The 72,089-nt window shown below is 37.0% G+C and overlaps 2 protein-coding genes and 1 long non-coding RNA gene across 3 annotated transcripts; all 3 read right to left on the bottom strand.

Annotated features, from left to right (window-relative positions):
- Positions 1-6,169: 6,169 nt before the first annotated feature.
- Positions 6,170-10,135, bottom strand: LOC145632713 (uncharacterized). Its single transcript, XM_081685055.1, has 3 exons — positions 8,834-10,135; positions 6,634-8,788; positions 6,170-6,564 (listed from the first exon to the last, which is right to left on the bottom strand). Exons 1-3 carry the CDS (start codon positions 10,133-10,135, stop codon positions 6,170-6,172), a joined length of 3,852 nt encoding a protein of 1,283 aa, XP_081541181.1.
- A 6,435-nt stretch (positions 10,136-16,570) lies between these two features.
- Positions 16,571-26,380, bottom strand: LOC145630565 (peroxiredoxin-2F, mitochondrial-like). Its single transcript, XM_081682806.1, has 5 exons — positions 26,077-26,380; positions 25,955-25,984; positions 23,217-23,375; positions 16,952-17,046; positions 16,571-16,802 (listed from the first exon to the last, which is right to left on the bottom strand). Exons 1-5 carry the CDS (start codon positions 26,269-26,271, stop codon positions 16,697-16,699), a joined length of 585 nt encoding a protein of 194 aa, XP_081538932.1. The 5' UTR covers positions 26,272-26,380; the 3' UTR covers positions 16,571-16,696.
- Positions 26,381-52,279: 25,899 nt separating this feature from the next.
- On the bottom strand, positions 52,280-54,421 carry LOC145632008 (uncharacterized). The gene is made up of 2 exons (XR_014112443.1): positions 53,556-54,421; positions 52,280-52,942 (listed from the first exon to the last, which is right to left on the bottom strand). It is a non-coding gene; the product is annotated as an uncharacterized LOC145632008 (long non-coding RNA).
- Between the last annotated feature and the right edge of the window lie 17,668 nt (positions 54,422-72,089).

Below are 72,089 nucleotides of genomic sequence, written 5' to 3'. Positions count from 1 at the left end.
TATTTATTTATTTTATTTACGTGTGGGAATAATTATAAAAAAATTAATATTTACAAAGTCGACTTAGAAAATTAATCTAACAAGATTTCATATAACTATTTTATTTCTTATAATGTTGGAACCCAATGTATATCACTTGTGAGTGTTCCACATTGGAGAAAGAGGAGAGGTAGTTCCACTTTATAAGGTAGAGGAGTCACTCCTACTATTGCTAATTGGTTTTAGTGTGGAAACTCCAAAGCCTAGTTTGTGGACTAAATTCTCCTCCTCAAAACCTAGTTTGTGGACCAAATGCTCTGATACCATGATAAACGGGCCAGGGCCGCACCCGACACAACTGTACACTTTATACGACCAATGAAGTTCCATCTCAAAACCATATGGCAATGAGGGGAATAGCCCCTTAGCCTTATAAAGTGGACACAACTTTCTTATTTCTTCAATGTGGGATACACTTCCACATACAAACTAGTGTGGAAGCTCCAAAGTCTAGTTTGTGGACCAAATTCTCCCCCTCCTCGTTCGGGTTGCCCAAACCCATTTCATATTGTATCATGGTATCAGAGCCAGGTTTAAGTTGTGTTGTGATATGGGACAATATTATGGACAATTCACATGTGAGGGGGAGTGTTAAGCCCATGAGAAAACCCACATGTATGTAAGTGGTGTGTTGTCCCACATTATTGGCAATAATAGGAGTTCTCCTCTACCTTATAAAGTGGAACCACCTCTTCTCTTTCTCCAATGTGGGACACTCACAAGTGATATACATTGGGTTCCAACATATAAATTAGTGAATATAGTTACAACTTTTTAAAACCTTAATTATGGGACAATCTTTAAGGGACGGAAGTACTTAGTGATTGTTTATTTCACCTTAGTTTTGTTCATGACCTGATTTGATCTGAACTTATATAATCTGCTATTTGTCTAGTTTTAGTAAATTTTAACTTCATATGTAAGCTAATTTACAAGGAAAAAATATATTAAATGGGGCCCTTTTTTTTTTACAAGAAAAGGGGGTCTTGTTAGATTATTCGCAATAACGTGTGAGAGGGTCTTGTTAGATTCGCAATAATGTACTGTGTATCTTAATAATATGTAATTTTCATAGAAATTATAGATAACTATATTTACGAGATGAAAAAAAAAAAAAAACCGTATTTAAAACGGTAAAGTATGTCAAAGCTTATTTTTCTTGATTTGAATATAAGTAAAAAGAAGATAAACTAAACATATTCTTTTAATTCATGCTATGGCGACAACTTAGATACATCAATTACAAAATAAGTGGGCTTTAATCCGAATTCTAACATGGGTTGAGACTAATTATGTTCTAATGTTTAATAATCTAGTCTAGTTTGTAAAGTCTCTTTGTTATTAAATACTTGCGACATTTTGAAATTTTAACACAGAACCATTATTATTATATAGTTTGTCTTTTCATTGTTTTTCTATAACTACATTTTAGGAAAGCAAGTGTTGTAAGTTAACTTGCATGTACGGAGTATTTGAGAATGGAGAAGGGATTATAGTTGTTGATCCATCATGTACACGTTGAAAATGCAACTTGTAGCATAGTTTTACACGGATAACATCCACAATAAAAATATAACTATTTGTACTATGTAACAATTATATATGGATGTGAAATGCCAAAAATTTAATGCCTGCCAATTAAGTGCCAAAATATCAGCAATATTATGATAATGATAGATGAGGAATAATATCGAGCCAAATCATTTTCTTGATTAATTAACATAAGAATACTAAAGATGCACGGCAATTTCTAACACTTGGAACTTTTTTTTTTTTTTTTTTTCTTTTTTTTTTCTTTTTTTTTTTTTTTTAAGAGAAAGACAAAACAGAAATTTCATTATCAATGTTGAGAGGTTTGTTAAAGAACAGATGGTTTCACAAATTAATGCAATATTCAATGATTTGTTAATGCCTTTAAATGGATGGAAACTATAAGCAGTTGACAAGTGGAGATTAAATTAGTATCCACAAAGTTTCATATGTGGCTGGCCGCACTGTACGGGCGTACGGCCAGCCACAATATAATTTTTTATTTTTTTTATTTTTGTATCTCTTTTTTCTATGTCTTCTCTATCAACTCTTTCTCTCTTCTCTGATAATTTCTTCTTCTCCAATTAGCCACCCATATCACCCCTTTACCAAGCTATATCATCTTTCTCTCTCCTTTCATCTCCAAAAAAGGGCAGAATACTTGCAAAACAAACCACCTGCAATTACAAATGAAGAACGCATGTCCTCCACTAACCCGTCGTCGTACTCCGTGAGCTCCTTATACTCCGTCATTGGAAAACAACTTAAAGATTTTTAAGGCCAAATTCGGCCATAAAAACTCTAGATCTAGAGTTTTCATGGTCGAATTTGGCCTTTTTAGCCATATTTGAAGTGAAATTCAAACTATTGTTAATTTTAAAGGTATTTGTTCGATTTAATTTTTTTTTTCTTAACGACTTGGTTGTGAGTTCGATTGGATCTATGTTTGTTTGTGGATTTGGTGTATGGTGGAGGTGGCGGCATGGTGTATTGGGGGTGGGGCTAGTAGAGTTTTGGGGGTGGTGGTGGGTCAAAGGTTACTAGGTCGGGGGTTACTTAAGGGATTACAAAATGGGTAGGTCGGGGGTTACTTAAGGGGTTACTAGCACTAGTAGAAAAATAGCAAATGGCACCGGTTCAAACCCGGCTTAAGGCACCGGTTTGAACCCGTGCCTATGTGGGGGGTGCCAATTACACCCCTTTTTGGCACCGGTTCAAAACCGGTGCCATAAACCGGTTTTGGCACCGGTTAACCGGTGCCTTAAATAATTTCGCGGAATATTTTTTGTTAGTGGAAGTTGTTTTAGGCACCGGTTAACCGGTGCCTTTTTGGTATTTTTTTTTATATACTTTTTTCTTGCAATAATAATAAAAATAATATACAAACAAACATGAAATACGAACCAAACAAAAATAAATGGTGAAATACGGATTCTTGAAATTGTTATATTCAACATCAAAACAATGGTAAATCACATTATATTCAACAAGTAAATTGTTATTGTACCATACAAAAAAAAAAAAAAAAAAAAAAAAATTACAATGAATTATAATAAAATTTAACTCAGAAATTGAAATTGTAAAACAATAAAAAAAAAAAAAAAAAAAAAAATTACAACATCAAAATAATATTCCAAAATCAAAATCTTGAATCCTTGTTGCATGAATTAACACCTGCATCAATTAAAACCCAGAAATTATTAAAACTAAAAAAAAAAAAAAAACGAGAAGCAATAACCCAGAAAACTAATGCATGAACGAGAAAGAGAAAATCAATTCAGAAAACCGCACAAACAATGAATTATAATGACAAAATCAATTAACCTAGCAATCAATTAAACCCAACAAACCAAGAAAATCAATTAACCCCAAAACTTTCGAAAATCAATTAAACCCAGAAATTTCGAAAAATCAATTAAGTGCAAAAAATGACAAAATCAATTAACCCAAATAATTCCAAGATCAATTACACCAATCAATTTCGAACAATATTACAACAATCAAACCCAAAAAAATTAAGGCACATAGCATAAATATTTAAACCCAGAAACCCTTACCCCGAATTATTAAACCCAGAAACATTGAGTTCGTCGCCTATAACTCACTCCATTGAGTTCGTCGCCTATAACTCGCCAATTCAGTTAGAAGATAGAGTCGCAAAAACAGGCTCTTTCTAAGGAGGTGGTTCTAGAAAGAGATCCGAGGCGAGGCGAGGCGGTTAACCGGGAAACATAGCATGCATGTCACAAGAGCGAGGCGAGCAAGAAGCACCTACTACGAGAGGGGCGCCTCGCGTCTTAAGGCCGGGCTTAGATGTAGTTTTCAGGTCAGAAGAAGAGGACAGAGAGGGGAGAGAGACAGAGAAGAGAGGTCGGAAAGCTGAGAGGAGAAAGAGAGAGAGAGAAGGAGGAGAGGCGCTCAGTTAGTTGTAGGAGAAAGAGAGGAGAGAGAAGCTAAGAGGAGGCAAGTAAACAGCTAAGAGGAGAGATAAGGACGTTAGGGTTTATAAATTAACAAACCCGATTTTTTTTTTTTGTTGGTGCACCGGTTCAAACCGGTGGCCTTGTTATTTTTGGCACCGGTTTGATCTGAACCGGTGCCATTGTTCTTGGTCTGAATCCCCGCCCAATTTTAGGCCGGTTTTTGGCACCGGTTTGGTCTGAACCGGTGCCAATTGGGGGTTGCCTATTTGTATTTTTCTACTAGTGTAGATAGGTTACTTAAGTGGGGCTACTTGAAGGGGTTACTTGGGAGATTATTTAAGTGAGGTTAGTGGAGGGGGTTACTCGAGGGATTACTGAGGGTTTACTTAAGTGAGGTTACTTAAGGGGTTATTAGAGGGGTTACTAAGTCGGAGGGATTACTAGAGGGTTTACTTGAGGGGTTACTAAGTCGGAGGGGTTACTTAAGGGGTTACTAGAGAGGTTACTAGATGGGTTACTTGAGGCGTTACTTGGTCCGGTCAGGGGTTACTTGGTCCGGTCAGGAGTTACTAGGTCTGGTCAGGGGTTACTTGGTAGAGGAGTTACTAGATTGGTGGGGTTATTAGGTTAGTGGGGTTACTTTGTCATTTGTTGATTTGGCACCCTGCCGCATGGTGCGGATTGCCGCCGCACCAAAAACACACTGATTATTTTTTTTTTTTTTTTTTTTTTTTTTTTGTTTGTTTGTTTGTTTTGAAAGACATTTAATATCAATTTTATTAATCAATGGAGAAATTATCCATTAGAACATAAGGAGAAATTACACAAAAAAATGTCCATTAGAACATAAGGAGAAATTTCAAAAGGACAACTTCCCTCTTGCATTACACGCACTTATTAGTATCATTTGTAGACTTTATAGTCAAATTTTTTGATACGTTCAAATTGGAAATCTTTTACGGTAGCACGTTACTGATTTTGGAAGTTTTTAACAACCATGATATTTTCTTGAAATAGATTTTATAATTGGCGGGCTAATCAACGCTCCAGAAGTATTGGAGCAACTCCATTGGTTATAGGTAGTAGGTAGGGATTTGCTTGTAATAATTTTCAAGTTTCTAGCTACTAGCTTCACCATTGGAGCTATAAAATACAATTAGCTTGTCCAAGCTAATGCTTGAGAAAAAAGTTCCAAAATTTTTGGAGATAAATATTATAATAATTAAATTTATAAAGCTAATTGAGAAAGTCAAGTTTAACAAGCTAGTAGCTAACTATTGGGGTACAAAATAGCTACAAAGAGGATTAGCTAAAAATTATACATGGCATGGCTAGTAAATTAACAATTGGCTTACCATCGAAGATGCTCAATAACATAGCTAAAATTAGAACTTTTAAATTGAAATGAACATTAATTACACTGATCGACTCTTGATTTTGCATGCACTCCAAAATTAGTACCATTTTAAAAAAAAAAAAAAAAAATTAATTGATTATTTAACGTGTTAGCTTAGGAGCGTTCGTTAGAAAGATCTTTAACAGTTTCAAATGCATATGAAAGTATTAGTAAATCATCGCTCCCTAAAACTTTTATGTATACTCAGTGCACGATAATTTTAGCGTAAATTGACCAATTTTAGGGTAAATTATTTACATTTTGGATAGTATTTTATCTATTTAAAGGTGATTTCTAACTTCTTTTTTTTTTTTTTTTTTTTGTACCCATTAAAAGCTAATAATATGTCTTTTCATGTACTAGTTAAGGAGTACATCCTCACCAAACGGTAAAAGCAAGCTGCAAACAGTAATTGGACAGATCACCAAAAGTACTAAATAAATTACCACACTTTTTCAATATATTTACAAAAATGCCACCAGATTAACAAAAAATCGTTTATCTGACATATAAACTTGTAATTGCCTAATATATCAAGAGCAGTTTTTACATGGTTGATTTTTAAAAAGAAAACAATTTTACCTATAAAAAAATGATTATTATAAAAAATTTGTTCTATGTAGAAGTGCATCTCTTTGATAGTTTGATCTACACTCTTGTTACTTGTTAGGACCGTCTTGAGCTAATCAATAAACTAAAGTTAGGACCGTCCTAAGTTTTTTTTGTTTTTTTTTTTTTAAAACAGGGCTAAAAAAACACAACAAAGAAACCTAGGCAAAAACTAAAACACAAAATACAGTAACTGACGACGACGAGCACAACCCGCCAACCAGTGAGCTGGAGACACCCAGGAACGAGGAACCTTACGGACTTGACAAACTAGGAGACTCTGAATAGAAACCCACAAATCCTGAACGAGCCAGAAAACCGAAATGTCCATACTCCCCTTACGAGGAAGGACAGCCAACAGAGCAGCACAATCCGTGTATATGCAAATTTTCAAAAAACCCTTACGCTGAGCATACTCCAAACCCCATAAGCAAGCCTGTAACTCCGTCTGCAACGCCGAGGCGGCAAAAAAAGCACGGCATCCACCCCCAAGTACCTGTGAAGAATCAATCTCCCGAATTATCCACCCTGCACCTGCTCTATTCGATACACAATCCCAAGCACCATCTATAACCAAACAGACAGTGGGATCGATAGCAGATAAACCCTGTTAGGATAATAGCTGCCCTGACTGACTTGCCACAGGAGGAACCCCATTGGAAGATAATACCGAAGCCTTCCAGCATTGAGCACTCTTACTACGAGTCTTCCAATCAATAGCTAAGTGGACAATGGATCCCGGTGACCAAACAGCCTGACGAAACCGTAACTGATTGCGAGTAACCCAAATAGCCCACAATATAGCAAAGAACGAAGAGATGCCATCCCAATTGTGGAACTTCGACAATTGGGACACCGTTCGAGTTACCCAGTCTTCAAACTGCGGAAGATGCATAAAATCCCATCTAATATCCAGGACACCAGATCTCCAAATACCACAGATAGCAGAACAATCTCGAAACAGATGAGAACGAGATTCGTCAGAAGAGTGACAAAAGGCACATGTAGGGTCAATAGGAAGCCCTCGAGTAGAGAGAATGGCTGCTAAAGGCAAAGCATTGTGTAACAATTTCCAACCAAAAAGTTTCCAACGAGGCAAAATTGGCATAGCCCAAAATTTTTTCCACCAAGGAAGAAAAGATTGAGAATCCGCATTACCCATAGAACCATTCCCGCAAATATTAGCATAAGCAGATTTAGTTGAGAAAACACCATCCCTAGTAAACTTCCAATAGACAAAGTCATCCATCAAACGCACCGGCCTGTCCAACGAGAGAATTTTAGCCGCTGTATCAGAATCAAACAGGCCATGAACAGTAGAAGCATCCCACGCGTAAGAACGCGGATCAATTAAATAGGAAACAAGAGTCGGACAAAGCGACTCCGAATGAAGTTCCTTGAACACCACAGGGCCCCCTGGGACCCAACAATCTTCCATAATACGAACCTTAGACCCCGAACCAACCTTCCATGCCAAGCCCTGGGATAAAGAAGACAAACCGGCAAGGAGACTCCTACAACCCCATGAAGGGCGGAGAACTTGAGTCGACCGAAGTGTCCGGAGGGCCGGATACTTGGAACAAAGGAGACGGGAAACAAGCAACTGCGGAGATTGATTTATACGCCAACTCTGTTTAGCTAATAAGGCAGAGTTAAAAGGAGCAATGCTGCGAATACCTAAACCCCCTAAGCCCTTCGGAAGGTGAATCAGCGAAGAGGAACGTAGAGCTATTCCACGACTGGAGCTCGAAGATTTCCACCAGAATCTGGCCAGCAAGTTGTCAATCCTGGAGCAAATGGAATCTAGAACCTTGAAAACCGATAAAATGTGGTTGAACGAAGCTATAAGCACGGAGTTAATAATAACAAGTTTCGCTGCAGGGGACAACTGAAGAGCAGCGAATACTTCCAGTCGAGCAGCCACCTTATCCAGGAAGAAACCAAAATCAGAACACTTGCTACGACTCAAATCCACAGGCAATCCTAAATAAGTGCCCAATCTAAACTCATTTCTAAGATTCAAACAACCCGACAAGAACTCCCGGTAATCCTCCGGCGTATTCGGACTGAATTTAACAAAAGACTTCTGTAAATTGATCATTTGACCTGAAAGACTACAGAAGTCCGAAAGCACCTTCATTACATGAGAACAAGAAGAAGGGGAGACTTGGAAAAACAAAAGAGAGTCATAAGCAAAAAACAAATGAGAGATAGCCGGCGCACCCCGAGCAATCTTAATACCCTGAAACAGCCCTTCTGATTCAGCCTTACGAAGCATGGCAGAAAGAACCTCCATACAAAGCACAAACAAGTAAGGAGACAAGGGATCACCTTGCCGTAAACCCCGATGTGGCCGAAAAGTTTCAGTGGGAGCACCATTAATCAACACCTGATAAGAGACAGTTGTCACACACTGTAAAATCAGATGGATCCAGGTAGGAGGGAACCCAAAAACCTGAAGGACCTGGGCCAAAAATTCCCACCCAACCCTGTCATAAGCTTTGTTCATATCAAGTTTCAGGGTTGCTAAGAATCGCTTCTTAGCCTTCGAAGCATTCATGAAAGAGAGTAATTCATGAACCATTAAGCAATTATCCGACATTAATCGTCCTAGCACAAAAGCATTTTGGGAGTCTGAGATCAGTTCGGGTAACACAGTCTTCAAACGTTGAGCAAGACATTTAGCAATACATTTGTAAATGACATTACAAAGGCCAATCGGTCGAAACTGAGACAAGAGCTCTGGATTATCCACCTTAGGAAGTAAAACTAAGAAAGTACGGTTCCAGTCCTTGAGAAGATATCCATGAGCAAAGAAAAACTAAATTGCATTTACCACATGACCTCCTATCACGGGCCAATATGATCTGAAAAGAGCCGAAGAGAAACCATCCGGACCTGGAGATTTATTTTCATTAATACTAAACATGGCTTTCTGAATCTTGTCAGCTGAAAACGGGGCCAAAAGAGCCTGGCGATGAATATCCGACAAAGAAGGAAGATCCAGTGACTCCCAACAAAAATCAGGAACCTCAGTCGACCCTGATTGTTTACTATACAGAGAAATATAGAAGTCTCGAGCATGAGAACGAAGCTGATCTGAATCCAAGATCCAGGTACCATCAAGATTTTTAAGGCCAGCAATTGAATTCCTTCTCCGTCTCGCCTGGACTAGAGAAAAGAGTAACTTGGAGTGTTCATCCCCAAAAGTGTCCCACTTCACCTTGGCTCGTTGTTTCCAAAACTCATAAGCCGCTTGGGCCTCAGCAATCTTTTCTTTCCTGAAAGTGAGAAATAAGCAACGATCCCCACGAGAGTCGAGTGACAAAGAAGCATTAGTGATATCCATAACCAAAGCCTTCCAGTCAATACCCCAGGCTTTCGTATGAGTAACACACCATGAAAGTAAACGGTGTCGAAGAGAACGGAGCTTTCTTGATAAGGAAAACATGAGAGAACCTGGAATATGTTCAGCAAAAATGGTATGCACCATTAAAGCCACTTCTTGCGAATGTAAACACCAGTTCTCAATCTTGTACGGCCGCCTGCATCTGGATGAAACATGAGCATCATTTAAAATAATGGCTGAATGATCTGAAAACAAGATAGGTTGATGGACAACAGAAGTAGAAGGCCTTTCCAAAAGCCACTGGGAAGTAGCATAGGCCCTGTCTAGACGTTCAAAAGTAGGATCACCACCCTCCCGTCCATTAGTCCAAGTAAATTGAGGTCCCGAGAACGGAATATCAATCAAACCATTATCTAATTTCCAAGTCATGAAATCCAAACGACCTGGAATATCTGTACTACCCCCTACTTTATCTAATAAAAATTCAATCTGATTAAAATCACCCACTAACAAAATATTTGGATATTGAGCAACAATATTAGCTAGTTCCAACCAAACAGATAATCCAGAAACATGAGGCACTCCGTACAGAAAGAGGACATATTTTGTTACCAAATTCTCCACAATTCGACACAATATTACATGCGGAGAAACCACAATGGGATCAACCAGAACTGGGGAAAACCAAAACACACACAGCCCACCACTAAGACCCACCGAATCTACACCCACTAAACCTGAACATGATAGGGAAGAAACCTTATGCGAAACAGAATTTACAGACACCATAGTTTCAGCTAAAAACACAATATCAACACCATTAGAACGGACTAAGGACGCGATGTAAGGAACTTTAGGGGAGTCCGCCTTACCCAAACCCCTTCAGTTCCAAGCCACAATCTTCATCTATCCCCTGGTGGCCTTGAACAGGCGGCCACCGAGCCCTCAGAAGAAGATCCAAAACAAGACATTTGGGTTGAAGAAGAAATACCAATCCCTTTACGTTTCTTAAAAGGGAGACAGGATAAACAACCAGTAACAACAACCTCCAATCATTTTCTCTCATAATAGAGCATTAAATTATCAGAACTCGAATTTGAACTCATCTTGGAACAACCCACACAAGAAACTCCCTTTTGTTTCTTATTTGGCACCCAACAGGAAAAACAACCAGAATCTTGGCTTTCCTGTACTTGTAACTCCAAAATAGGGGGTACCGTAGGAACATGCACTCTAGCAGGAATTTTATCTGGGCAACAAAATCTGACCCTCTTATGCACCTTCTCTGGACTTGCTCCCCGCAAAGTAGAAGACATATGCGGTACCCTAGCCTGCGAACCCTTATCAGTTAACTGCTCCTCAACCACCTGAGTATCTCTAATCGTAAAATCCATCAAAGGAGGGGAGTATGGTGAGGTACAGTCCATGGGAACCACATCCTCACTGTCACAAACCAGCTCCGACACTAAGTCGGGACCATCAGAACCAACCGGAGAAGAAAGACAACTTGCCTCGGCCAAAAAGTTTGCAAAAGACCCTGAGTTAGGGGACAGGAATGGAGGAACACACATAAAGGGTCTTTGTATTGATTGGTTATGCTGGGGTTTATTAGATAAACCTTGAAGATTCACCCTTGTTGTTCTGAATCTTTCTATTCTTTTCAATCCAATGTTTGAATTTGAGAGATTATGGGCAAAATAATCAACAAACATACACAATCCACTATCAGCCACAAAAGAAGTAGACATATAAGGAGTCTTAAAACAAGCATTCTTCTTATGGCCAACTCTATTGCACTTAGAGCACAAAATAAACAGATTCTCATATCTAATATTAATCCACTTAAACTGAAAATTTCCAACATCCAAGTAGAAACCTGGAACTAACGAATCAAACACATGTATTTGAAGTTTTACTCTAATCGGACATTTAATGGAACCTGGAGGTGTGTCATCTGTACACAGAATGTTCCCGGCCAAAGAAAGCATTGGTTTAACAGCATTAATGTCACATAAATTTAGAGGTACCTCATCAAGATGCACCCATATAGCAGCCTCATCAAAACAGATTTCTCTGATCGAAACACCCGGAGTCCAAGGTTTGAAAACTATTAATGCAGCTTGGTACGCCATGGATCCCTGCTCTAATATAGCGTCTCTGTCTCGAGTATCTTCATAGAGAAACAGGAAAATGTTGTTGATCTTCTGGACCGAAATTTCCCCAAATTTAATCCAGGTGGTTGACACCCAGTCTTGAATTCGAAGCATTGAAAATTGACGATAGTCTACAAATTTGCCAAGAACTAGATGTAGATGGAGATTAGAGTTTTGCGGTATATCAACGTACGAATTTCGGCCAGGTTCTTCGAAATACGGCTGTTCTGACATTTCGATTGAAGCAGGGGAGAATAATTTTTTCACTCTTTTTTTAGGAAAGCAGGGGAAAAGAACTCAAGGAATTCGAAATCGGTAAATACCACCACCGATCAGAAGGAAAACCACTGAATTACTTGGGACAAAGAAAACTACTACTTTTGACTATGGAAACTACTTGAAAAATTGATGATAATTGAAGTCGGTGGAAGCGGTGATGAAAATTGGGGAAGGAGCTCTAGATTTCTAGAGAGAGAAGCTCTCTTTTTAGAGAGAGAGTTATTATATATATATGAACCGTCCTAAGTTAATCAATATAGTTAGGACCTTTTCAAAGAAAATCGGTCATTGTTAGGACTGTTAGTATAATTTTTCCAATTTAAAAACTTAATGAGTATTCCATTCTAAATTTGACCCAAACCCAGTGCTTGTCCGAAAGACCAAAACAAATTTCAAGCATGATTAATATTTAAGAATTGGCTTATTCGAGCTTTATCCAGACTTGCAATAATCAGGTCTTCTTCTTCTTCTTTCTTTCTTTCTTTTCTTTTTTTTTTTTTTTTTTTTTTTTTGAAGAAGAAAATAATCGGGTCAAAACTTGGTTCAAGTACAATACTTAACATTCCAAACTTGACTTAAGCCCATACTAAACCGGTAAAATCTCATCCCAAACCCAAACCCAAACCAACTTGAACTAACCAAACCAATATGGACCCAAATTAATACCAACTCGAAGTATCTAAGCTTCACTCAAATTTAAAGAAACTCGATCCAAATCAACCCATTTGACATTTTGACCCATTGTCCTAACTTATTGATAAATAAAGATATCATTAGTTTAAGTTTTACTCCGTACATTGATATATCTGTCCAGAAAAATGTTTCCCTTAAAAATACGAAAGGAGTACTTATATTTAACAAAAAAAAAAAAAAAAAAAAAAAAAAAAAAAAAAAATTAATTTAACAAAATTCACGTCAGTCAAGTAACTCTTTATATTTAACAAAATTTCATTACAACCGAAAAAACATCCATGGGTGGCAGAGAATGGAGAATGGGAAACTTGTAAAAAAAATATATTTAAGGGGAAAGAGTAAAGTTACCACATTGTAACACACTTTATTTTACAAGTTAAATGTAAAATATATCTACATTATTGTCCTTTATCACCATCTAATCCAAAAGCCGTAAAGATTGTCGTCTTCACTAGACATGGAACATTGGAGCCTCTATGCTGTATTGCTGTGCATTAGCAAAGCGAGCAGAATTATCACTAAGTTATCTACATCAAAGTGAAGGATCCAAGCCAAGGATCCTCTCGGCGCTCACTAATTTATCCACATCAAAGTGAAAGATCTAATTAATCTCCTGCAACATGAGGATAATGGGCAACTTTGACCATATTCATAACAAATTACCCCAAACAGACCAACCAAACAGGCAAACTGCAAACTAAGCAATCAATCAATCAATCAATCAATCAAAGCCTTAATCCCAAAAGTGGGGTCGGCTAACATGAACCAAATTTGATTATTCCGTGTAGTCATCAACATAAATCTTTCTCCTCCATCCCTTACGATCCAAAACTTCATCCTCACGTAAATCCATGCACTTCATATCCTTCCTCACTCCTTCCAACCAAGTCATCTTTGGTCTCCCTCTTCCTCGTTTAATCCCTCCATGGTCCCACTCTTCCACTCTTCGCACCGGTGCACCCTCGGGTCTCCGTCTTACATGTCCAAACCAACGCAGACGATTTTCCCTTAATTTATCTACAATGCCCGCCACACCTACTTTCTTGCGAATAACCTCATTTCTGATTCTATCTCTTAAAGTGTTTCCACACATCCACCTTAACATGCGCATTTCCGTAACCTCCATCTTTTTAATATGCTCTTTCTTAGAAGCCCAACATTCTGTACCATAGAGCAACACTGGTCTTATGGCAGTCCTGTAGAATTTTCCCTTCAACTTTAAGGGAATGCTGCGGTCGCATAACACTCCCGTGGCCGCTCTCCATTTAAGCCACCCTGACTTAATCCTGTGGGTCACGTCTTGATCAATGTCACCATTCTTCTGAATGATCGACCCTAGGTACTTAAAACATTCACTCATGGTCAAATCCTTTCCATCCAAACTCACCACTTCATTGCTTGTCCCCCTCTGAGTGCCAAAACGACATACCAAATATTCAGTCTTACTCCGACTTAGCTTAAACCCTCTAGATTCCAACCTTTGCCTCCATTGCTCCAACTTGACATTAACCCCATCCTTAGTCTCATCCACCAAAACGATATCATCTGCGAACAGCATACACCATGGAACCTCATCTTGAATTGGTCTAGTTAATTCATCTAGAACCGTTGCAAAAAGAAAAGGGCTTAATGCAGACCCTTGATGCAATCCGATTGTAATAGGGAAATCTTTTGTCAACCCTCCGCATGTCCTCACATTTGTTGACACATCCCGATACATATCCTTAACTAGGTCTACATACCTTCGTGGGATACCTTTCTTCAACATTGCCCACCAAAGTATCTCTCTTGGCACCTTGTCATATGCCTTCTCTAAATCAATAAAGACCATATGAAGATCTTTCTTCTTTACCCTATAAAACTCCATCATTTGTCTTATCAAATGGATTGCCTCCATAGTAGATCTCCCAGGCATAAAACCAAATTGGTTATCTGAAATGCTTGTGCATGCCCTCAACCTTTGTTCAATCACCCTTTCCCACAACTTCATAGTATGGCTCATAAGCTTAATTCCTCGATAGTTAGAACAATCTTGAGCGTCTCCTTTGTTTTTATAAACCGGGACCAAGGTGCTCTTCCTCCAATCTTGTGGGATCCTTGTAGCCGTCCATATCTTGTTGAAAAGGTTTGTTAACCAATCAATACCAATCTTACCCAAACACCTCCACACCTCTATCGGTACCCCATCAGGGCCAACCGCCTTCTTAGGTTTCATCTTCCTCAGTGCAATCTCCACCTCTACTCTCCTAATCTTTCGCACATACTCCATGTTGATTTCTTCATCACTCATAGAGGTATCTCCTATCACAACTCCATTACTTCCATTAAATAATTCATCGAAGTACCCCTTCCACCTGTCCTTGATGCCCTCCTCTTGCACTAGGACCATTTGGTTCTTATCTTTGACACACTTCACCATGCCAATATCCTTCCTTGCCTCTTGTCTTCTCTTTGCCATCTTATAAATGATCCTTTCTCCCTCCTTGGAATCAAGCTTTTCATAAACCTCCTGATATGCCTTTTCTTTTGCTTGGCGAACAGCTGCCTTTGCCTTACTCTTAGCCTCCTTATACGCTGCAAAGGTTTCATCACTCCTACATTTTCCTAAGGCTTGATAGCATTCCCTTTTTTGCTTAATTACTGCTTTCACCTCTTCATTCCACCACGAAGTATCTCTCTGTACCGAAGTTCTTCCCCTTACTTCCCCTAAGACCTCTTTGGCCACTCTTAGGAAACAGTTCTTCATTCGTAACCAAGTCATGTCCGGATCCACCTCTCCATCCCAATCCGCTTCTTCAATTACCTTTTCTGTAAAAACCTTAGCTTTTGCATCCCTTAGGGTCCACCATCTTATCCTTGGTTCTTCTTGTCTAACTTTTTTCTTCGCCTTCTCTTTCAGACGAATAGTCATTACCAATAGCCGGTGTTGGGTGACCACACTCTCCCCTGGGATAACCTTACAGTTTATGCAACTTTGTCTATCTATGCTCCTTGTGAGCAGGAAGTCTATTTGAGTTGCATTTGCTCCATTCCGAAAAGTTATCAAGTGTGAATCCCTCTTCTTAAACCAAGTATTAGCCAAAATTAAATCATATGATTGGGCAAAATCCATAATAGCTTCACCACCGGCGTCCCTCTGCCCATACCCAAAGCCTCCATGGACACTCTCATAGCCATCTCGGCTCGCCCCAACGTGCCCATTTAGATCCCCTCCAATATATAACTTCTCTGAGTGGTGGACACCCTGCACCACCTCGTCTAGGTCCTCCCAAAATTGTCGTTTCTCTTCTGCATCTAAACCCACTTGGGGAGCATAAGCACTGATAACATTCACAATCTCCTTGCCACATAGCAACTTCAGCCTTATCAACCTATCGTTCTTCCGATAGACCTCGATCACCTCTTTTGCCAACCTCTCATCGAGAACCACACCAACTCCGTTCCTAGCTCCACCATTCCTTGTTCTGTGGCTCGTTTCTTGCCCAACATACCATACCTTATACCCCAAAACCAAGCCTCGAGCTCCTTCTCCTGTCCATCTTGTCTCTTGGAGGCACATGATGTTCACGCGTCGTCTTTTCATTACTTCTACCAATTCTGCTGATTTTCCCGTAAGAGACCCCACATTCCAAGAACCAATCCGCAAACTAAATTCTTTTCTCCCACGCTCCCTCCTGATCCCAACTCCAAGCCCTTGATTATTTGACACCACAATTGGGCAATATGGCGCGTCGCTTCTGGGCGACGACCTAGCAACCCTTACATACTTATCACTGCACCCGGGTCTGGGAAGTGCAGCGCGTCGCTCAGTAGGGAACGCCCCAATGGCACGCCCTTGCTCATTTGACACCACACTCGGGCAATGTGGCGCGTCGCTTCTGGGCGACGACCTAGCAACCCTTGCATACTTATCACTACACCCGGGTCTAGGAAGTGCAGCGCGTCGCTGAGTAGGGAACGCCCCCACGAAAATATCTGTTTGGCTCATGTCATGGGATGTGACGAAGTTTTATACTGGCTGTCACTGGCCTACCGTAACCCTCCTCCTTTATCCAGGCTTGGGACTGGCAGCGGGAAACCCACTGGCGGAGTTAAACTGCAAACTAAGCAACATCGGAAAATTGTATTTGTAACGTCCTACTGAGTTACAGTGGAAGAACGTAATGTTGCATAATTACATTATTGCAACTTATTTAGAATTTTAAGAGCACAAGATGAACCACATTCAGATCTGAGCAAGCATATGATCGCCGCCAGAGACTTTGAACTCAGATGGAGCTTTTTCGACATTAAAAATCTTAACTTTCCCATCCTCCACATAAGCTGACCATCTGCGCGTACACAGCAAAACCACACAGATGATCGGTGAGAACAGGAAGTAAAGGCAAATGTACTAAAGTGGGTCAGCTAATAACCTTCTTAATGCCATTGTCAGTTCCCATGAACAATCAGAGAATAAGAGAAGTCAAAGATTTTTTACCTGTGAGAGCGAGTTCCAAGCAAAGCAGCAGAGAGGTCTATTGTCAAGTCCAAGCTCTTGTGAAAGCTTGCATCAAAGTCCCCATAAAATTCAATCTGGAAAAATAAACATTAACAAATAACTGATTATAACATGGCACTATGAACACAATCATCATCATCGTCATAATCATCAATCGTCATCGTCATTATTATCATCATCATCATCATCATCATAAACAAAAAAAAGGAAGCTCAATCTACCAGTACAATGAATTTTAGTAAATTCCTCATATCTTGACCCATTGAAACCCGGAAAAGATACAAATTGAATTTTAAGAACACATTCACTAGTCACTACCATCAGCACCACCAGCACAACAATAAAGTCTTTATCCTAAAAGGATGGGGTTGGCTGAATGAACCAAAAACTTATAACTTCTGCTTGTCTACAAAGATTATTCTTATTCACTCTCCCCATCAAAGTCATCTTTGGCCATTCTAGGCTTCTTCTAAAGTCCCCATAATCCCAACTCTCCACTTTCTTTACCACAGCATATACTAGTCGCTGTCACACATGTCCAAACCAATGCAGTTGATTGTCCTTTTTTTTATCCTCAACACTTAAAACTCCAACCTTGATTTAAATATCCTCAAATTTGAATACCATCAATTATTCAATTAAGGCTTTTTAAACTCCAACCTTGATTAAAATATCCTGAATTTGAATACCATCAATTATTCAATTAAGGCTTTTCCACACATCCATTTAAACATACTCATCTATTTAATAAACTCTAAATCCCCACTTCAGCATGTGCATCTTTGCAAATACTGCTACACTCATCTAATGTCATTACATCCCTGCTTAGCTCACTTTATACACTCTTTCAAAACTCAACTAATGTTAGGCCCGGGCAATGCCCCGAGTTACTGCAATTTGTCCACAATAAAAATATTTATTAATATTTAATGTTTACAAAATGACATGTAATATGGTAGTAGCTTAGTGGCTAACACGTTGGAGTTTAAACTTGAGGTAGCGGGTTCAAATCTTGTAAGAATCATATTTTTAGACATGGAGGTGTAAATCGGATTAAATGGGAAGAGCGCCACGTGACACTTAAACTTCTTTAGGAACGCCTTTTAATATATAAAAATATAGATAAATTGTATGCATTCTGAATTAGAGGGTTTTCTAACCACCAAATTTCAAATTAGAGAAAACAACAATTATGCAATGATATCATGCAACTCTAATCTAGCAATACAGTTATAACTAGTCTTTTATAGTCCTTTTACTGTACTCATTTGCTAGCAAAGAAACCTTACAGCATAAGAACTCTTAACAATTAAAAAATCCAGCAAATTTGGCAGAAATCGCATGAAATATAGAAAAAGAAGATAAAAAGTATCATTATTAGGTTCTAATCAATGTACTATACATCAATATCATTTGGAAGTAATGCATTGAAGTGCTTGTGTCGGTAAGTTGGTTAGTAGCGTATGACATTAAGACTCCTAGCTAATTATACTAATAGAATAGTGAATATAAAGCTTAATTGATTTTGGAAAATTTGTTAAAACAACCTTTTATATAGATCTTATTGTGAGAAACAACCTTTTAAAAAATTCCTAGCAAGTTAAAACCAAACAAATTTTTTTTGTAAGATGAAACCTTGCTCTCTTTTCCACCATTGATTAAGAATTTTACGGTATTGACCGTTGAATAATTTAGAGTATTGTAAGCAAAATTCATGTTGTTTAATTAATTAACTTAGGTTATGGTATTGTATATTGATTTAACAAGAATTTGAAGCAAATTACCTTGGTTTAGAGGGAAGAGAGAAAGCAGCCCGGTTAGGGCTAGCTACACCCAGCAGGGCACGAGTGAAAGAGGACGGCAAATACGCCGTCCGACCGGAGAGCAGCGAAAAAATTGAGCAGAGCAACCGTCCGGTCGGGCCACCACTGCCTCCCGGGGGAGAAGATGATTTTTCCGAAATTGGGTTTCACCATCCGGTAGGGCCACCACCACCCAGCCGGGCGCGTGAGGTTTCGAGTTTCACAGCACTCACTCGCCCATTAGGGCGAACCATTAGGTTGTGCAATGAGTGACGGTAATCTTCTTTGTTGGCTTGTTTATTTGCTTTGATATATATATGTTCATGAAACATATGATGAAAATTAATTCAACAAAAAATCAGGTTATTAATTTTCTCTCAAAACCATTTTGCAAACTCCAATTTTCATCTTCATAATTACTCAAATTTTCATCTTCATCATAAACATACTACACATTGTAGTGATAGTAATTATTGTATCTCCTAGTAATTTCGTGATACCCGGTGTGTATAATAAGGGTCGAAATATTACTTAGGGAAAGTGATCTTGTTCACGCCTCGAAGTGTCTAATTTGTCTGATTTCGTTCCATTTTTGTAACCCGGTAAACTAATTCCCTAACAATCCAAAGTAATGTTTTCCTACAAAGATGACAACAGTGAAAGAATTGACAACAAACTTTCAAAAATTAGACAGGTTTGAAAGTGTAGATTTTCAAAGATGGCCAAAAAAAAAAAAAAAAACGATGCAACTTCTGTTGACATCGTTTGGAGTGGCATCTATTCTCACAAACCCAAAGCCAACGGAGGAGGAAAACGAGACATTGGGAGCTACTAGGAAACGGAACAAGTTGGAGAATGATGACTACATTTGTCGTGGGCTCACCCTTAATGGTATGTCAAATGAGTTGTTTGATATTTATTTGTTTCATTATTCCGCTAAAATGCTTTGGGATGACTTAGAGTCTAAATATATGGCTCGGGATGCATCTAGCAAGAAATTCCTCGTTAGTAAATTTAAAAATTATAAGTTTGTTGTTAGTAGGCCGGTCATGGAATAATATCACGAGGTTCAAAGGATTTTAGAGAGTCTTAGGCAACATGAAATTAATCTTGATGAGACCTTTATAGTTTCTTCTATAATAAACAAATTGTCTTCCTCTTGGAAAGATTTTAAGAATAGATTAAAGCTTAGAAAAGATAATATTAATCATGAGGGATTAAGTTCCCACATTCGGATTGAAAAAGAAACCTGGATTTAAGAAAGACTAAAGGAGGTAAATCCTAGTTCTACCACCGTTAACATAGCAGAGGATGGAAAGTACAATGAGAGGAAGAGAGGATATGACTCAAACAAATAAAAGGGCAAAAAGCCTAAAGTGAGTGGTGATGGCCAAAAATCACGTGCTTGTTGGGTTAGTGAAAAACCCGGTCATTTTAAGAAGGATTGTACAATCTCGAAGAAGAAATTCCCATCATCAACCAAAAATAAGACAAGAATACCCCTAACTTATCCCATATTGTTTGACAATCGTGATAAATTATTTGATTTTAGATTGTAAAAATGATGGTAGACATACATGGTGGTGCTAGAAGGAGAGAAAATCAACATGCTAGTAATTCATGGGACATATAGTAAGATCTGTGCCTATAAACATCAACATGACCAAAACACAATGAATCCTAACTGGAAAAAAAATAAATAAATAAAAAAATGACTCCTAACTAAAAAAAACACAATGAATTGGGTAAGGATTGAGCATGATGCAATGACTCCTAACTACAAAAAAAACACAATGAATGTTTGCCACTGGCTTCCATCATATCAAATTAAAAGCACAAACCAAAGTTACAAGGTAAAGGGTTCGATTCGAAACGTGGTACAGAAACGTATATGTAGAAAGTTACTCTTTGTGGATCTGGAACGATTGGGTACGAAAAAAAATTTAATACTATATTTTTATTAACCAATAGAATAGGCCCAAATTATTGTTGTCGGTCAAAGGCTCAAATCCCATCCAACAATAATAAGCCCTAGCCGCCATACTACATAAAAATAGACTAAATAGTAGATTAAAAAATTAAAAAAAAATAAAAAAATAAAAAAAAAGATCATCTTCAATGGGAAAAATAAAATAAAATAAACCCTTCCATCCTCTACCTTAATCTTCATACATCAACAAATTTTTAATCTACAATCGCATAAATATGAAACTTAATCCTTACATACACATATCGAAAAGTTCAACTTCCAAACTATGAAATCGGTACGGGGACTCCAGCGACCTGAGTCGAGTTGCGTCTGTACCGCGTTCCGGTACGAACGAACCAGGTCGCGGTCAGGCCAACATCCCGCGAACCTTGTAACACTGGCACAAACATTATAGTGAATCATGAAGATTTCATCCTCATTCCTGACTGAATTTAGAGAATCACTAACATAAAATTCAAGCATCATTACAGTATACTATATAAAAGGAAAAATTGAAAAGAATAATCCCACCTTTGCTCAATCTGCTTAAAACAAGTCAAGCTTTGATAACCTTTGCGCCCTATTTTCTCAAAACAATCCTTTTTACCTACTACCTATTTAATAGGTTAATTTTATTTTTATTTTATTTTTTTTTAAAAAAAAAAAAAAAAAAAAATCCTATAATCTCTCCTCCCACTCACCACCCTCCTCCATGGAAACCACAACCAGCACTACCCAAGAACCAAAGAACCAAATTGACCCTCGCTCAACCCGAAACCACCATTCACTTCCCCACCCCAGAAAACCACCCTTTCCTACTCCCCTACCACGAAACTTCCCTAAAACCCGAAACCCCAACCTTCGAAACCACCTTATAACCCAAAACCCCACTATCGAAACCACCTTAAAACCTAAAACAACCCAAAAATCTGATTCAAAAATCCAACCTAACAAATGGACCAAAATCATTCAATTTTCATGCTAATGCAGTTCAATTAATTGAAATACCTACAAAATCTGATTTACAAGAATAAGGAAGCAATGAAAGCTTGAAAGCTTCATCCACCCCCAAAACCTCTTTATTCATCCCCATAAACAACCTTTACCTTACGAAAATCAACCCCAACCATCACCAAAAACAATCCAAACCACCGGATCTAAAAAAATTTGCAAGAAAGGAGAAAGTGGCGGCCAGCGGCGGTGAGAAGGAGCTGGTTCAGTAGGATCGGGGAAGCGCAGGGAAGGGGAACAAGAAAAGAGAGTAGATGGTTTGTTATTTAAAAAAAAAAAATCCAAAATATTATTTTAAGATAAAAACCAATTAGAAGGTGACACGTGGCAAGTCACCTTCTAAAACCAGTTAATAATTTTAAAAACCGGTAAAGGGACTATTTTGAAAAAATAGGGGGCAAAGGTTGGCTTGTTCCCAGAATTTCCAAAGCTTGGCTTGTTTTGAGTAGGTTGAGCAAATGTGGGATTGTTCTTTTCAAATTTTCCTATATAAAAACAAAGAGGATGTGTAGCATGACTCTATGCACCGGTTTCCCTCCAAAACTAAATTCTTTACAGGAAATTTTATTCATAACTCTCAGATAGTTTTCCAAGAATGATTTTATATAAATACAAAGTATATGTGTAAATCTTGAATTAGCTACACATATATATATGAAAAAAAATTATGAAAAAGATCTGAACATTCAAATTGTAAGCAAAAGTTTAAATTGAATTTCACTTATAAACATATCCCGAGCTTGGCTAGAATAAAAAACTAGTAAATAACTACCCCCTAATTACTTTGACCGGACATGCTCGCTAATGCACAACTTTAACTATCAATTTCAGTAATCATCTATTGATATATAAATAGGTTTTTTATTTTGTTTTTTAAAATTATACATTAAGATAAGTTCAACATAACATAAAAACACTTTGTTTTCACAAATTAGTTTAAAATTTTTTTTTTTAAAAAAAAAAAAGGAAGGTTAAAGTGGATGTGTGAATCGTGTAAAAATTCAAAATTATGTGAGTAATCTAAAACAGAGGGATTATATTAATGGGAACCAATGATAATCGTATTAATAAGAATCAAACTACTCACTTCACCTCAAGTGCTCCTGTCCAAAGACTCCAAACTTCAATTCAACATTCCAACATGCATTTGGACACTCAACATTTCAATTTGTACCAAAAACATGAATTATTTTCATAATATAGTTAAATATTGCATCAATGCATTTCTAAAGCAAGTGCCAAAGTCCAAGAAAAATTGGAAGGAACACCGAGTTTGATGCCTTAAGCTTCTTTCCAAATTGCCATAGCACTTCATGCTTTAAACATCCATGGTTAATTTTCTATAATAGGGTCATTAAACATGGGCATAGATCATAAATTTTGCATTGTACAAACAGCATCATATAAATTCATAACCATTACTACATAACAACACAACACATAAGACTTGCAAGAAACTTACAGCATCTTTTGCTTCTAGTTTCTCAGCCCATCCATTCATCACATAAGGATCATTTACGGAAACACAAACTATAGATTCAATCCCTTTAGCTTTGAACTTGTCAACGTTAGTCTTGTAGCTGGGAACATGTTGAGCAGAACAAACTCCAGTAAACGCACCCTGGAAATAACTACAATGTTAGAATTGCCACACAAGGGTGTAAAAAGAGGGGTGTCACCCCCTTAATTAAAACTTAATACGGTGAGTTTCCATAACTTGTTTTGGATGAGTGATGGTATACTTAAAGGCAAATAGGTCATATGGAGAGTGAGATCGCTGGTTCGGGGACAACAAATCTTCTTTTTTATTATGATTTACATCTTTCATTTAAGTTGCCTTCTTTTGTTTCCTTTTTTTTTTTTTTCTTTTATTTATAGTAATCCTAACTATCTAGATCTAGTGTAAACTGATTTTTTTTCATAACGTTAATATTCAGATTTTTTTTCATAACGTTAGTTTTGTTTCCTTTTTGTTGTTATCGTTGTTGTTGTAGGACTATAACTCTAAAAACATAGATTTATACAAATGATTTTGGTGACTGATTACAAAATGCTACCTCCGCTTTTTTTTTTTTTTTTTACCTTGCATTACTTTGGCTTTTACACTATTGATTAACTCCACTTTAACTTTATACTATTTATAAAGTCCACTAAAAATATTAGTGATCGAAATAGAGCATTGGCAGGGTGAAATGAGTAGTGTAGCAAGTTTAAAAAAAAAAAAAAATTACTCATTAAGTATAGAACAAAATAATATACATCTCAATTTATAAGTACAAGTCCACAACAGCTCAAAAGAACAGGGTCTAAGTTACAACATTAAAATCAACTTCCCGTATTCTAAGTAAATTTTTTCTTATAGTAATATTTAATATCTTTCTAATATAATATATATCCCGTGCATTTTGCACGGGTATACTCTAGTTTTTTTAGATGAGAAGGGCATTTTGGGAAAATAAAATTTATCACCCAAAACCCCCTTTCACTTTATATATTACTATAGATTTATTGAAAAACATCCTTTATTATAATAGACACTAAAATATCACTGCAAAAAAATTTAAGTAAGAAAAAAAAATGTAAACCTTGAAAAATAACACGAGCTCTTTTACAGTCTTCTTTGCAGCAATAAAGAGAGAAAAAAAAAAATTCTAAAACCCCCCTCTCCCTGATCAAAAATTCTTGGTTCCGCCATTGTTGCCAGACTCCAAATATCGCACAATTGTACCACCCTTAACATGACATTAGCAAAGGAAGACGGAATAGAAAAAAAAAAAAAAAAAAAAAGAAAGAAAAGAAGCACTCTTAGAGTTGCTGGTCCCCGAAACTACTTTCCACCATTTTTTATTGAAAACATTATCTACCATTTTCTATTGAAAAACACCATCAAGTATCTAAAATAGGACCAAAACACCAAATCCAACCACTCATCACACCTTTGTATGTTAAATAGACTAGAAGAGTTTTACCTTGACAAATGGCCATCATACTTGTAACAGAATAAAGACAACTATTCAGAGCAAGTATCAAGATTCACTAAGTACATAAGTGAGAAAATCAGAAGCACCATTGATTTCACCTTTTCCTATAGGCATTTAGATTAGGCAAAGTTGTTCAAAATAGAGGGACACATCCTTAAGTTTGGTATCATCGCTAAATCTTCAATTTCTCATGCCAAAACATCATTCTTCATACAGTCTGTAGTCTCCTACTCCCCCTTGTTGATACCATAAGTTTCAAATGTACATATAACTTAGTAGCTCAAAAAAAGGATTACTTAATCCCAAGAACAAGCCATTCTCAAGGTTGAGTTATACTACAACAATAAGGTCCTTGATTGTTTACATTGGATTACCGTAAATCTTTTATTACTTGAGTTAAATCACCCTTATCCCAATATAACCACACTCGTTTGAAGAAAGTTTATTCAGCATTAAGTAATTTGTAGAAATTAAATTGCAGTTGTTGCCAAAAAACCAATCTTTATGAAGACATTTTGTTTTGATATGATACCATAACAAGAACATAAACTTTCATATATGGCTAGCCACACCGTGTGGCCAGCCACATTTTTTTTTTTTTTTTTTGAAACAATGGTCGGGGTTACTCGATTAGTCAGAGTTACTCACTCGGTTAGGGGTTACTCAGTAGTTGGTCAGGGATTACTCGGCTAGTTGGTCAGGGGTTACCTAGTCAGGAGGTTACTCGTGTGTTAGCCGGCCACATAGTGTGGCCAGCCACACAAAAGTTGATGTAAGTGAGGTGTTCTTACACAGTTACACCTACATATACTTCTCTCATTCTGCACAAAGAGATTGTGCTACCATTAATTTAATCTTCAACTAGCCTTCTCTTTCTTTGTTTAAAACTTTAAATCCTCAATTGCCACTTATTTTCATTAATGCCTTTTCTTTTTTGTTCCGTTTTAAAATTTTCATCAATATTCAATACTATTATTCTTCCAACTTCCATAACAAAGTATTTCAATTTCCTCATTGGAAAAAAAAAATCCCAAACAGGAACAACATAAAAGAGATGGAGGGAATAATAATCATAGCTAAAAATTGGATACAATTTTTCAATTTAAGTAAAAGGAATTAAATTTTCGAGATAATTATCATAATAAAAATTACCATCCAAACAAAAAACATTATTAAAAAAAAAAAAAAAAAAAAAAAGTCATGATCATAGAAGACTTACAGGGACGCCAAAGATGACAACTTTCTTCCCCTGAAAAACAATTTCTTGAAATTAATAACATTTCCAATTAATTATTAGAAATTGGAATCGAAAAGATAACAAAATTGGGGGTAAAAATGAACCTTGAAAATGTCTTGCAAAGGTGTAGTGGCGAATTTGGAAGAGACTCCTTCATCGTAAGAGCAAGCCTTAGGGAGAGAAACATTGGGTGCGGCCGAGACAATGTCAGATCCCACTGCAAGAGATGCATAAGCCCTTGATGCTGCGATTCTAAGCCCACCAGATATTGATTTCTTCATCATCGCCATTGTTGCCATTTGATTCTGTTTCTAGCTTTTACGGTTGATGATGCTATGAAATGGAAGGAGAATAGGAGATGCTTTTTCAGGAGATGTTGTAAAAAATACCAAGTACTATTTTTGGGTTGGTGATGCTTGTGATTTAGCAAGATATGGTCCAAGAGACATTTGAGATTGGTCCAATTGTTACATGCTTGTCTAATTGAGAAGTGGGAACTATTGCAAAAAATAGGGGTGAGCATGGGACGGGTACCCTTACCGTTAGTACTAACGGTTCGGGTACCTGATAACCAAAATCACTAAAAGTGATACCTATAACCGGAATTGATAAGTTCGGGTACCCAAATTTCGGGTACCTGGATTTTCGGATCGGTTATCGGGTACCCAATAAGATATCCAATAATGATAATTAAACTTAATTATGTAGTTATTATGATATAATTTAAAACTAATTAAAAACAATACCATATGATCTTGACCAAATTATTAATAATATTACTAATCATTGATATTATAAAGTGATTATGAAGTAAAGTAAAAGTTTAGATTTATATTAATAGATTTAAGTAGGGAAAAAAAAAAGCAAAAAAAAATGCTTATCGGATCGGATCAAGTAACCGTTAATTTTAAAATGATACCCATAACCATACCCGATAACAAATTATCGGAACGAATACCCGAACCGTTATGGTTATCGGATCGGATACCCTAATTTTCGGAACGGTTACGGATCGGTTTTCAGTTTTTCGGGTAGTTTTGCTCAGCCCTAGCAAAAATAGATGGGGGAATACACGAGAGATGTGTAGAAGCCCACAAATCAAATCTCATAACTAGATTTCATCCTAAAACCAATCTATGTCTAATTATCTATTTTTAGTATTTAAAAACTATAACCAAGAAACTAAGAAAGACATATGTCCCCATCCATTCTATTACATTTTTCTAATCATAGTGTCACATGTCATCTTACACTATTAATTTTTTATTATACCATTTTTTTTAATTCTTTCATTAAAATTATACTTCATCTTTCATACACACTTTATCTCTCCCCTTTAATTCAACCTTTTCCTATTTTCTCTTTAATTTTATCCCTTCCACCTTCTACTTAAGCCTTTTTTTCGATTAAAGTTTCAAAATTTTAATTTCTTTAATCATGTTTCCGATTACATATTATACTTTATAATGACTTACTGATATTTCCTCACTTATCTCTCAATACAATTTTATATGAATAACCCATGCATTGCACGGGCCACAAAGGCTAGTTGGAAATAAGAAGAGTAATCCACTTGGGTTATAAACTGAAAGTCATTTCCAGTTTTTTTCCAATGTGGATCAAATACTACTCACACTTGCACATAAAAGGAAGTATTCTACATGATGTCAATTCTTCAAAAAAAAAAAGAAAAAAAAATATATAATAATGAGTCATACTTGTTAAAGATGCCTTGAATTGAGGTTTCATGAAGTACCGCATGGAGTCCGCCGAGCATGTTAGTGCCAGATCTGGAAATTTTTGTTCTCAAATTTTTGTCTTAAGTTCTAAACTGGGGCACAAACATGCTTTGGCAAATTCAGGATTTACATATAAAAATTATTTCCTTATTCGCGGATATATTTCCTAACCATTGTGATATTCTTTATCAATATGTACTATGGAATTCCTCAAGACAATAAAGCATTTCGTCTTGCCTACCTCTAGATAAAAGCTATGCATGGTTAATGAACCGCGTATATCTGTGTGTTTTAATTCCATTAGTTATTTGTTCTTTTTCACATTCGATATAACAAATTGGTATCAAAAGACTTAAGTTTAATATGAGTGAGAAAGATGTTAAAGTTGAGCGTGAAAATTGATAATTTCACAAGGAGAAACAATTTTAGTCTGTGGAAAATCAAGATGCATGCTTTACCTAGAGCAACAAGGGTGTGGGCATCATTTAAATTTAGAGGTCATTGGATTTGGAAACAACTAAGATCCTAAAAGTAGGGATGTACACCGGTCAAAAATCAAAATGGGCCGAAACCGAAATCATGGTTTTTGGAGGATCGGAGACCAGGGGTGAATAGTCCAGACCTGGAAAATCGGGTCGGTTCTGATTTTAAACTTGATGGACCTGGTTAATGATTTTTCATTAAAAAAAAAAAAAAAAAAAAAAAAAAAAAAAAAAAAAAAAAACCTTGCTAGACCTATTATGATGTTTTAGACCTGTTTTATAATACAATAATTACATAAAAGTCCAATCACCAAATTACATAAATTCCATTAAGTCCCAAATGCGAAACATACTAAGTTTACAAATAAGTCATAAAAGCAAAAGCAATTATTCTATTCCAAAATAATAATAATAATAATAATAATAATAAAAGCTTTATTTACAGGGCTTTTAGTCAAACTTGACATATTTTGAATTTTACCCAAACTAGACCCCTGAATTTATTGATTTTCAAGGAACCTGACCAGGCCTGAATCCACCAGTGTGATTCTGGTTCGATCCAAGATGTTTAGTTTAGGTCGGTTTTTCAAGCTCGGGCTAGCTTATGACTTTGGGTACACCCTAAGTCAAAGAGAAGGCACAATCGACGATCATGCTTTCAACCCTTTATACACCCTTTCATCACCGTCTAGTGGAATAGGAAATCGGCGAGCAATGGGAAAAAAGAGTTGACGAGTAATCCACCGTCTTAAGCTTAGTCAGCGTCGCGAGCAATGTCAATCGCAAAAGTCCAGCCTCCTACTCTCAAGTTTTTTTGTATTGTAAATCTGGTTTTAATTTAGGTTAAGTTGTAGATCTCGCTTTGTTTTTCCCAATATTTCTGTTTATAGTTAATTTTTGATGTAATTGTAATACTCCGTATTAATTTTTAAATTTTATTTGGTAATTGTATACTTATTTATTTCTGGTTAATTTTCGATTTTTTTTAACAAATATCAAATTTGGGTTTCGATCTACTGGTTTAGAATTATTTTTTTGCTGATATTTTTTTTTGGCTGATTGCATATTTAGTTTTTTTTTTTTTTTTTTTTTTTTTTTTTTTTTTTGTATTGGTTTTTGATTTTTTTTTTTTTGGTGGTTGACGTACAGTGGTTTTACCGTGGTTAGGGCGAGGGCTGGTCCACTGGCGGTAGCAGTTGGGTGGGCTTGATCCATTGGTGGAGTATGAGGTGGGGCCGGTGGAGATATGACGTTAGGAATGGTGGCAGACTTTTTTTTTCCTATTTTCCGACGGAATTTCCGAGCCTAAGAAATCTTGTCCGACGCCTGAAATTCTAGCGGAAGACTGTTTTCGACGGAATTTCCATTATTTTTTAAAATGTGGATCAAACACTACTCACACGTGCACCCAATAGGCTAGGCGAATAGGAAGTATTCTATACGATGTCAATTCTTCAAAAAAAATGTACAATAATGAGTCATACTTGTTAAATATGCCTTGAATTGAGGTTTCATGAAGTACCGCATGGAGTCCGCCGAGCATGTCAGTGTCAGGTGAGGAAATTTGTGTTCTCAAATTTTTGTCTTAAGTTCTAAACTGGGGCACAAACATGCTTTGGCAAATTCAAGATTTACATATAAAAATTATTTCTTTATTCACAGGTATATTTCCTAGCCATTGTGATATTCTTTATCAATATGTACTATGGAATTCCTCAAGACAATAAAGTATTTCGTCCTGCTTTAGATATAAGCTACGCATTGTTAATGAAGCACGTATATCCGTGTGTTTTAATTCCATTAGTTATTTGTTCTTCTTCACATTTGTATAACAAATTGGTATCAAAAGGCTTAAGTTTAATATGAGTGAGAAAGATGTTAAAGTTGAGCATGAAAATTGATAATTTCACAAGGAGAAACAATTTTAGTCTATGGAAAATCAAGATGCATGCTTTACCTATAGTAACAAGGGTGTGGGCATCGTTTACAAATTTAGAGGTCATTGGATTTGGAAACAACTGAGATCCTAAAAGTAGGGATTTACACCGGTTAAAAATTGAAATGGACCGAAATCGGAATCATGGTTTTTGGAGGATCGGAGACCAAGACTGCATAGTCCAGACATGGATAATAAGGTCGAGTCTGATTTTATTTAAACTTGAATGGACCTGGTTAAGGTATTTTCCAAAAAAAAAAAAAACAGCTTTATTTACCGGGTTTTTAGTCAAACCTGACATATTCTGAATTTTACCCGATCTAGAACCCTGAATTTATTGAGTTTCAAGGAACCTAACCACACCTGAATCCACTAGTGCGTATCTAGTTCGATCCAAGATGTCTAGTTTAGGTCGTTTTTTCAAGCTCGGGCCAGCTTGTGACTTTGGGTCCTCAAAGAGAAGGAACAATCAACGATCATGATTTCAACCCTTTACACACCCTTTCATCATCGTCTAGTGAAATAGGAAACCTGCGAGCAATGGGGAAAAGGAGTCGACGAGTAATCCACCGTCTTAAGCTCAGCCAGCGTCGCGAGCAATGTCAACCGCACAAGTCCAGCCACCCACTCTCAAGTTTTTTTGTATTGTAAATCTGGTTTTAATTTAGGTTAAGTTGTAGATCTAGCTTTGTTTTTCCCAATATTTCTGTTTATAGTTAATTTTTGATATAATTGTAAGGAAATTTTGACTTTTACCACCAAAAATTTTTGAAAAAATGTTTTTTACCACCAAATCTTCTAAAAGTTTTATTATACCACCAAATAAAAAAAATTAAAGTTGTTTTTTACCACCTTTGTTAAACTCTGATGACTGAAAAAGAAAGTGGGTCCCACATTAACGGCTAGTTTTTTATTTTTCCTCCAAAAATTCACGATTTTCTACCTATATAACTCTATCTTCTTCCTTTTATGTTCCAATTCTACCAATTTTCCCAAATTTTCCCAAAATCTCCCAATTTTGCTTAAAATATTTCAATTTCTTCCAATTTGCAACTAATTTAGCGCAAGAACCCTAAAAACATATGTAGCTAGACATAATAGAAAGATAGAAGTGTGAATTGAGGTTAATTTTGGTAAGTTGTTCGAATTTTCTTGTTCGAAATTTAATTTGATGTACAAAGCTATGTTGAACCATAATTTGTTCATAAGTTGTTAACATAAGTAATTAATTTAAACAAAGCTTGAGTAGCACAAAATTAGGGTTCATGTTGAAATAGAAATTGGGGGTTTTTGAATTGTTGATTGATTTTAGGAATTAGGTGTAGGATTGATATGTCCATTTTATATAGTGTTTTACCCCCGTCCCGTGGTCGTTATTAGTAGTGTTTTTGGCTCTTTCGGGCCACTTTTATTACTAATTTTGTGTGTTCTAGTGTTTTCATAGTTTTAGTTGTATTTTACAGGAAATTGCACTCTTGGAGCATTTTCCCGGGCTTTATTGGATCGACTACGGAAGCTAGAAGGACACGACCACTTTTGGAGCCCAAGATCGGTGAGAGCCGGTGATTAAGGGCTCGGTAATCGGGATACCGAGGTATATGGACCGAGTGATCAAGACCCCCTAAGTGGATATCTGGATTGGGCCGAAGAAATAAGCCCAATCGAAGCTCCGAGCCTCGAGGTGAAGCAAGGGCCCGATCGGGCAGCTTAGCTCGATCGGGCAAGGCGCGCAAGATGTGTGCTGGTGCGTGGCCAAAGGCGCGCCCGATCGGGTGAGCTGCTAGCTCGATCGGGCGCGGCTGTGAGAAGAGTAGTGCGAGAAAAAAGGCGCGCCCGATCGGGCGCGTGTTTCTGGAAAGGCTCTTTTGTCGAGCAATTAGTTTCTAATTAGGAGTTGTTTTAGTTTTGTTTAAGTACGTTTTTAGGACGATTAATTTCACTTACCTTCTTTCTTAGACTTTCTCTCTCTACTTAGTTTTCTCTCTCTTAATCTCTCTCTAAACCTTTGTTCTTAATTCTTTCATTAATTCCAGATTTATTTTGGTAACGATTTCTCTTCCCTTAATCTTAGTTATTTATTTTATTCCTTTCACCATGATTTATTTTATTACTTTGATTAGTTTAGTTTTTAATATGTGTGAGTAGTTTAATTTCTAGGGTTTATGGGGATCTAATAAATAATATGAAGGGGTAAATTATTGTTGTTGATTATCAGTGCTAGATTAATTTCCTATTGATTGATTTAATGCTCTGTGACTAGATTAGGCCTATCTTTTATGCATGAGTTTGGCAATATTGATTCAAGAATCGAGAGATGAGAATTAATGTTTAGGTCTAGTTTCAATAGGCAAGTTAATTTATAAATGGTTAAGTCAAGATTCGAGAGATGAGATTTAATACCGGTAAATTAATTGTGTGATTGTAATACGTAGCGAGAGCCCTTTACAATCTGGTTAATTGATGCATTGATGATTGACTATTATTGATTATTGGTATTGCATGATGATTTCTTATTTGATTGTTTTAATGTTTTACAATTGCGGCTTGTAAAAGTATAGCAATATTAAATTGATGAATCGAGCAGATGTTAATTTGATATTAAAGGCTATTTTCAATAAGGACTTAGATCTAGTAAATTGCGAGAGCCTGTTAGATCTTTGTTGATTAATAAATTGCGAGAGCCCGTTAATCATGTTATTTATGCAATGTCAATGATTGATTACTAAGTTTTACCCTGGAGTATTATTTATTGGTGAACCTATGCCCTAGATCCTTTCATATATTGTTTTCTTCCTATTCTCAACCTTAGTAGTTTAGTTTCTTATTCAATTATAAATATTGGTTACTTAAATAATTTAGATTATAATAATTAATTAGGAGTAAAAAGACTTGTTTCCCTGTGGAGATCGACCCTACTTCCCTGTAGGGAATAATTTCAAGCCTTAAAATCCCACTAGCTTGAACCCCACTGTGATCATACACTAAAGTACGGTGGCGTCCAAAAGGGAAGAAGATAGAGCAAAAGAGTCGCCAACAAGTTTTTAAGGAACTTGTAAACCGTTCACGAGGTGAAGGTTACACCCCTTAACGATCCAAGAGATCGTCAACTCCATAAGGTCATGAACCAAATAAGGGTTCGGGGATGATGGTACAAATCCAACCTAAAAGAGATTGAACCTGCCCTAATAATAGGCCTCTACTTTATTCTGATCGTATTCATGTGCGCTTTCTAATTAACATGCAATCAATAGGTTTAACCCTAAACCTGTTTATCTATGTTGGTTGAATATAATGCACAAATAAACTATTATTGGCGATCACTTGAATTATAATCACAATTAACCCTAACAAGATTATTAAATATCTTATTAAGCGTGGTTACAAGAACCAATTCCCTTTAAACATGCATAAAGGTGATCAAGCAATAAAGAATAAATAATCAAGCAACATAATAAATAATATCATGAATAATAAATCATTATAATAATAATAATAATCATCATTATAAAATTATAGTCATAATCAAAACAATAATAATCATAAATAAAATAATCATCATCAAAATAACAATAATAATATTCATAATCATCATAAATTATAACAATTATAATCATAATCATGTTCATGTTAATATTAAAGCATAATAAAAATAGCAAGATCCTAGGCATGATACTAACAAGATTAATAAAAAACCCTAGCATGTCACTAAACAATAAAGATCAAATCTTTAACCCTAACATGATACTAACAATCATAAATATTAGGAAGAACATAGGAAGCATCGTAACAATCATATTTAATATTAAAAATAACCTAGACATGATACTAGGAATCAAAATAACAATATAAACATGATATCTACATCATAAAATCAATAAAAACCAATAAAGTACTTACTTTGATGCCTCGTACCTCTTTCTAATAACAAAATACACACGTTAGTAACTTCAAGGAAAATAATAAACAAAACAATCAAATTAAATAATTGAAATAGAGATTTGGGACCAAACCCTCAGAAATTAAAACCTTTCACGTCTAGGGCGAAGGCAACTTTGAATATGGCTAGGTGTTTCTAGATCTTGTGAATGCGGAATTTTGTATGAAAAAGCAAGAAAGAATAGAATGCTAAAGAATACTTGAGAATGAAAGAATTGGTGAATGATAGATGTCGATGATGAATGAAAACAAAGTTTTTGATACGATATTTATAGAGAAAATCAGCCAAAAAAGATAATTTAACAAAACAGAGTCTGACGATCGCAAAACAAGATTGGCGCCAACCCTGGCTAGCTGGCGCCAGGCACCAGTGGCTAGCGCCAGGCGCCAATGGCTAGCGCCTGGCGCCAAGCCTGGTTCCAGGCGCCAAGGCCTGGGGTTGGACGCCAAACTGGATTTCAACGCGTTTTTGAAAATCTGATAAATTTACCGTACTGGAAGATAAAATAATATAATTCCTTCGAAAATGCTATTTGATCTTGATTAAAACTCTGAAAAGTCAACAAAGTCAACTTATCAATGCTAATTGAATTAGGAATGAAAAGAACCTTCTAGAAGATTCTAGAAGACTAAAACCATTCCTAATTGCATTAGGAATGATAAATCATATTAGGCCCTCCCCTAGATCATTGGGCCGTACATAAAGCTCAAACCGGGCCCAGTTTAGTAAATTGGCCATAACTTCCTCAATATTCATCGGAATTGGGCTTATAATATATCGTTGGAAAGGTCTTTGCAAGCCCCATCCAACTACACCACTATTGGACCCATATCATGGACCAACCAAACTGGATCGGCTGTTTTCTTAAAACAAAGTTTTCAAAATCAGGGAGAAGAGAAAAGAAATAAAACTTTCCGCTACACTAGACCTTTCCACACTTCGTTTCATTCGATTATGATTCGACGCGAAAGGTACTCATCACTGGGTTTGGTTTTGGGAAGACACAAATGGGTGTCTACAGAAGCCCCCACTTTGACTGAGTTTGGAGAAACGCAAGTTTCGAAAACGAAAGTCAAAGTATTGATAGGGACGGAGAATGATTCAGAACGTTCTGCGATCCTAAATCACTCTTGTAACGCCAATACCTGCAAACCAATGTTAGTTAAACAGATAAGAGAGTAAAGAAACGCGTATCTTGCACCGTCGAGCACACGTCTCTGGAGGTAATCGATTTGTTGCTGTATTTTGTTTGATGACTTTCTACAAGCTAGAGAACGCCATCTTGCTGTTTCGATGTTCACTCGTCTCTGAACAAAGAGATTCTTTTTGATATGTTCACGCGTCTTTGAACAAAGAGCTTCTTTTTTATATGTTCACGCATCTCTGAACAAAGAGCTTGATAATAGGATGCCCACGCGTCTCTAAGCAAAAGAGCTTGTAGGAAATGTCCACGCGTCTCTGAACAAAAGATCTTGAAAATAGGAAATGTCCACGCGTCTCTGAACAAAAGAGCTTGAAAATAGGAAATGTCCACGCGTCTCTGAACAAAAGAGCTTTGATGATATGCCCACGCGTCTCTGGAGCAAAAGAGCTTCTGATGGAAATGTTCACGCGTCTCTGAACAAAAGAGCTTTAATGGAATGTCCACGTGTCTCTGAACAAAAGAGCTTGATTGATATGCCCACGCGTCTCTGGAGCAATAGAGCTTGAAAGAAATGTCCACGCGTCTCTGAATAAAAGAGCTTTTGAATGATATGCCCACGCGTCTCTGGAGCAAAAGAGCTTTTGATGGAAATGTAATGTTCACGCGTCTCTGAACAATAGAGCTTCAGTACTTGAACGTTTGTTGCGATAATGTCTTGAAGAAAAAATTTCCGAAGACCAACGTTTGTCGATCTCTAAAGCTCGCCTGAACTTTATTCCGCTAAAACCAGTATGTCGGTGTCTCCGTGATTAGGCGATTTAAGCTAAGTGAGACGATCTTTCATCAGGTCGATCACTTATTGCAATTGTAATCAAACTGACTACTTAATCATGTCAAATTGCTTATAGGGGCTAACTGGCGTACCAAGGAACCCGAAATTGCTGTATGAAGTCGAAATCACCTTTCTGAGAGGCTTCGAGCTCTGTTGTTGTCGAGATATTTCTGGCGCCAAGAATTGATTCTGTCGCCGAACGCTGTGATAGGGTCTTCCCTGTTCTGCTACACCTGTATTTATTTTTTACTATAGAACTTTGGCAATTTCTTTAATTATCTTAGGGTTGACCTAAGGCTTAAAATTGCTTGACTCATCGACTTGACACGACTCAAGGTATAAACTTGACTCGATATGTTTGACTGACTCGAGGTTGACTCGACTCGAAGTGTAATGACACATGTGACTCGTGACCCGTGTGTGCATTGTAATGTGATCGTGCGACTCAAAAAATGCAAAAAAGCAAAAAAATTTCGTCAATTTTGTGGAGGGTACCGACTTTCTCCCGAAAAAGAAAGACGTGAAAAAGAAAATCAAGAGTTTGAAGATGCATGTTGAATGAGCTTAGTCAAATGTTGTTTGATACTATCTCTCAAGGTTCAAGGATTAATCCTAGGCTATCTCAACTGTTGACTCCATGATGAAAGTATTTGGGTAACTTAGGCACGGAGGCTAAGCACTTCATACTTCTATGTAATGACAATTATGAGTGATGAGTGATGTGACAAGGCATGCTTCATCGTTATGTTAAGATTTCGTGACAAAGGGTTCCTAAGGGAAATATATTTGGTCATGTATGCGTGATGTGTGTGATAGTGACACTAAATTTAGGCCGCAAGAGCTAAGTGTGTGGAAAAATATATTATTGAAAAGAGTCAAATGGTGGTGACTCTTAGGCTAGGTAAGCTAATGATGTAGGGATCAAGCCCCCAAGTCTAGCTCTAAATGAATAGGGATGAGCATTGGAGATCCCTTGATATGATCATGGTGTAAGTGTGTGAATATGAATATGAATGCATTTTTATTACGGTCGCACCTCGATGTGAGGTTGCCTACGTATCCGTTAGGAATCAGGCCGAACGTAGCTCTAGCCGAACCTCGCACAAGTGTGAATACCTCAAAAAGGTCTTTTTAAGGGTTGTAACGTGGTTAGGCTAAAGGTTTGAAGAAGAAGGGGGTAAAGGCTCAAGACCCTAGATAAGCCCCCAAGGTGTGCAACCTTGCTTTTGAATATTTGTATTTTCATGCTTGAGGTTTCTACTGTTTTTTTTAGCTCTCTTTGCTTTAGCATTTATTTTTATTTTTATAAGTGTGAGCAATCTCGATCATGCGGTCTATCACTCACTTGGCATTCATGTTTCTCAGGCACGGTACCGAGCACTCGATAAGAGACGCAATCTGAGACGTGTTCTTATCGAAGATATTTTCATATCAAAGACATTGGAACGCTTGCCCTTTTGTACACTTTTATTTATTTATTATTATTTTTTTTTGCTTATTTTTGCTATTTTGATTTTCTGAAATCACTCAAGCTTTGTTCTTTGAAAATTGCATAAGTTGCACACCATCCCATCCCAAGGTTAGTAGATGTAGGTTGAAAAAAGAAGGGTCTATCGTTAGACGAGGCTCAAAGTGGTTTATGAAGAAAGGATCGCATATTTGAAGGGTGAAAGGTGATATGATGTGGCTACAAGGGGTGCCTCAAATCATTGGTATACCTTGTGCTTAATTCGAAATGTTTTTTTTTTTTTTTTTTTTTTTTTTTTTTTTTGCAATGTGATGATCATATGCAAGGAAATAAATGCTCATTTTATTAAAAAAGAAAAAGGAAAAAATCCTATAAAATTAATCTAAAAGAAAAGAAAAGGTGCCTATGCTAGACTTATTGGGGAAAGGAAAAAATGAAAAAGAAATAGAAAAAGAGGTCATGAAATCTTGTCGTCGAAGCTCGCCTCTTGTCTTGTGTTGTTTCATCATTACCCTCATTTTTTGTTTGTCAATCACATGACTCAAACTCGATTCAACACACATGGATGGAAGAAGTGAAGAAAAATTGGAATAGAATGTGAAGAAGATTTAGATGGAGGGATATGAAGAATTAGGAGTAGAATGTACCCCCAACTCAAATGACGGAAAGACCGACTCATGCATGAACCTAAGACATGGTCATGATGATGTGTACTCAAAGTGTGTGCTAAGACTAGTGAGTGTAGGTGACATGTTGAGACTCTTGTGTAAGACCATGGGACTTAGTGCCTAAACTCGAACATTGATTCAATTAAGCATTATTGTCAGCAAAATTAACCGAATTAAACAGAAAACTGATTAATTAGACATTAGGTGATGACTCGACAAATAATCCGAACTGTCGGCCAAGCGACAGGACTGGCGTCACACTGTGGTGGTTGGCGCCAGACAATTTAGTTAACGTCTGGCGCTACACACCATAGTGTGGCGCTACAGCTCAGACTTTGGCGCTAATAGTGGAACTTCGGTCTGGTACTGTTTTCGGTATTATTAGTCAGCTGGGGTATGCCTAAAGTAGTACTAGGTCAATTCCGATTGAAAACAAAAAACTTTATTGACTCAAATTAATTAATTAATTAATTAAACAAAGTCCTTTAGTCATTAATCAGTTTATTTAGTCTTAACACAAGTCAAACAAACGGTTAGGAAAAATCACATAGAGTATGCACAACAAATAATGCACAATTAGTCAAGTAGGCACAATATGATGCAATGAGTTCGCAACCTAACCATGGCTCTAGTTCTCTAAAGTTCGGGATAGGGTTTAGTCAATAGAGGGTCCATGGTTAATTGTCCGGATGCACCGCGCGGAAGCCTAACCGTGAAGGATTGGCGCGAGTGGATGGGACACCGCGAGTTTTAGAAAAAACTCACTTCCATGGTTTGGTGAATTCAACATCTCGGATGTACCCTTTGTTGCCAGGAGCGTTCAATCGGGTAGATGGAGCATGAATTCCCAGAGGGTTATGTGTCCATATGTAGAACACATATGGGTTTCAGAAAAGTGAGAAAAATTCAATCAGGAAGTAGGATCGAGCAAACAATACGAAAAACCGGTCGAAATTAGAACGCATATTTCTGGCTCGGTATTGGGGAAAATTGGCGCCAACAAACAGAGACTGGCGCCAACTTTTACCTGTAGCGCCTGGCGCCAATACTGGCGTCTGGCGCTACGGCTAAAATTGTGGCGCCAAGCTCTGGCCCCTGACGCTACTTCCCACATGCCTCGGCAGCTTTCTGTGCTCGATAAAATCTTCCAGTTTCGCGCGGTGTTATTTCAGTCCTAGTTGTGAAAGACATTTCTCAAATTTCCTACGTGTAAAATCCTATATTTTTGACTCATTACGGATGGTCTATCCAATGAGAACCTTTTTATGCATATGACAATAATGTTAATCAAAATTACGCACATGAAATACTTAGAACTTTTCGAGTCTCATCCACTCATTCTAAATCATTGCCGAAACAAATTCAGGAATTAAAATAGAAATCCTCCCCAGCGGAGTCGCCAAAAACTGTAGGGAATAATTTCAAGCCTTAAAATCCCACTAGCTTGAACCCCACTGTGATCATACACTAAAGTACGGTGGCGTCCAAAAGGGAAGAAGATAGAGCAAAAGAGTTGCCAACAAGTTTTTAAGGAACTTGTAAACCGTTCACGAGGTGAAGGTTACACCCCTTAACGATCCAAGAGATCGTCAACTCCATAAGGTCATGAACCAAATAAGGGTTCGGGGATGATGGTACAAATCCAACCTAAAAGAGATTGAACCTGCCCTAATAATAGGCCTCTACTTTATTCTGATCGTATTCATGTGCGCTTTCTAATTAACATGCAATCAATAGGTTTAACCCTAAACCTGTTTATCTATGTTGGTTGAATATAATGCACAAATAAACTATTATTGGCGATCACTTGAATTATAATCACAATTAACCCTAACAAGATTATTAAATATCTTATTAAGCGTGGTTACAAGAACCAATTCCCTTTAAACATGCATAAAGGTGATCAAGCAATAAAGAATAAATAATCAAGCAACATAATAAATAATATCATGAATAATAAATCATTATAATAATAATAATAATCATCATTATAAAATTATAGTCATAATCAAAACAATAATAATCATAAATAAAATAATCATCATCAAAATAACAATAATAATATTCATAATCATCATAAATTATAACAATTATAATCATAATCATGTTCATGTTAATATTAAAGCATAATAAAAATAGCAAGATCCTAGGCATGATACTAACAAGATTAATAAAAAACCCTAGCATGTCACTAAACAATAAAGATCAAATCTTTAACCCTAACATGATACTAACAATCATAAATATTAGGAAGAACATAGGAAGCATCGTAACAATCATATTTAATATTAAAAATAACCTAGACATGATACTAGGAATCAAAATAACAATATAAACATGATATCTACATCATAAAATCAATAAAAACCAATAAAGTACTTACTTTGATGCCTCGTACCTCTTTCTAATAACAAAATACACACGTTAGTAACTTCAAGGAAAATAATAAACAAAACAATCAAATTAAATAATTGAAATAGAGATTTGGGACCAAACCCTCAGAAATTAAAACCTTTCACGTCTAGGGCGAAGGCAACTTTGAATATGGCTAGGTGTTTCTAGATCTTGTGAATGCGGAATTTTGTATGAAAAAGCAAGAAAGAATAGAATGCTAAAGAATACTTGAGAATGAAAGAATTGGTGAATGATAGATGTCGATGATGAATGAAAACAAAGTTTTTGATACGATATTTATAGAGAAAATCAGCCAAAAAAGATAATTTAACAAAACAGAGTCTGACGATCGCAAAACAAGATTGGCGCCAACCCTGGCTAGCTGGCGCCAGGCACCAGTGGCTAGCGCCAGGCGCCAATGGCTAGCGCCTGGCGCCAAGCCTGGTTCCAGGCGCCAAGGCCTGGGGTTGGGCGCCAAACTGGATTTCAACGCGTTTTCGAAAATCTGATAAATTTATCGTACTGGAAGATAAAATAATATAATTCCTTCGAAAATGCTATTTGATCTTGATTAAAACTCTGAAAAGTCAACAAAGTCAACTTATCAATGCTAATTGAATTAGGAAGGAAAAGAACCTTCTAGAAGATTCTAGAAGACTAAAACCATTCCTAATTGCATTAGGAATGATAAATCATATTAGGCCCTCCCCTAGATCATTGGGCCGTACATAAAGCTCAAATCGGGCCCAGTTTAGTAAATTGGCCATAACTTCCTCAATATTCATCGGAATTGGGCTTATAATATATCGTTGGAAAGGTCTTTGCAAGCCCCATCCAACTACACCACTATTGGACCCATATCATGGACCAACCAAACTGGATCGGCTGTTTTCTTAAAACAAAGTTTTCAAAATCAGGGAGAAGAGAAAAGAAATAAAACTTTCCGCTACACTAGATCTTTCCACACTTCGTTTCATTCGATTATGATTCGACGCGAAAGGTACTCATCACTGGGTTTGGTTTTGGGGAGACACAAATGGGTGTCTACATTCCCTATCTACTTTAGTTAGAGGACTTAGGTATTTACTTTTGATTAGGGGATACGACTTTACTCTGTCAAGGATTGGCTTATTCCAATTACTTTGTACATGTAATTGAATGTGTAGTGTGTTTTTGCAGCTCACAATGTCTTCTATGAGTTCTTCTCCTTCAAGAGAAAGGAAATGTCAATGTGGAGTTCCTTTTGCAAAGTTAACTGCTTGGACTAGGGAAAACCCAGATCGTAAATTCAGAAGCTGGAAATTCTATGATCCAGTGACTGAATCAAGGGGTTGTAAAGCATTTGAGTGGATTGATCAACCAGATGGTACTCCTTGGCAAACGGAGGTGATTAATAATTTGCTCTTGGATAAGAAATTGCTAAAGGGTGAAGTTACTGACTTGAAGAGAGAAGTTGATGATGTTTCTGGGCAGAGAAGATGTTTGTTAAATGAGATTGACAACTTGAAGATTAAATGCAAGGCTCTTAGTTCTGATAGGAAGAAGATGAGCAAAGAGAGGAATGCATCATCATTGAATCTGTGTGTGGTGGCTGCTGTGCTTTGTTGTTTTGGTTTAGTGTTAGGTGTTAGGTGTTTTCATTAGGTTGAGAGTTTAGTAACACATAATTACAATTAGTTGATATGGTTCACTTGATTGATTGTAATGTAATTGAGTTGTATGGATGTTATTACTGTTGAAATGAAATGGTTCTCAATTTGGTGCAAATATCATAGCAAGTTCTTATCATCAATTGAGTAACAACAATGAGCAAAATACACAAAAGCAAAATACTCATTTCAACAACTGATAAATTATCAAGTCATCCAAAATACTAACATAATATGACATAACTTGCCACAGTTAACAAAAATAAGATATGTCTTTGGCAGAGTCACAAAAGAGGGGTTTAATATCCATAGCTACTTAATACTTGTTCTAATTCATACACAAAAGCATAGGAAATGTTGTCATTAGTTCAAATTACATAAGCTTATTCTTAATAATGGGGAGCATCCCACTCATCATCCGTGTGCATGAACTGATGCTGATGTAGGGACCTTGACACTTGTAACTTTGATCTGTTTGCTTTCTTTGTTGGATTTGGCTGAGAGGATGAGGTGGCAGCTGTGTTCATCAGCTTGTTCTTGCTCCTTGTTAATGGTTGGCTAGCTGATCCTTCACATACAGGTGTCTGGGATGGCTGGGATGACTGAGATGCTGCAGCAGATGCTTGGTCCATAGCTTGAGCCCTTGCCTCTTCTTGAGGAAACCTCTTGTTTCCTATGCTAATTGGTCCTGCAGTACCACCTAATGCAGCACTCTGCACATACACAATACTGTGAAGTTAGATACAACACAGTTACAGTATTGATATAAACCACTAAAATAAGGAAGATACCATTTTGGCAGCTCTGATTTGACTCTTTCTTCTTTGTTCATTCATCCATGGAGTGTTTAATGAAGGCCTGCCTCCTAGGGGTGTTGATTGTGCAATCATAATTGGTGCTGGTGCAGTTTCCAAGGAACAAGTTTTAGCATAATGACCAAACCCCCCACAATTCTTGCACTGATTCCTTCTTTTTGCCTTTTCACCTTCTCTATTTCCAGCTGAAGTCCCTTCACCCTTTTCTAACTTTCTCTTCTTAGCTTTGGGCCTTCCTGATTGAACTTTAAAAGCAGGTGGCAGAGGCTATCTCATATGCACTTTATCCCAGTGCTTTGCCCCAGGCATTGGCTTGATAGGGGTCTCATAAGCAGCCAAATATGTCTCCCTGTAGTAGTAAGGGTGCACATACAGCTCTGGGTCAACCCTATTGTCAAGCATAGCAGCAAAGCCATGTACACAGGGCAATCCAGTCAAATCCCATGTGTAACATGTGCAGGATCTATTTTCTAGATTCACAACACATGTATCATCTTTATACTCCACCTCATAGGTGTCACCCCTACATGAAATGACTCTACAAGTTCTAGCATAGTTCTCCAACCCATCAAACACTTTTTTTTACAAAAGGCACGGTCAAACCTTCCCACTCTTGGGCTGCTAGCCACTTATCATTTGTCCTTTTCATCATGTATCTTCTAAGTCATTCCATTTGGGTTAGAATTGGCTTATCCCTAGCATCCCTTATCACAGAATTAAAAGTTTCACACAAGTTGTTTAATAGCATGTTGGATTTGCAAGTAGGGGAGAAAGCATGTCTGGACCAATGTTGGGGGGGTATGTTTGCTAGGTAGTCATATGCCTCTTCAAATAAAAAGTTGTTTGATTCCATTACTACTTCAAAATCAGTCTGACCAAATGCATACACAAACTAAATTAAAAAACAAGGGGACACACACACTAACAATGAAGGACAGAATGCATATTTAGATTTTAAGACAGAAATTGAACAAAAAATGTAAGACAGAATAATTAAGTACTACCTGAGTGCAAGCCCTAGAAGCATTCCAAAATAATTCTTTGAACAAAGACCCTTGGAACTGAAGTTTGAAGTTAGACCAAATGTGTCTAACACAGTTACTGGTCTCAGCTTTAGGGACCACACTCTCAAAGGCTTCTAACAGGCCCTGTCATTACATAAACAATATGCATTTAGTACACAAATGTTGAATGAACAATATAACTAAAATAGGAAAGGGAAATGGAAGAGAACATACTTTTTGTCTGTCAGACATAAATGTCAAGCCTTCACCTTCCTCATCACCTCCTATGTTCTTCACCAAATTCTCTAAAAACCATCCCCAAGTCTCTTTACTCTCACATTCAACAGTAGCCAATGCTATGGGAAATATATTGTTATTCCCATCCTTTGCAACAGCCACCAATATCTACCCAGGGTAAGCGCCCTTTAGACGGCAGCCATCTACACCAATAATAGGTCTGCAACCAGCCACAAACCCATCTCTCAGTGGAGCTAAACATACATACATCCTTAAAAAAAGGGGGGGGGGGGGTTCAGGTCCATTATCCTGATCAACCACCACCACACATCCAGTACCAGGGTTATGGACAACAAGGGCCTTCTCATAGTCCCAAACCATGGCATATTGCTGAGCTGCTGAACCAAAAATGATGAGCTTGGCCCTAGACCTAGCCAACCAAGCCTTAAAGTAACTCACCTTAATTCCAAGATCAGTCAAAGCTCTTTCCTGAATTTGTTTTATCTTCCATGTTGGATTGCTCCTGAACTCTTCCAAATACCTTTCTGCTAAAAACTCAGCTGTCACTTTCTTATTCATCTTCGTCCTCATACAAAGATGCTTCAATTTGACTGTCTTAATCTGACAAGTTTCATACTTAACCAATTTTGCAGCATACACCTTAAAGGGACACTTCACAGTCTTTCCACACACACACTTAGGTAGTCTACAGCTCTTCTTGTTGTACACACAGTTACACCTCCTCTTACAATAAATACTCAACCTCTTAGTGTCATTATGAAGAAAATAGTATTCATACCTATTTTCTATTGCATGGACTCTCAATGCTTTCCTAAGCACATACACACTACTAAACCTCTGGCCTCTCAATAACTGGATAGGCCTACTGAAGTCAGTTTCAGCATTGAACCATGGACCTAAGTCCTCATCCACATCAGAATCACCATTTGTCACTTCTGAGCTCATCAGAATCCTCTTCCTCCTCCTGCTGGACAGACACTTCAAGCTCTCTCAAATTCCTTATCACTTCCCCTTTTGGCACAATTTCCCTACTCTTAACACCCTCCTTCAAATTCAAACTCCCATTTACTTCACTATTTAGGACCTCTGTGTTCTGTCTTATCCACTCCTCATCATCAACATCTTCATAGAAATCTTCTTCCCCTTCACTCCAGTCTATGTCAGGATCACTAAGCTCACTATCAGACAAATCTGATAAATTAAAGTCCCCTTCATCATCCTTAAACAACTCCCTGCTCACTTTATTACTCTCTCTCTCTTCCCCCTGCTCCTCAGCAAGCTTCCCCTTCCCCTTTTCTTTTGCACTCAATTTATTTGGAGGTGCATCACTCAACTCAGCCTTTCCCTTAGCTTTACTGCATATCCTTGGGCTTCTCCTAAGTGGTTGTTCAGTAGGGTTCTTTGGTTTTGGGGTGGAAGTTTTTGGCTTGGATTTGAATCTGGGTACATATGGGTCTCTTTTGAGTTTTTTCCTTTCCTCTTCAGTCAATGCATTTCCCTCAATTATCTGAAAAGGTGTGTCAGCAGTGACCTGGATAGGTTGACTAGTTGTCACAAACACCTCAATAACTCCCTCCTTACTCACTGTTTCTAACAAGCCTTTTATCTCCTCGCTATTCACCAACTTCTTTTACTAGTTGTAAATGTCCTCCCCTTTTGTCTATACCAGCAATTAAACTAAGTTGGGGGCACAATATTTACATACACAAAACCATGAACAACAGCTTCCCTTATAAATTCAACATCAATCTTTGACACCCTAACATTTTTGGTCCAGTATACCCATCCCCCATCCCAACTTAGTAATCTCTTCTTTTTTTTTTTTTACCAATTAAAGAGGGTGTAAAGCCACCACCCAATGTGAATTTAATATGCACTTTATCCATTCTGTAACACAACAAATAAACAACCAACACCATATCCCAAATCAGCCCAAATTTCACACAGCAATCAAGGACATATCCTTGATTTAAATTTAAAAATTAGCAATTCACAATAAACTAATCAAATCATATCCAATTCCAAATACCAACAACAATTTTTAATTAATCAATTAAGCAACAAAGCAGCAGTATAACATGTTCAAATGGGACAGATTCAACAACTTAGGGTATGTATACTATATTTTCCACTTTTCCCCAAATTTAACCTAAAAAATCCAAAATTAAACATCAATTACCCACACTAAGTATAGTAAAGATGCGAAAAGTACCTTTGCTTGTCAGATTCCCGAATCTTTGTCCACTAAAGTCGAAAAAGTAGAAACCTTTAGGTCCCCCCCTTGCTGTAAATGACGACCTCAAGCTGAGTTGTTTGGTTGCTATGGTGCCAGGTCTTCCTTTACCCCAACAGTTGATATGAAAATTCAAAGGAATTTTTTTTTTTTTTTTAAATTTTTTTTTTATGGAGATTAAATAGAAGGAGGAGTCAAATTTAGAGAAGTAAATGAGAGGAAGGTGAGAAAAGAAAGGGGAAATGAATTAGGTGGTTAGGGAAATTGAATAGGAGTGATAAATCGGGGTGGGTAGCAATAAATTTGGAGGGAAAGGTAAAAAAGTGGGACCCACTTACTTTTTCAGTCATCAGAGTTTAACAAAGGTGGTAAAAAACAACTTTAATTTTTTTATTTGGTGGTATAATAAAACTTTTAGAAGATTTGGTGGTAAAAAACATTTTTTCAAAAATTTTTGGTGGTAAAAGTCAAAGTATTAATTTATAAATTTTACTCCCTCCGTTTTTAAATACTTGCTCCATTTCTCTTGGGCACGAATGCCGATGCTAATCTTTGATCAATAATATCTTTAATTATTAATAAGTATAAATTCTAACAATTGAAATTTAATAATCTATTCATTGAGATGATTCCAACAAGTACCCACAAGACTATATTTTTTCTTATGTGTAAATCACAAACATTAGTCAAAGTAGGACGAATGAATAGTGTGAAAAATATAAATGGAGCAATTATTTAAAAACGAAGGGAGTATTTGATAATTCATAATTGTATAGTTATTTATTTCTGTATAATTTTTTGGTTAATTTTCGATTTTTTTAATTGATATTTAAATTTGGGTTTCGATCTACTGGTTTAGAATTATTTTTTTGCTTTTTTTTTTTTGGCTAGTTGCATATTTATTTATTTTTTTTATTGGTTTTTGATATATATATATATATTTTTTTTTTTTTTTTTTTTTGTGGTGGGCGTACAGTGGTTTTATCGTGGTTAGGGTGGGGCTGGTCCGCTGGCGGTAGCAGTGGGGTGGGCTTGGTCCATTGGTGGAGGTGTACGGTGTGAGGTGGGGCTGGTGGAGATGTGACGTTATAGGAGTGGTGGTGGACTTTTTTTAAAGCATTTTCCGACGGACTTTTCGAGCCTTAGAAATCTTGTTCGGCGCTTGAAATTCTAGCGGAAGACTGTTTTCGATGAAATTTCCGTCGAAAAATGTTGTTTTCCCGAAAAAAGCGTTTCCGACCACCATTTTCAGATGGAATTTTATCGGAATGGAGATTTGCGATAGAATGCGAGGTACTACCGACGGAATTTTCCGTCAGAAATCGACTGTTTTCATGTAGTGGTGTGTCATGTAGACGATATCATTAGCGAGGTCGCAAAACAAAATTCCGCATTAATTCGGTGGTGAAATTTGAGGGATGATACGTACCGCTAATCTATTTATAAAGCCTATCACCAATTAGGTTCAGTATGAAACTTTATTTGTGGACCAAATTCTCCTCTTTCTTGTTTAGGTTGTCTAGACTCCTTCCATATAATCTTAAAATTTAGGAAATTTTGTCAGAAAAAACCATTTATAACATCTATTTTGTTGGAAAAAACCTTATAAAAACTTTTTGGCAAGGAGAAACCACTTTATAAAATATTTTTGTTGAACACAACCTGGGATCTCTAATCGCTCAATTAACCACTAATTTTCCCTTAATTATTCTAATTACTCATAACTCTCATTAACTATTTAATAATTACGTTGATTTATAAATTAAAAACAAAAAAAAAAACAAAAACCACCCTCACCACCACTAGTCAGCCACCCTCTCCTTCTCCTCCTTCCATGGCAGCAGCCCCCTCTCCCATCCCTGCCGGCGTCCAACTCGCCGGCCGAAACCTACCTCCGATTTCCTAAACGCAGCTAAAGCATGATCTAACAACATGAAGACTCATTGCCAAATCCAAACTGGGTTTACCTAATTACCTTCAACCGCACATCTCGATCTCTAACAATTTCAACGCTTAAATCTAAGCCTTAATCGGGACATCCTCATAAGCAATAGTATCGCTAGCAAGCTTCAAAAGAAATGGGCCTACAACAAGGAAAGATTCATCTAAATTGAGTGGGATTTTTTGTGGGTTTAATGGAGGAGAGAGAAAGTGTTGGTGCTGGAGTTTTAGCAGAGCATGGCATTTTTTTGGGGTAGAAATGGAGCAGAGAGAAAGAGAGGATGAAATTGAAAGGAAGTAGATGAAGATTGAAGAGCTTTGGGTTTGAATTGCTGGGTCAGAGCGGGGTCGCCGGCGGGGCAGAGAGGGGCTGATGGGTTCGGTTCGGCGGGGGTGAGGGGTTCTAGGCAGCGGCTGGGGATGGGGAGGGGGCTGCCGCCATGGGAGGGGGCTGCCTGGTGGTGATGACTTGGTGAGGATGGTTTTTGTTTTTTATTTTTTTAAAAAAATTTAGCAATTAGCTTAATTATTAAATAGTTGTTGAGAGTTATGAGTAATTAGAATAATTAAAGTGAAATTAGTGGTTAATTGAGCGATTAGGGATCCTAGGTTGTGTTCAACAAAAATATATTTACAAAGTGGTTTCTCCTTGCCAAAAAATTTTTATAAGGTTTTTTCCAACAAAATAGATGTTATAAATGGTTTTTTCTGACAAAATTTCCTAAAATTTAACAAAGATAGTTTATATTCTTCTATGTGAAATTATATAACTGATATTGACTACTTTGACACTCCATAAGATAATCTATTGTACATTTGTACTGTATAAATAGTTGATGACTAATTCAATAGATAATTGATTAATTGATGAATAATTCAATAATCTTCTCAGGGAATACTTGCTCCACCCTGAGAAGATTAAATTAGTAGTGAACAAAAATTAATGCCCGAAATTGCGGGAAAGAGGCGCACAATAAAGATAAGCCGACATAGCAAGGTGTACAACTGAACTAGTTCAATACTCAATCACACCGCCTAGCCAGTGGGCACGGGGCGGCCGTGTAATTCCAGGTCGTAATGTGTTGGAAAATCAGCAGCTCATTGCCAGCTTTTAAGCCTCATTATTTGCATACTTTGAATATTATTTAACTGGATTTTTGCATTTTGTATAAAAATCTGGCACCACTACACTTTGTTTAAGTGGGGCCTTTTTGCCTGATGAAGACAATTAATGTTAAGACCAAGAAAATCCCGCGTCTTACGTTATACTTATACCTCTTCCACTCGTTTTTAAAGCTTTTATCATTATCTAATTGCTTGTATTAATATACCATGCTCTTCACATTATGATTTTCTGATTTATTATTGTATAGATCCGACCAGAAGAGGAAATTTGGAAAGGAATAAGAGCTAAATTAAAAGTAATTCAGTAAAATATTATATGTACTTTACTACGTATTGTTTAGACTTATGAAAAAGTGTAAAATATAATTGCAATTGATTCTTTAGTTATAAACACGAGTGAAACTTCTCACAGGTGAACCGGTATTGTTACACAGACCATGCTCTTGGGAAATGGGAGGAAGGGGTAGGGAAAAATAAGGCAATCCCCACCCCTAAAAATCACAACTGGTAGGAATTTAATCCATGATCTTGAAATCATGAGGTGAAACAACCAATTACAACAAGTACTACACGGTTTTAATAGTATTTCAATTAGTATTGTAAATTTTCTCTATTAGGATTATACGCACTTTATACTCCTTCCATTCATATTACTCGTTACAATATTCATTTCATTTAGCTAGTAATGTTTTTAAAACTTTTGTTATTAAGGCTGGCCACAATCCTAATTGGTTAAGGATGATCTCATAGTAATTAATTAAGAGCAATCTCCCACTCTCTAATTCAATTAACCAAAAAAAGGAAAAAAAAAAAGAACAAACAAATTTACTCTTGTTAAATCTTCCTTTTTAATATAATTACAATTGATTAATAATGTAAATAATGTGTCATCATCAATAAGTCTTACTAGTATTCAAAGATGGAGGGAATATTATCTCCCTAAATCCCTAATGGGGTCCATCCTTGAAACAAGTATACATCTTGAATATGTATGTCCTACAAAATACAAGTACATTTCTTTTTAAGCAAATATTATATACCTATTTTATTAAAGTTGAGCTTGACACCCAAATCATCACTACTATTTTCCTATACCTTTTCAATTTAGATCATGGAACAAAAAGTAGATTCACAAGATATACTTACTTATTAGCACCAAAGAAGTACGTAGAAATCAAAGGATGTAACGGTTCTATAATAACGGTTTTGATTAGAATTCCATAAAGTGAAGAGCATCTTCACTCGATCTAGATCTATAAGTAAATAAGTCCTTCATATCGTTGGTTGTGTAGTGCGATTTTATCATTGTAAAGGTGAGACATTGATCTAGCAAGTAGCAAGGGCCGATAAAGTATCGATAGCGATCTTCCTTTCCTTAGAAGTGCATGGTTTTTCTATTTTAATACTCATTAGTCTGTCGTGAGCGCATGAAAAAACCCACGTGTGAGTGGTGTGTTGTCCCACATTAGTTGAGTGTATAAGTGAGAGTTTATGGGTCTGTTCGGCAAAATTAGTTGTAGATGTTGGCTATCAACTTTTGAGTCGCTGTGAGCTGTCAAGTAGTAGCTGTTAGAGGTCAGCTGTCAAGGTAGCGGTTCATACTATGAGTGTTCGGTAAAAGTAGCGATTGAAACTATAAAATACAGTCATTATTATTATTATTATTATTATTATTATTATTATTATTATTATTATTATTGTGATGTGTTATGTATCATATGTTTGATAATTTTTAAAATTTTATAGTATAATGTATATTGCTAATAAATAATCAATTTATAAAAAAAAAGATAGAAAAAAAAAAATACTACTCATAATAAAAGGATTAAAAGAAAAAAAAATATGAAATAGAAAATTTTGACATTATGGTTGACCGAAACAAATAACATTGAGTCAAAAAGATAAAAACATACTCATCAAAAAAAAAAACACATAAAAAAAAGAGGTTTAACGCTACTTTACAATTTCAAAAGCTATCTTTTTTAGCTTTTAACAACAGCTACTTAAAAGCTACCTTTACCTCTAACAGCTACTTAAAACACTACTTCACTAAACACTAATATTATTTTAAGGTAGTGTTTTGACTAGCTCTAAAAGCTAACAGCTACCTTAAAAACTAATGCCAAACAGGCCCTATATTGGGATGTGTACCCCACATTGAAGAAAAAAAGATAATTATTGTGTCAACTTTATAAGGCTAAAGAGCTAATCTTTTTATTGTCATTGCCATATGGTTTTGATCGAGATGGAACCTTCTTGGTCGTATAAATTGGACACTCGTGGCGGGTGTGTCCCAGGCCTGTTTATCATACTTGTTAGATTCATCGTAATGAATATTTTCATAATATTTACTTCTATAATTTTTTACTAATACATAATCAAAGACAAATTCGGTCAAAGGTGCACTTAGAAGACCGCGTAAAAGCAAATGGAGCAAAAATTAAGGGATTGAGGGAGTAATTCGTATGCTAGAGAATATTTGTAGTGAGGTACACAGCTCGATTCTATAGAGATACCAGAGTTTGATCTTACAATCTAGAAAAACTCAAGAGGGTAGACTTATAAAAATCAACGTTCCAAACTAAATTTCATGTAATTCAGATCATACTTCTTATGTTCACTCCGAACAATATTACACCTTATTTACTTGATGTAATTTGTATAAAGAAATTGCATAAAAAGTATATAAAAATGAATTTATATATAGAGCAAGAAAAATTGCTTACAATATTGCAAAATAGGTCTTAGAGTCTTTATTACTAAGACCTCCAATAAATGTTACAAAAATCAAGCTAAGGCTACTAATTAAATAAAGTAGCTGGTATTATTTTTATTTTGAATATACCAAATCTCATACTCCTTGGCTCTTTGCCCTGCCTTGCCCCTTAACACTATTCTTAGCTATATCATCTAAAAAGAATACTCAATATATAATTAATTATTGATTTTCAATCCTTAATCATATAAAATAATTATTAATAGCTATCCATTAAATTAATTAGCATAATCTAGTAGTTACTACAAATTCCAAGCCATAATTAGTAAACTTGGTTAATACCTATTGACGTAATTAGTAGCATAACAAGGCGGTGGAGATAGATTAGTATGAGCAACCGTATTTCCCACCCTTCTGTTGGAATTAAGCTGTTGTTTGTTGTTGTTGTTCGATTTTGTGGTGTACGATTGTGATGAACGCTTTGTTTGTTTAGATTTCCTCCTTGGCTGAGATGATTGTGGGATAAATACACCAGTTCCTTTGCTCATAATTTCTCTCCTACAATTTTGTTGGTACAAGTATTGTGATGGCATTATTGGTGGATGATGAATCATTGATCCTAAATATTCCTGTCAATCCAACATATAACCAAAAAAAAATGATTAGAACACGCACTATTTTAAAAAATATTGCTCCCTCCTTTCTAAAAGACTTTTCTAATCAAACAGAGTACTTTATTTTATTTTTTTTTATAATTTTTTTATACGGATAATTAGTAATAGTTTTTTTTTTTTTATTTATTTTTTTTTTTATTTTTTTTTTTGAGGAATAGTAACTCGAATTTACAAATAACTATATTTTGAGAAAAAAAATAATGTTTATATCTTGTTTATTAAAACCAAAAGCAATAGTTGTTTAATAAAGGAAGTGTAATGAAATATTAAGCACATCATTAAGAACAGACCATTAGCAAGTCTTTCTAGTCAACTGTTCGAGTTTGAATTTTAGTTCATTTATATTGTACAAATTAATCTCTCAATATTATCATTTTCCAGAGAAAAAAAACATGATATTACTCCTTGTATTTCTAGATAAGATTGTTAAGTTAACAAACCCCAAGTTAGCAATAAACCGGATATATAATTCCCACTTATTTATAAAACCTAAAGTTATAGAGTATATCATATAAAAGGTGACAACTTTACGAGAAAAAATAGAAGGAAATTGAAGATGAGAAATTACCTGATGAGAAATCGAATGAAGATGGGCAACCGGATAATGATCGTTATCATTGTTGTCGTCATCTATCAAAAGAGAGATTTGCCTATTTAAATCAGCAAAGAAAAGATCATCTTCTAAGGCAACTTCCAAAGCCATTTGAACTTCAATTCAAAATTTTGTTGCTTCTTTTAGTACTTTTTCTTTTGGTATTCTAGCTTATATTTGTGATCTTTTTTTTTGAATGGGAGAGGAGAATCAATGAGACTTAAATAAGAATGATAAATGAGGGGGGGTCATGTGAGTTGGAGCACATGAGGGGTATAGCTATTAGCTAGTGGTAAATGCCGTGTTCGGGTCGGGTTTAAATTCGCGGTAATGCAAGAGGGGGAGTGTGGTGGGGGGTGTTGGACGATCTGTCTACAGAAAGACTAAAAGAAAAAAGGGCCCACAAAAATGATGGGTACAAGTTGGGGGGATATTATATCCAGTTGGAGATTGCTAAAGATGGTGATAAGTAGCCGGCAAAGCTCCACAACCATGTTACATCCATCTGATCTTTTAAAAGATATTAGATAGATAGATAGAACTTCATCATCCATCTTGTTTGTGTAATTAAATACTTGGTTGTGGGTTGATGTTTTCATATCCTTCATATCCATTTAAATTATTGATTGTGGTTTTTATTATTCAACCCAAGTGGGGTCCTACTTTGGTGTGAAGAAGTTATGTTATTTTATAGTATAGTTTGTTGATTGAGGAAAAGTCTTGGTCTTCAATGAATGTGGTATAAGATTTTGTTCAACTACATCAAATTTAGTAAGAAACTACTCTTATAAATAAATAGGATAAAGGATTAATTTGAGTATTATTTGTGCAATTTGTTTTTGGTGAGGGTGTGTTTCTCTTTACTTCACTTATGGAATGAAACTTATTATCTTTGAACTAACTCAGCTAAACTTCTTAAGGACTATGAAGTAGACCTGACAATCCTGATTCAACCTGTGATCCGTAACATACTAACATGACACGAAAACAACTTAAAATTAACTCAAAACCCAAAATCTACCCAACTAAACCCTTACTCGACCCAAAAGTGGAGTTGACTCGATATGACCCGGTCCGATTGTATTCGACCCAAAGTTGACCCGATCTGAAGCTGACCCAAACTGATTTTAACTATATTTGGTACCATAAATGATTCAAACGGTTTCATCCCCAACTTTAATCGAACTCACTGTTTAAAATTATCGATTTGAGTTTCACCCACAACATCAACACAAAATGAATGGCCCAACATGATTCGACTAGATTTTAACCTGACCTGAACATACCTAACCCGAAATCTGCCCGACACCTGACTCAACCCAAATCGGCCCAACTCAACCCGAATGTTAGCCGGCCCAAAATGACCCAACTCGAAATTGACTCGACCCATACCTAACTTAAATGACCTGTTTGCGAGGTCTATTATGAACATATACCAAAGAATAGTTATATAAATTTAATTGACAATTCATCCTTATAAGATCAACCTTAACTGGATTTGTTGAATTTGGACCAAAATAATGTAGAAATACTTAAAGAAACAAACAGGACAAGAATAGAATGCAAGTCCCTTTGTTTTACATTGTTGTTTGTTTAAACCGCCAAAGAATTCACAACCACCATAACACTACTAATTCACTTATCCTTTTCCTCTTTCTCCGGCCATTGTGAATAGGGGTGTTCATAAATTCGTCCGGATCGAAAAATGGACCAGACCACCCGAATCGAATTAATTGGTGCGGTCTTTGGGTCTTGAAATTCATTTTTCCGGTCTTCAGTCCAGTCCGGTTCAAAACCCTATAAAAACCGGTCTTGGATCAGACTGATATTTTTTTTATTAAAAATATGCGTGAAATCTTAAATAATGGTTAAAATTATCCTTAATAAGCTTAGAAAACTTTAACTTTATAAGTTTTTATGTACTAAACGTACAAAAAAAAAGATGTAAAAATGACGTTAAAATATAGTTTTTCCTTTACTTTTTTCGTATTTTCTATAACTTTATTAAAAATTTAGTATTATTTTTAAAAACTTATTCGGTTTTTTCACCAAATGCCCTTGACCTTTCGAAAAATTTACCAAATACCCTCAAGTTTTTCAAAATTTACCAAATACCACCAACGTTTGTTATTATTCATACCGTGACCTCAAAATGCCCCTGACGTTAAAGGTCCGTTAGCAATAAAATTTAATTCACCAAATGCCCTAACTTTGTTAAATAAAATTTAATTCATAAAATAAACGACTAGTTTGAAATTTAGAAAACTAATCGTTAGTTTTGGTTTTCACCCTTTTTTACATAACTACTCAACACATAGCAGCCCTCTTAATTGCTTAACCACAAATTTTAACACCATGAGTTATATGTCTAAATCCTCTTCCTCAATGTATGAGTGGGTCAGAGTTGGAAACAACCTCTATTCATAAAAAGGAGTGTTGGAGACCAGGCAAACAAAGAATAAGAGGGGTCAAATGAAGTAGAGATAATAATTTTGCAAGCTTGGGCGGGAAACAGACCGAGCTTATAGTTCATATATTTTCCAACGGGCTTAATATAGCAAACTCAAGCCCTTTTATGCAGGCTTGACAATTTGTTCATACCCGCTCTAGTAAATGGTATGGGCTTGTCTGCGAGCTAACGGACTTAGAGCTTCTAAGAGTGAGTATACATTGAGGAAGATGATTTGGACATATAACTCATGATGTTAAAATTGTGGTTAAGAAAATAAGAGGACTATTATGTGTTGAGATTTGATGCAAAAAAGAATGAGAATAAAAAATAACAGCTAGTTTCCTAAATTTCAAACTAGTCGTTGTACATAAAAAAAATGGAGGGTATTTTGTGTAATTATTTAACAAATTTAGGGCATTTGGTGAATTAAATTTTATTGCTAATGGACCTTTACGTCAGGGGTATTTTGAGATCACGGTGTGAATAATAACAAACGTCGGTGGTATTTGGTGACTTTTGAAAAACTTGAGGGTATTTGGTGAATTTTGCAAAAGGTCAAGGGCATTTGGTGAAAAAATAAAAAATACTTAAATCGGTCCAAGAGGTCCGGTCCGAGTTTTGGATCGATTTTTTCGATCCGGTCCGAGTTTGGTCCCATCTTATTCAGTCCGATCTTTAATTCTTAAAATTCTAATTATCGGTCTTCAGTCCAATCCGAGTCGGTCTTGTCCAATCTTGGACCAATGAACAACCCTAATTGTCAAGATCCCACCACCCAGCCACCCCAACGCAACCCATCGCCGCCTCTCCCCACCTACCCTTAAAGCCGCCCTCCCCCACCCTTAAAACCCTAGTCGTTGAGAGAACTTAGCAATGGTTTCACAATTGACTGAAGATATACTTTTGACAAGGAAAGCAACCACCATGCAATTAATTACTACCATTAACAGAATGCAAATGCAGAGGAGAGAGTTTTTTTACAGGTTTTTTTTTAGAGGGGGAAGGGTGAGGGGATGGAGGGGGGTTTTAGGATAAAGATGGTGGTTTCGGGGGGGAGGGGGAGGGGAGGGGCGGCATGGGAGAGGGAACGTATTTCGGGTGATTTTTGGATTTCCTTGGATACTGGTCACGTTCTTCAGGTAATGAGACTTGGACACCTGCAAAATGAACGAATATTCCTTTGCCGGAATATGCGCCTCCGACGATCAAGTTAGAGATCTAAAACGGAAAGGCTAGAGAGAGAAAGTAGAAAGAAGTTGGAGCTATTTAGTGCTGTTTTATGAAATGTCGTAATCCACCCCTCCCATCATAAATGATTGGGGTATTTATAGAGGTGGGAGTTTGTGCCCCTTTAGGGTTTGTACCCTAAGATTCTGTGACCTGATTGGCTGCGCAATCAGGAGATGTCACGTGTAATACGGGGGTGCCGTTTTGCGGCTTTCAATGAATATCTCTTGGGATTTGGGCCATGATGTAACAAAGCCTTTTTATGCTGATTTTCAGGTGCTCTTTTGAGCATTAGACACGCGTCATTTTTCCATAGTGACACGTGTCGCCCTTTGACTGGGCCACGTGTTGCTACGGGATTGGACCACGTATATGGGGTATTTTTACCCTAAACATTTACCCCTCAGAAGGGGTGGCTCGTACACTATAGGCCGCCTCCTCTGATCTTCCACTCATCTTGATGCATACGAGTACATGGAGATTGGGCATGTTGCTGAGAAGGAGAACAGAACTGTTCGCCCCTTTAAAGTTGGCCGCCCTGGGCTGGTTGACTGTCTTGTCCGCATGAAACTCTTCTAGGGGACTCTTGAGTCTGAGAGTTAGGCGGACGAACTATGCCACCTGGATTTTCGAGGGTGAGCTCGGACGCTCGGATTTTTAGGATGAAGATCTTAATTCTTATACTTGACTGTCCATTTGAATGCGCCGTTACTTGTCCGTCTCTTTCTCTGTCCAAGTTGACGGAACTATCTTTTCACCTTTTTGAATTCTAGGTTAAATTTTCAAATTATAACTGTTTGAATTTTGAAGGCGGGAAAGATGTATTTACTATTATGGCATTATGCCCCCATAAATTTTGCCTATATATACAGAGGTTTTGACCTCATTTTTGCACTTTGGAACTTTGCGAATTTTAATTTAGAGAGAGATCACAGCTTTTTAGAGAGAGAAAGTGATTTCCTTTGAATCACAAGTAGAAAAATGCAAAAAGGAACCGCTCAATGGCCACCGGTTTTCGAAAATCAGTGGGAAAAAGTAAGGGGAAAATGGGCGGGATTTTGAGGGATTAGTATTGCCACCGGTTCAAACCAAACCGGTGGGGAAAATATTAAACTCACCGGTTCAAAACCAGTGGCTTAGTTTTTTTTTAAAAAAAACGCCCCCCTTTATAAACCCCTAACCCTAACACTCTCCTCTCACTCAGCCTCTCTCCTTCACTCTCCCCTCTCCTCCTTCTCTCTCCTGTCTCTTTCTCTCTCTCTTGCGATCCTCCTCTCCTCCTTTCACCTATCTCTTTCTCTCTCCTCTCCTTCTCTATCTCTCCTGCGAACTCACCCCCCTCTCTCCTTCTCTCTCGTTTCCCTCCTCTTCTTTCCCCTCAACGGCCACTACCACCACCGCCACCAACCACCGCCGAAGACCTTCATCAACAACATCCCTCTTTTCTCACGCATTTGTGGTGATGGTTTTAGGTAAATTAATCGTTTTCAAGGTCAAATTCCACCATGAAAATGCTAGATCTAGCGTTTTTATGGCCGAATTTGACCTTATTAAACCAAGTTCGAGGGAATTTCGAAGCTTTTTTTTACTTTTAAGGTTCGTTTTAATATTTTTTCTTTTGATTTTTTTATTAAATTTTTGGATGGTGTTAGGTTGGTGGGTTTGATTGTCGGTTCGGTGGTGGTGGTCTTACGTGTTGAGGGTTTTAGGTGGGTGGGTTGGAGGAGTGTGGGTTCGGTCAAGGTTGGTTGTTTAGGTGGGTAGATCTGGGTTTGAATGGGTTTGGTGGGGGTACGGTCAGGGTTGGTGGTTTTAGGTGGGAGGTTTGTGGGAGGTGGGTGGTTTTAGGTGGTAAAGTTGTGGGTTGTGGATGTTGGGTTGTGGGTCGTGGGTGGTAGGTTGTGGGTCGTGGGTTATGGGTTTAATTTCTGGGTTAAGTGTTCTTTTTTTTTTTTTTTAATTTTCTTTGCAGTTTCTTATGTGATTTTATTAATTTTAATTTGGTGTATTTATTCATGCATGTATTAGTTTATGATTGTGAAGATTGAAGATGTTGATTTTTGATTTTGATGTTGTAATTTTCTTTTTTTGATTTTGTAATTTTTTTTCTTTTTATTTTTATGTTGTAATTTTTGTTCTTTTGCATGTAATAATATATTTCAAGTGATTATAATATATTTCTGGGTTCAATATATTTTGGCAGATTTTTTTTTGCAGATTTTGATTTTTAATTGTGTTTAAATTTTTTGTAAAAAAAAAAGATATTTATTATGATTATATGTAATTGTCTCTTGATTTTTAAGTGAAAAAATTGAAAAAAAATAAAATTTTTTTGTTTTTTTTGGGCATTATTGCCACCGGTTCCACCTACAAACCGGTTGCAATACTTATTAATACCAAAAAAAATAAAATGCGGGAAGTGTTATTGCCACCGGTTAACCGGTGGTAATAAGTCTTTTTGCCACCGGTTTTGAACCGGTGGCCTTGCTTCGGTTTATTGCCACCCCCCAAATGACCACCGGTTCAAAACCGGTGGCCTTGGGGGGGTTTTGAAACGGTGGCCAATTCATATTTTCACCTAGTGAATCTTCAAGAGCTCCGCCGTGTGATTGAGTTTTCCGGGCACATTTTTTAGTTTTCCGGTCAACTTTCAAGACTTCTCAAGAACTTTTCGATTTTTCTACATGAGCAGAGGTAGGCTGCCTGTTTTCTCTTCCATCTCCTTTACTTGTATTATTATTTTTCTTTTTGTTATTTATTTTACAAATCTGGCTCAACACACGGCTTTGTCCGTTTCTCCTCATGAGGTCGGTCGTTCGCCTGGGATTGAGGAGTCTAGAGTGGACGGAGACGAGTTGTCTCCTTCATGGAGTGGGTCCATTTCTAGTGCGTACATACTCGCCTCCACCTATTCTTCTCTGCCCTTGCAGTCGGACATGGCAAGGACAATGCAAACGCATGATCGTCATGCGGCTAGAAATCCAGACGGAAGTTTGGTCAACCCTAGGACCCCTTATGACCCGAATAGCACAGATGTAGAGACCGTGTCTACTACCCACACAACCGCTTCCACGGATACTCATTACTCGGCCGTGGAAGTAACTTCTTCTTTTGAAGTGCGCCAACGTGCACAAGGCGCTTCTTCTGCTATGGGACTATCCGGGAAGACCCTAGAACTTAGGTCCTCACAACATGCCAACTCGGCCATGCATTCGGCTGAGTTACTATCTCGAGAGAGACCTTCTTCCCTTTCTCGGGCAGCCGTTGCTGGTCCGTCCGCCTCAGTTCCTATACCATCCCATCTCCAACATAGCAGGTCGGACAGACCAAGGGTTGGGATATTCATCAGTGAAACGTCCGACTTGCCTCCTCGCAGTGGCCCTTCTTCGGAAAATTGGGTGGCCACTGCCAAGGACAAGGGCAAAGGTCCCTTAGTCTCTGAGGAGTTTCCCTCAGCTGGGGGCGGCCATGGCTCCAGGAGCCGACACTCGACCGAGGCAGCAGATTTGGACAGAGGGTTGTCCTCTGAGTTTAGGACTGCCCCTCGCCAAGAGGACGAGGAGGTAGAAAATGAGGCTGAGGGTGAAGTGGCCGAAGGTGAAGTGGCCGAACGAGAGGCAGCGGCCGAAGGGGACGTCGCCAATGTTGACAATTTTAAGGACTCGTACACCTGTACGGTGGGTAGCACGGCCTTGGGCTACATTAATGACGGGTTTGTGGAATGCAAGGCATTCCTCCTTCTTGGGGAGGGATTTGTGCTTGTGGTGCCAAGGAAATCTCACTCTGTGGCCGCCTGGGAGGATGAGCGGCCGCACCGCAAAGCTTTTAGCATCTATAGGGCCGCCCTAGACGTTGGACTCCGCTTTCCCCTTCACCCTTTCGTCCGCACAGTCCTGGACGAATACAACATTGCCTTCTTCCAACTGATGCCGAACAGCTGGTTGAATATTTTTGGGTACTTGGTGATGTGCATCCATAAGGGCTTCAAGCCGGACTTTACGGTTTTCTGCAAGATGCACTCCATGACCAAGCTGGAGAAGCATACGGACAACTGGTTCATCCTTAACACCACCAAGGATTATATGGTGGTGGTTGACTGCGTCTCCAAGTGGCGAGACTGGAAGGACCGTTTCTACTGCATCAAGACCAAGGATGTTGAGTTTAACTTGCGGATGAATCGGTTCAATGCCAAACCGATCCAGCTTAGAGGAGGGGGACCATAAGCCGTACAAGCCTCCCGTCCACCCTAGCCAAGAACACTAACTTGACTATTTTGGAGTCAAGAAGGTGGAGAGAGACGGCTAAATGGTGGCCGTGCCAAAGAACTGGGTTCCTTTATCCAGTTGGCTTAGGGACCCAACATTCATGTCGGCCTGCGGCCTGTACAAGAATTTGCCCCAAGGTGGGACGCTTAGATTTTCCTCGTACGCACATTATTTTTCCTTTGAAATTTTTTTAACTATTTTCTTCCTCTATTTTGCAGCGAACACATACGCCATGCTGGAAAAGGAACAAAAGAGGGAGGTGGACATGTTGGAAATTGACTTGTCTAGATACAAGGCTCGTCAAAAGATGTATGAGCTAACCAAGGAGATATAAGTTTCTTTCTCAAAGTCTTTCGTCCGTGTTGATAGGCTGGGAGGAGGATCCTTCCCTTTTCACACGGACGACTATTTTCGTCCGTGTTGGTATATTGGGAGGAGTCTCCTAACTGAGTTTACATGGACGCTGACACATTGTTTTATTTTTGTTTCACTAACTTTCACTTGCTCTGTAATACCCCGTATTTTTATGCGTATTTTATTTAAAATATGTATTTTGTAAAAGTATTTAAATAATTTTAATGTTTTATTATAGTATTTTAAATTATTTATTTTATATAAGTTTGGAAATATTTTATAAAAGGAAAGTTTATTTAATTAATTATTTTATAAAGTTGGGGTTTATTTTAGGAAAGTATGATTTTAACAAGTTTTAATAGGGAAGAGATTAGGAAAGATTAAAAATGGAAACTTTAGGGAGAAGGGTTTCTAGTGGAGGCAAATTAGACTTTGCCTAGAGTGGAGAAAACCCAAGGTAACTTCTCTCCCTTTTCTCTTTATTTTTCTTTTCCCTTCCCCCTTGCACGGCCGGCCACCGCCTTCACCACCGGCCACCACCGCAGACCACCGGCGCACGACCAGCAGCCGCGGCGGCACAGGCAGGGTGCGACAGCAGCCTAGCCATGCCGTGGTGGCTGTTGCTGCTCGTTTCTGGCAAGTAAAAAAAATTAAACTTTTGTTTTAATCCTAAGCTAATATTTAATCTATTGTTAATTAGGAGTTTTGGGATTTGATTTATGATGTTTGACTATGAGTAGTATGTTAATTAATTTTCAGATTATGTTTTTAATTAAAAACCCCCAATTTTTGAAACCCTAGGTTCTTGATTTATGAATTATTGAAGGATTATGATTATAATGGGTTAGATCTTTGATTAAAGTGTTTCAAGGCTTAATTACAACATGTTTTAATTAAAATAAAGTGTTGGAATTTTTAATAATGCGTTTAAAATCAAGTTTCTTTAAGAAATTTTAATTACCCATTCATTGGGATTAAAGTATGATGTTTTAAATATAATTTCAGCTTATTTTAATTAAATTATGAGGGATTTTATAATAGTATATGTTACTGGAAATTTGTGTGGAGTGGATTTTAATACTCTTATACGATTTTAAATTGTAGGAGACTTTGAAGTGAGCAATTTCTATTAGTCGCCAAGATTTTAAGATCGTATTCAAGGTACGTTCGCGTACTTAGCATATTTATGGGTGATGTAGAGGCATGCTAGGTTTGGAAAATTAATTTACAAGTAGTATCATGCTAAGATTAATGTTTGGAATTGTGGATTATTATTGATGTTGGGTGATTGAATTGTGAAGCATGATTTATTTGTGATGGATTATGGATTGAAAAATTATATTTTGGCATGGTTATATGGACTATACTTTTATTTCTGGCATGATAGAATGCATGTTTAATTAAACTATATGTTTAATTTGGCTTGGAATATTAAAAAGGAATTTAATTATGGTTCATATAATTTTTATTCATGCTATAAGTATGGGAAAGAAGCTATATAACTGTCTATGTACACGAGGAATAAATTGTATGTTGGTGCCTTAGTGCACTTAAGGTGTTTTTAACACCGAAGGATAGGATTTGTCGCGCTTTATGCGTTTAAGGTGTCTTTGACACTGAGGTAGATTTAAAAAGGGTTCAACATTTAATATTATGTGGTCACTAATTATTCAAGAATTAAATTGGTATATTTGGTTGATTGAATAATTATTGTTGTTTGGATGATTATGGTTTGAGAGTCATCACCAAGTGTAATAATCAGTAAATAACGTAAAGTGAAAGAGATTACGCACCAAAACTCTTGGAATGTATATACCTTGAGTATGAACATATGGGGGGAGTTATGGGGTTTTATATTTAACCATAACTTCTACTGGAGTATAGGACGCTGTAAATTCCTTTTATTTATTATTATGCGCAGGAGTTCAGCCACCTATGTGTGGTTTTGATGCTGGCACGGTTAGCTCTCTTGTCAGTAACGACTAACGACCTCAATTAATTTGGGGGAGGTAGAGTTGGAAACCCGATCGATGTGTGATCAATGCTAAATAAATTGTTTACTGTCTAGTTAAAGAGTCTTGTTGGTTGTTGTGGGTGTTTGTAAACAGGTACATTGAGGTAAGTGTGTGTGTGATAGGTGAAAGTATGTTAGTGTGTTTAATTACGCTAATGTACTCAGCTTTGCTGATTGTGTGTGTTTATGTGTGTTGGCCATGTCTTTATCTTGCCCCTATGATGACCCATTTTTAATAAAGAGTAGTGAAAACAAGTAGAGATAAGCTTTTCAAGTATTGAAGCATATTCATGACGGGGCATGAGTGAAGAGCGAATAATGCTAGTTTCCACTAGTTTATGATGTGTTTTTTATGCTTTAATTAATTATGATATTATTTATATGCGGAACTAAAGTCAAGTTTTAGGTTTGGTTTGGTTTTATTAAGGGCCTTTAATGGTTCCAGGTTGTTTTTTTTAATTTTCATTTGACTTTGGTTTTAACTTTATTTTCGTTTGGTTGACTTTTGAGTTGACTTGTTTTGAAAGGATTTTGATTTGAGTCTTCCGCTGTGTGTCTTAGATGATTGCCTTAGCCATTTTCACGGTGGCGGTAATGTCTTAGATATTCCTAAATCGTATTTTAAAGAGTAAGATAGGTATTTTAAAGGAAAGGAATTTCTAGGGTGTTACAAAGTGGTATATGGGAGATTTCATTGAGATTTTTAATTACCACTAAACCCAAAAACGTTTTTTTTTGTACTATGTTTCAAACTTGGCAAAGTGATTATTTAATTACGCAATGTTAAAGTAAGTTTTTTTTTTTTTTTTTTTTTTTTTTTTTATTTTTTTTTTTTAGTTCTGGTTTTATTTTAAGAGAACATAATTTTTTTTAAAATTTATTAAAGGGGTCCGATTTTTATTTATTTTTTTAATTTATTTTTTATTAGGGACATTCGAATTTTTTTTTTTTTTTGGCGTGTCCAAATTTTTTTTAGGGGAGGGCCGAAATATTGGCCCTTATTTCCCCTTTGATTTTTGATTTTTTTTTTTTTTTTTAAAGAAGGGTAAACATTTTTTTTTTTAAGTTTGTTCATTGTGTAGGGAAACAAGGATTGAGGTAAGGATTATGTGTTAAAAGCTTTTATAAACATATTGGTGAGCTTGGGTAGGAAAGAAAGGGCATATAGGCTAGAATTTAATTTCTTCCCTATGTGCATATTTTTTTATGAGGCATTTAAGCATGTTGTATGACTAAATGTTTATTGAAATCATGCAATATGTGAACTATTATATGTGATCTTTCAAGATTGTATGATTGAACACCGAACTTAATTTTCTGCAAAGACGGTATTATTTATTTTATTTTATTTTGGGAAGGGAATTCTTTTCTAAGTCTTTTCTTCTACAGGATGCCAATCTTTCCTAGTAAATTCACTCGGTTGGGCACACTCATTAAGAAACATAATGATCACCCCTATGATTATGTAGAAAGGATCCGATATTTTTGTTCCTACATGGGTAACGTCTTACGAGACAGAGTTTATGACACCCCTGATCGTGTTTCAGCAATGATTGTCCATTGTCTTCCAAAGGAGCCTCTTTACCTCGCCGTCAAAGAAAGATTTTCTGATTTTTACCTTCCAGGAGACATCCCAAATTACCACAAATACAAAGATTATTATGGCTAGTGGTATCCAGACTATGCATTTCTGACTAATTACCTCGTAAGGGTGGAAAAAACTCATTGTCTACACTTGCACCTTCCATATCTTGATTATTACTATAATAATCCAGTAGGGAATAATCCTCCACCTAGTGATCAGTCAGGGAGTTCTTCTTCTTCTGGGGGAAATCAAGCAGAAAATGGAGAACAACAACAGGAAGATAGTTCACTTATGGAAATTTCTAATCCTAACCCACCTCCTACCCCAATTATAATAGATATTTCATCGGATGAGCAGGAAGAAGGGGAGTTTGTACAAGTTAAACCCGAGCCTGAGACACCTGAACCCATGGAGGAGACAGATGATTCTGATTTCGATCCTACAAGCTACAAACAATCCACTGACAAAAGGGACAATGTTCGAAAGGACTAGACTCCTATAATTTCTTTTCATTAAGAACTCTTAGTTTATTTTCAATATTAATATTGTTAGCAGCCTAAGTAATAAGTGGCATGTTCACAGAGATCCAGTAACTTATGAAGACTCATAAGTGATTAAACTCATTTTATTTCAGTATTCTATTCTTACCTATTTATCAATAAAATTCCACTTTATTTCTTTTCTTCTTTTTGTCAATTTAATTCACCTCAATCACAATAAATAGTTCCATCTCCAAATTATCCATCTTGTGTTGCTATTCCAAATTGCCAAAACCTTACTCAAATCAAATGCAACTTATAGTTTCGAACCTTGAGGGTTCATGGGAATTATTATTTTTATTCATTTATGTGATGCTTTATTAAATGTATAGTTGGTTAGCAATCAATAATTAATTGATAAAGCTATGAATTTTGGGAATTGTAGCACTTTTATTCCAAATTGTTAGCTTCAAATTTATTGTGTATGTTTTAAGAGTAATTAGTTAATAGATGAGTGTATGCATTGGGAGTTAACCTAAACCATATTTAATTTAGAGCCTTATTCTTTTTAATCCAGGAGAAGAAAGATGGCAGGAGAAAGCAGTACTAATAATGATGGAAATGAACTTAGCGAAGTACTAAGGCAATTGGAAGCAGTTGCCCAACAACTGGCAAGAAAATCGACTGGTAATGGGGATGCTCAGGGGGAGCTTTTTAAGAAGGTGGCACAGAGTAAACCACCAACCTATCAAGGGGAGCCTGATCCTACCATACTAGAAAACCGGTTGAGGGAGTTTGAGAAACTGTTTGGAGCAGTAGGATGCCTAGAGAATTCTAAGGTGGGCTGTGCTACCTACTATTTGAGAGGTGAAGCTGACCTTTGGTGGCAACAAAATGAAGTTACCATTAGAGCACTAACTGGATTCAATTGAACTTAGTTCCAAGAGAAGGTGAGAGACAAGTTTTACCCTAGCTTCCTACAGAAGAAGAAGGCTGAGGAGTTTTCAAACCTTAGAACGGAGAAGATGTTGGTCACAGAGTACTACACCAAGTTTATTGAGTTGTCCCGTTTTGCTGAGGAATGTGTGGCTACAGAGAAAGCAAAGGCTAAGAAATTTGAGAGTGGTCTGACTACTGATTTGCAGTTAAAGCTGTGCGGGCAAGTGTTTGAGACCTTTGATGAAGTGTATGGGAGGGTCGCACACCTTTACGCGTTGGAAGAGAAAAAAAAGAAGGAGTTAGTGATGAGTGGCATTTATGCCACTCTTTTATCCTTTTTCTCTAAGGATTTTTCCCCTCATTTACACTTGTTTGAGCCTTCTTTCAGCAATTCACCTTAGTTTGTTTTCTCTTTTCCCTTCTCATTTTTCCTTTTCTTTTCCCTTTTTCTTCGGTTTTACTAGTGCCTCTTTGTTGTTTTGTAGGTTTTGGCCCTTTTGGATGTACCTTTGGATGCTTGGAAAGGAGAAGAGATGCTCAGGGATGGTATAGAAGCCATGCAGGATCTGCGAGTGCGGTGATTGATGGTTGAAGACTTCCCAACTTTCGGAAGATGTCGCGCCACGCCCTGGAAGAGGCCTCTCCTCCTTGCCCGCGGGCGCGGCACCTGGAGCCGCGTACGCGGGGTTTTGAGGATGCTTTTCCCCTGCTCCCCAGCCGCGGCCTCTCCTCAGCTGGAGAGGCCTCTCCTAACCTCAGCCGCGGGCGCGGGTTGTTGGGTTAAGCAACTCCGTACCCAGGCTGGAGAGGGAACGACTGCTTGCTAGAGGGCTTTCCTAGGTGTTTTATTTCCGTCTTTTATGATGCATATAAATAGCCTCCTATTTCAAGTTTGTAATTATCATCTATATTATCAATATTTAGCTTAATCTAGAGAGAGAAACACTATTAGTTTTCATTTGGTAGAGAGAGAAAGTGTGGTTTCTTCATTGATGAACTTGGATTTTGAAGAAGGAGTTTGTTCAATCCTTTGTAGACCTTCAACTTCAATTAATGAGAAATATCTTACTCTTTCTCTTTACCTTTGTACTTGATTTTATTTATTTACTTTGATTTTCCTTCTTTGCTTATTGATCATGTTGATGCTTATTGATTTGATGATTGATATTGTTTTCAACATGATTTGTGAGTAGTCACTTAGCCAAGGTTGTGGGAATGGTGTAGTTGCTAATTGTTCATGATTATAATATTGGGATTAAGTTATTTGTGATTAAATTCTTTGCATGCTTGATGTTCTTTAATCTTCTTGCAAGTGCACATTGTTGGTCGATTAAAGGTGAACTTTTGCTAACATGAAACGGAAGTTGACTTAGTTAGGGTTCATTATTATCGATTGTTCCTTGATTGCACCTCCCAATATATGGTTCTAGTGTGGAAACATAGAGGCTGTGTTAGGAGAAACCGATTAACTCCGGAAGGCGGTTAAATTGGACCTAGTTTCGATATTCATGCATGCTTAGTTCACTATCGATTTACTTTCATGTTGTTGCATGTTCAAATGGCATCTAAGTATACCCACTCCCCTTGGTGATTTAGTTATATTGATTTTAATCCTTTTTGCTCTTAGTTTAATCTATTAGTTATTCCCATTCCTTGTCTCGAGATAGCTTAATTTCTAAGTGATGAATGCGGTGTTTATGTGCTTCTCCTTGTGGTTCGATCCCTCTTCTTGCCATATACTTGTATTAGGTTGAGTCGAGTGTTATAAATTGTATTTGACTTAGGTGTAGTTGTCTAACGACGCGACTATCCCTTTGTCAGTTAGCTGAGATAGAAGGAAGAGAAAGGAGGTGGGGCAAGTTTCTGGTAACCAATAGGGAAACCAGAACAATTTTAAGAAGCAGAAGTACCACCATAATAATAATAATTTTCACAACAATAGTAACTTCCAAGGTAATATCGTTAGGGAGGACGTAATAACAATGGGGGAGCTAGAAACCATAACCAAGGAAATAACAAGAATGGAAGGACTTATTTTTGCAAAGGTGTAGAAATAATCATCATGGGAAGGATTGCGAAGGCAAGTTAGTTACTTGTCACACTTGCAATAAACTTGGGCACAGGGAGTAGGAATGTTTCTCTAAGTATACTAATGGGAACAAGCAGAATAATAATAATCCAGGAGGAAACCAGAGGAGTTTTCAGAGGAATAACAACAACAACTTTACTGGGAACAAGGGAGTGCAGCAGAATAGGGTGAAGAACAATAACAATAACAGTGGGAACAATCAACAGAAAGGAGGATCTGCAGGGAAACTAAATGTTTTGAGTAGGCATGAGGCAGATTCCATGAAAGATGTGTTATCACTGGTACTTTTTCTATTAAATCTATTCTTGTTAAAGTATTGTTTGATTCTGGTGCAACTTTTTCTTTTGTTTCAAATGGTATTGTTTTAAAACTTAAAGGTTGTTTAAAATTAGTAGAAGTAATAGATCTACCTATAACCATTCCTACGGGTGGGGTAGTGAAATGTACCAAAACCTTAAAAAATGTGCCTTTAGAAATAGGAGGTAAAGTATTTATGTCTGACCTTATTGAGTTTGGGTTGAGTGACTTTGATCTCATTTTGGGAATGGATTGGTTGAGTAAGTACAATGCTGAGATCAGTTGTCGATTGTAGAAAGTGAAAATGATCACCAGTGGGAATGAGTCAGTGACTTATTGGATGCATGGTGAAACCAAGTGCCCAAGGTTAAAAGTTGGCTAAGTACATTAAGAAGGGGCATCCAGTATACTTCTATAGTGTTAGGAACATGGATCATGAACAAGTGACTAAACCAGAAGATATAGAGGTAGTGAATGAATTCCTGGATGTATTTCTAGAGGAGATTCTTGGGATGCCACCTAAGAGAGCAATTGACTTCACTATAGATTTAATCCCGGGAACAACTCTATCTAAAGCACCATATCGAATGGCACCTGCAGAAATGAGTGAGTTAAAAGAGCAATTGCAAGACTTGTTGGAAAAGGGGTACATTAGGCCAAGCGCATCTCCTTGGGGAGCGCCAGTCCTATTTGTGAAAAATAAAGATGGGAGTATGAGGTTGTGTATAGACTACAGGGAGCTAAATAAGGTGACCATCAAGAATAAGTATCCCCTACCAAGAATTGATGATTTGTTCGATCAGTTAAAAGGCAAAACAATGTTTTCAAATATTTACTTGAGATCCGGGTATCACCAATTGAGGATTGCAGATGAGGACATCCCTAAAACTGCATTTAGGACAAGATATGGAAACTATGAGTTTACAGTGATGCCATTTGGATTGACAAATGCACCGGCAATCTTTATGGATTTGATGAATAGGGTGTTTCATCAATTTATGGATAATTTTGTGGTAGTATTCATAGATGATATATTGGTGTACTCAAAGAGCAAAGAAGAGCATGCAGAACACCTAAAAGCAATTCTGCAAATACTAAGAGAGAACCTCCTTTATGCAAAGTTCTCTAAGTGTGAATTTTGGTTGGAAAAGGTAGCATTTCTAGGTCATTTTGTATATAAGGATGGAGTAAAAGTAGACCCAGCCAAGATTGAAGCTGTCAAGAGTTGGCCAACATCCAAAACAGTATCTGACGTGCGGAGTTTCTTAGGTTTAGCAGGGTAATATAGGCGTTTTGTTAAAGATTTCTCAAAAATCGCTAAACCTATGACTACGCTGATGAAAAAGGATAAGAAGTTCGAGTGGGATGATAAGTGTGAGGAAGCATTACAAATGTTAAAGCAAAAACTAGTCACAGCACCAGTGCTTACATTGCCAGATGATAGTGGGGTGTATGATGTGTATAGCGACGCATCAAAGAATGGTTTAGAGTGTGTGCTTATGAAAAATGGAAAGGTTATTACATATGCATCAAGGCAGTTAAAGACCCATGAAGTGAATTACCCAAATCATGACTTAGAATTAGCTGCGATAATCTTTGCACTAAAGATTTAGCGCCATTACCTGTATGGTGTGAAATGTAGGATTTATACAGATCATAAGAGCTTAAAGTACATTGTCACCCAAAAAGACCTGAACTCTCGTCAAAGAAGATGGTTAGAATATACAACGGATTATGACTTAGATATACAATACCATGAGGGAAAAGCAAATGTAGTTGGGGATGCTCTAAGTCGTAAGACCAGTCATGGACTAAACACATTAGTAGTAGCTAATGAGTTGTATAGAGAAATGATGAAATTGAATTTAGAAGTTGTAGAATGGGGAGTACCAGCAGGTATTCTTGCGAACCTAAGCATCCATCCAACAATATTCGATAAGATACGAGCAAACCAAGAGGGAGATGTGAAGTTGGATAGGATTTGCGAGAAAATTGAGCAGGGAAAAGCTACAGACTTCAAAATTCATGAAGATGGGAGTTTGAGGTACAAAGTCGATGGTGCGTACCACAGAAATGTGATGAAGTAAAAAGAAAGTTGATGGAGGAAGGTCATAATACACCCTACTTAGTACACCCGGGAGGAGACAAGCTATAAAAAGATTTGAAAAAGATGTTTTGGTGGCCTTAAATGAAGAATGAGGTTGCAGAATTTGTAGCAAATCGTTTAACTTGCCAAAAGGTGAAAATAGAGCATAAGAGACCCCAAGAGAATATGCAATCATTAGAAATTCCTGGATGGAAGTGGGATTGCATTTCAATGGATTTTGTGACTTGTCTTCCTAAGTCAAAGAGTGGAAATGATACCATTTGGGTAGTAGTAGATAGACTTACAAAATCTGCAGTGTTTATACCAATGAAGGAGACTTGGAAGATGGAGCAACTTGCGAAAGCTTAAATAAAAAAATGTTGTGAGGTTACATGGGGTTCCAAAGGATATTGTGTCCGATAGAGATTCCAGGTTTCTTTCAAAATTCTAGAAAAGTGTACAGGAAAATTTTGGTACAACACTTAAGATGAGTACAACGCTTCACCCTGCCACAGATGGACAAACCGAGAGAACCATTCAAACCTTGGAGGACATGTTGAGAGCTTGTGTAATAGACTTTCAAGGAGGGTGGGAAGATAGCTTGGATTTAATTGAATTTTCCTACAATAATAGTTACCATGCGAGCATAGGAATGACTCCATTTGAGGCTTTGTATGGGAGGAAATGTCGTAGTCCAATTTGTTGGAACGACATTAGTGAAAC

The sequence above is a fragment of the Chenopodium album genome, chromosome 5, assembly GCF_948465745.1.
Source record: "Chenopodium album chromosome 5, dcCheAlbu1.1, whole genome shotgun sequence".
In the NCBI taxonomy this organism is placed as follows: domain Eukaryota; kingdom Viridiplantae; phylum Streptophyta; class Magnoliopsida; order Caryophyllales; family Amaranthaceae; genus Chenopodium; species Chenopodium album.
Note: the sequence above shows the minus strand (reverse complement) of the source record. Positions and strands in the feature narration are given on the sequence as shown.

Excerpts from the sequence above, each read along its gene's own strand:
- LOC145632713 (XM_081685055.1), bottom strand. The coding sequence starts at position 10,135 with ATGGTGTCTGTAAATTCTGTTTCGCATAAGGTTTCTTCCCTATCATGT. Across the intron at positions 8,789-8,833 it reads CCGTGATAGGAGGTCATGTG|GACTGGAACCGTACTTTCTT; the intron begins GTAAATGCAATT and ends TATCTTCTCAAG. Across the intron at positions 6,565-6,633 it reads TGGGGTTCCTCCTGTGGCAA|ATGGTGCTTGGGATTGTGTA; the intron begins GTCAGTCAGGGC and ends GTTTGGTTATAG.
- LOC145630565 (XM_081682806.1), bottom strand. The coding sequence starts at position 26,271 with ATGGCAACAATGGCGATGATGAAGAAATCAATATCTGGTGGGCTTAGA. Across the intron at positions 17,047-23,216 it reads AACTAGAAGCAAAAGATGCT|ATTGAATTTTATGGGGACTT; the intron begins GTAAGTTTCTTG and ends TTATTTTTCCAG. Across the intron at positions 16,803-16,951 it reads CTTGGAACTCGCTCTCACAG|ATGGTCAGCTTATGTGGAGG; the intron begins GTAAAAAATCTT and ends GTGTACGCGCAG.